Source organism: Bos indicus, chromosome 6 (assembly GCF_029378745.1).
Source record: "Bos indicus isolate NIAB-ARS_2022 breed Sahiwal x Tharparkar chromosome 6, NIAB-ARS_B.indTharparkar_mat_pri_1.0, whole genome shotgun sequence".
Classification (NCBI taxonomy): Eukaryota; Metazoa; Chordata; class Mammalia; order Artiodactyla; family Bovidae; genus Bos; species Bos indicus.
Genome location: NC_091765.1, coordinates 52,002,016 through 52,074,104, shown reverse-complemented (window position 1 = coordinate 52,074,104; position 72,089 = coordinate 52,002,016). Strand labels below are relative to the sequence as shown.

General features: G+C 37.1%; 1 long non-coding RNA gene and 1 pseudogene across 1 annotated transcript; both read left to right on the top strand.

The window, feature by feature from the left end:
* Positions 1-36,771: 36,771 nt before the first annotated feature.
* LOC139183537 (uncharacterized) lies at positions 36,772-42,249 on the top strand. Its single transcript, XR_011567031.1, has 3 exons — positions 36,772-36,960; positions 38,235-38,372; positions 42,187-42,249. It is a non-coding gene; the product is annotated as an uncharacterized lncRNA (long non-coding RNA).
* Positions 42,250-51,054: 8,805 nt separating this feature from the next.
* Positions 51,055-51,494, top strand: LOC139183536 (histone H2A type 3-like; annotated as a pseudogene).
* The last annotated feature ends 20,595 nt before the right edge of the window (positions 51,495-72,089 follow it).

Genomic DNA, 72,089 nt, shown 5'->3' with positions numbered 1-72,089 from the left:
TTTTCACTTGTATGTGGAATCTAAATTATGGCACAAATGAACCTACATACAAAACAGAAAAAGACTCATAGACATAGAGATCAGACTTGTAGTTTGCCAAGGCAGAAGAGAAGCAGAGGGATAGACTGGGAATTTGGGGTTGGTAGGTACAAACTATAACATTTGGAATGGATAAACAGGGTCCTACTACATAGCACAGGGAACTATATCCAGTATTCTAGGATAAACCATACTGGAAAAGAATATTTTAAAATAATATATATGTGTGTTAAACTGAGTCACTTTGCTGTACAGCAGAGATTGGCACAAAATACAGCCACTACGGAGAACAGTGTGGGAGATTCCTTAAAAAACTGGAAATAGAACTGCCATCAGGTCAGTTCAGTTCAGTTCAGTTGCTCAGTTGTGTCCCACTCTTTGCGACCTCATAAATCTCAGCACGCCAGGCCTCCCTGTCCATCACCAACTCCCAGAGTTCACTCAGACTCACGTCCATTGAGTCAGTGATGCCATCCAGCCATCTCATCCTCTGTCGTCCCCTTCTCCTCCTGCCCCCAATCCGTCCCAGCATCAGAGTCTTTTCCAATGAGTCAACTCTTCACATGAGGTGGCCAAAGTACTGGAGTTTCAGCTTTAGCATCATTCCTTCCAAAGAAATCCGAGGGCTGATCTCCTTCAGAATGGACTGTTTGGATCTCCTTGCAGTCCAAGGGACTCTCAAGAGTCTTCTCTAACACCACAGTACAAAAGCATCAGTTCTTTGGCATATGACCCAGCAACCCCACTGCTGGGCATACACACCGAGGAAACCAGAATTGAAAGAGACACGTGTACCCCAATGTTCATCGCAGCACTGTTTATAATAGCCAGGACATGGAAGCAGCTTAGATGTCCATCAGCAGATGAATGCATAAGAAAGCTGTGGTGTGTATGCACAATGGAGTATTACTCAGCCATTAAAAAGAATACAGTTCTAATGATGGAGCCTATTATACAGAGTGAAGTAAGCCAGAAAGAAAAACACCAATACAGTATACTAACGCATATATATGGAATTTAGAAAGATGGTAACGACAACCCTGTATGCGAGAGAGCAAAAGAGACACAGATGTATAGAACAGTCTTTTGGACTCTGTGGGAGAGGGAAAGGGTGGGATGATTTGGGAGAATGGCATTGAAACATGTATAATATCATTTAAGAAACGAATCACCAGTCCAGGTTCAATGCAGGATATGGGATGCTTGGGGCTGGTGCACTGGGATGACTCAAAGGGATGGTATGGGGAGGGAGGTGGGAGGGGGGTTCAGGATTGAAAACAGGTGTACAGCCATGGCAGATTCATGTTGATGTATGGCAAAACCAATATAATGTTGTAAAGCAATTAGCCTCCAATTAAAATTAAAAAAAATTGGAAATCAACTGTATTTCAATAAAAAGTAAATAAATAAAAAGAAGGCTTTTTGTAGAAAAACTGGATCTTTTCAGAAATTAACAGCATTTATTTAGAAATTACTACTAAAAATTTGTAAACAAACTCAGTATTTGTTGACACTGATTTAACCGAAAATTTTTTTATGAATCCATTCAAAGTAGAAATGGCAATCAATGGAGAATATTTTTAAAGTAATGAATAAAGATTAATGGTTTTCAATGTACTTGTTATGACTTTAATTAGAAAATAATTCAAAAAGATAGTCCATAATTAGGGTAATGTATATCCATGAAGTATTTGTCAATACACAGATTTACAGAAGATAGTTTAGAGGATGAATGAAGAAAAAAAGATGAAAATCCACTGCCCTACATATTAACTGTGTAACTTTGAGCAAGTTAAAAACGTTTTTGGATTTTTTAACTCTTTCATGTTAACTTCCTAAACACTGACAAATATTTTGTGAAGTCATTCCAATATTTTCTTATTGAGATATAATTGACATATAACATTGTGTTAATTTAGGACCCTGTTAATGTGATACATTTAAATATTACAATATAATTCCTGCCATGGCATTAACTAACGCTTCCATCACATCACACATTTTCACTAACATTTGTTACCTCTTATCTTCTTGATGAATATCCATTCTAACCAATGTGAGGTGATAGTGATTTTGATTTACATTTTCCTGATTATCAGGGTTACTGAGCATCTTTTCATTCAACTGTTAGCCATTTGTATGTCTTCTTAGTTCCTGGACCTATTTTTTACTATTGAGTTATTTGAGTTCTTTGCATATTATTAATCCCTTATCAGACATATGGTTTGCAAATATTTTTCTTATTCCATAGGTTGCCTTTTCATTTGTTGATTGTTTCTTTTGCTGTACAGAAGCATGTTAGTTTGGTATGGTCCCTCTTGTTGTTTTTTTGCTTGTCCTTAAATGTCATGTGCAAAAAAAGAAAAATGGATAACGGTTGCCAAGACCAATCAATGTCAAGGAGCTTTTCCCTCTATTTCATTCTAGGAGTTTTATAGTCTCCAGTCTTATGTTTAAATATTGTCTTAAAAACTGCATACATACCTAACTCAGTCAAGGCCATATATTAATTATCCTATTAATACTAGGACATTTTCCCTCTTTCATCTTTCCCCTTCATTTTACATATCTGAAATGTCTGTATGCCTGCCTAATCATATTATGCCTGAAGAGCACACTGTGGTTAATTTCATCTAAAGAGAAGAAAAGCATTCCCAATATATGTAATGCTTTGTATAAATAAAAACTTCTGGCTTGATTAAATGTCAACAGATAAAAATGTGTTTGCTTAGCTCAGTTCCCTGGTAATGAATTCAGACTTCTAAAATTCAAGGACATTCTTTGTGTAACTAGCAAAATTATCCAGCCTTAGAGAAGCCCAATAGTAACTCAATAGTTAATTTACTAATTGCTTTTCCCTTTATGAGAATCAGCTGGATGTAATTCAGTTATTTTTGAAATATGCATATGCACATTTAATATACTGGATACTACTCATAGCTCATTGAATATTTCTTGTCTACTGTTAATATTTAAGTATAAGATAAAAATATAAAATACCCTTTATTTAAAATTAATTCTGTAGTTCCTCTTTAAAAAATAGTTTAAAATTGACACATGAAAATGCTATACTAAATTAAATTTAATACAATTAAAATAAAATTCAATTATACTGTGTGATAAGCTAGCCTCCGCTGATGGGTATACAACCATTAAAAAATGCAAAAATTTAAAATAGATATGTACTTATCTTCACCAAAAGCTATTCAAAATATCCTAGTGTCAATTATCCTGGTTACCATCTTGTGCTACTGTGAAGTCTCACTAAGGAAAATTCACAAATGACTTGGTGCTACCAAATGTCTATACTTCTATCACAGACACAGTAATGCAGAAATTCTGGCAGAGGGACTAGCAGTTTCACTGATGCTATAGTTGATCAATATTGAGGTTATTTTAAAGGGAAAATAATGCATTGGCAATCCAAATATCCTTATTTTTAAGGAGAGGTGGTTGTATCAGTACTTTCAAGAATAAAGAATATATAAACAACAAGGATTTATTGTGTAGCATAGGACTATATTCAATATCTTGTTATAACCTCTCATGGAAAAGAATCTGAAAAGTACATATACATATATAATACGTGTGTGTGTGAGTTTGTGTGTGTATTGAAATCACTTTGTTGCACACCTGAAACTAATATAAATCAACTGTGAGTCCTAAATGACTTCATTTGTGTCTGACTCTTTGCGACCCTATGGACTGAGCCTGCCAAGCTTCTCTATCAAAAGGATTCTCCAGGAAAGAATACTGTAGGCGGTTGTCATGTCATCCTCCAGGGGATCTTCCCAACACAGGGATAGAACCTGCATCTCCTACAACTCCTGCTTTGCTGACAGATTCTTTACTGCTGACCCACCAGGGAAGTAATGTATATCTTCCTATATGCTCCCTCTTTAGATGAGAGAAAACTTCATCATCATTAGCACAAAGTGCAAAGGTTTCTGTTCTTGTTCAGTCTCTCAGTTGTGTCCTACTTTTTGAGACCCCATGGGCTACAATATACCAGTCTTCCCTATCCTTCACCATCTCCCAGAGCTTACTCAAACTCATGTCAACTGGGTAGGTGATGCCATCCAACCATTTCATCCCCTGTCATTCCTTTCTTATTCTGCCTTCAATCTTTCACATCATCAGGGTCTTTTTCAATGAGTCAGTTCTTCATATCAGGTGGTGAAAGTATTGGAGCTTCAGCTTCAGTCCTTCCAGTGAATATTCAGGATATATTTCCTTTAGGATTGACTGATTTGATCCCCTTACAGTCCAATGGATTCTCAAGAGTCTTCTCCAGCTCAAAAGCATCAGTTCTTCAACACTCAGACTTCTTTATGGTTCAACTCACATCCATACATGATTACTGGAAAAACCATAGCTTTGACTATACAGATCTTTGTTGGGAAAGTAATGTCTCTGCTTTCTAATATGCTATGTCTGTCATAGCTTTTCTTCCAAGGGGCAAGCGTCTTTTAATTTCATAGCTGTAGTCACCATCTGTAGTGACTTTGGAGCCCAAGAAAATAAAATCTCTCACTGTTTCCATTGCTTCCCCATCGATGTGCCATGAAGTGATGGGACCAGATGTCATAATCTTTGTTTTTTGAATGCTGATTGAGACCACCCAAAAATGTGAGTGAAATGCTCTTGGTACCATTTTTATAGCTAAAAAAAAAAAAAAAAATCAACATTACTGCCACAACTTTAAAGGAAGCTATGTACATCCTGACAAATAATCTTAACTGCCACCAAATGCATGTCATCATCCTACAGAATATCACCAAGAAAAAAATATAGTCAAAGCAAAATAATCACATTTTTGATCCAAAATATCTTTGCACACATAGGAAAACATCTCTTATCTTTATGGGATATCGTATATTATATAATCTGGCCATTGCACCCTTTTGTGATGTGCCTGTCTTTTGTACATATTGTTTATTGAGTTGCTGTCTTTTAAAAAAATTATTTATGGTATTTTTCTCATATATTATGCAAATATCTTCTGCTTGGTGGTTTTCGTTTTCACTATCTTAATAATTATGTCTTCTGATAAACAGAAACTTCTAATTTTGTTGGAGACCAAGTAATCAATATCTTAATTTATGGTTAGTGCTTTATGTGACCTAGGAAATAGTCTCTATTCCCAAATTCATGTAGTTATTCTCCGATGTACTCTTTTGGAAGATTTATTGCTTTACCTTTCATATTTATATCTATAATCTGCCTGTAGTTGACCATTTTTTCAGTGTTAAGTAGGAAATCAGTAAAACTGTCTGGGCTTCCCTTGTGACTCAACTGGTAAAGAATCCGTCTGCAATGCAGGAGACTTGGGTTCGATCCCTGGGTTGGGAAAATCCCTTGGAGAAGGGAAAGGATACCCACTCCAGTATTCTGGCCTGGAGAATTCCATGGACTGTATAGACCATGGGGTCACAAAGAGCTGGACAAGACTGAGAGACTTTCATTTTCACTTTTCATTAAAACGTTGGACAGAATGTTTTAAAAAGTATACATCCTTGATTCATTGAAAATTCTGAAAAAAATTTTCAGTAGTGACCCATTATGTGTGAAGGCTCCTATAGATTTTATAAATACAGTTTTCATATTACTGAAGATCTATTTTATCTCCACTTCTCTAGAAATTTAGTGTGAATAGATATTAGATTCATACAGACAAAAAAGTGTTATATCCTCTTGATAGACTGGTAATTTTTAAAAGATTATTCTGAAAAAAATCATTCCTTTTTTTGGTGATGTTTTACTTTTAAAATCTCCTTTGATTCATATGCAACTACAACAGCCTTCTTTTAATTAGTATTTATATGACATAATTCTTCCATTGTTTACAGGTCATACTTTCTATATTTTTAATTTAAGTGTATCTCTCCTTGGCTATACATTATCTCCCCTACCTTCCAATCTGAATATTCTATTGTTCAATTGAAGAATCTGGTTTAGTTTATATTATACAATTTAAAAATTTCAATCCTGTTTAAATCTCCTCTTTCATTTCTTGCTTTCTTCTGAATTGACTTACCTTAGTTTTAATTACATTTTTTCATTTCATTAATTTTTACTCTATTAGTTGTATCCTACTAATTCTTTACATCCATATGCCTTTTTTTTTTTTTTTTGTCCAAACTGCATGGCTTGTGGCTTGTGTAATTGTAGTTCCCTGACCAGGTGTTAAACCTTGGCTCCCTGACACATGGCAATGAAAGCACCCAGTCTTAATCTGTGGACTTCCAGGGAATTTCCTAGATATATAATTATAAAGTGTACTGTTCTACCTGCACCTACCCTAACAGAGGCTTGATTAATTACAAGAGTCTTGATTAATTCAAGCATACTTTTAATTACTCTTTTTACAACTTTCAAGATGATTTGAAGAATGTAAAACTTTTAACTTCTTACCTTCCATGCTATTGTTCTCCTGTCTTTAGATTGCAGATATGTTTAAACTCTGTAAGTTATTATCACATCAATATTTACTTAAATTTATTTATTATTTGACACTCTATACTGCTCTTTATTCCTTCCTGCATTTCCATACTTCTACTCAAGATCATTATAATCATTCTTCTTGAAGAATTCACTGTATTATTATTATAAGTGTTTAATGATAATTTCTTTCAATGTTTACAGAAATAACTATTTTACTCTCAATTTTTATATACTTTTTTCTGGCTATAGAAATCTAGTTCAGCAGGTATTTTTTAGAACTGCAAAAAAAGTTAATTTAATCCATTTTTTCATTAATTCTGTTTAAGTGAGTTGTCAGCCTAATGGCTGATTTGTTGAATCTAGTGTGTCATTTTGTTGTCTTTTGTTGCTGTTGTTGTTTCCTTTTTGTTTTTTTTAATTTTCAGCAATTTTTGCCATTTTTTCCCTGAGTGTACTTTTTTGTGTATTTTCATTGCTTAGGTTTTTAGAATTCTTTTAATACATGGCTTAACCTATGTAATTAATTTCAATGTTTTGACCCTTTAGCTTTTAAAATATTGCTTCTAACTCTCTCTCTTTCTCTGCTACTCTCTATCTCTTTATTGCTGAAGATACATAGTACTCATATTTCTCAGAAGTTTTATTTCTTCACTATGTGCCATATGTCACTTAATGTTAATTTTTTAAATGTTTCATTATTTTTTCAGCATGCTTTGGTCTTCATATATTTTTCTGATCTGTCATCCAGTTTACTTATCATTTATTCAGTTATGATTAATCTGTCATTAAACCTATTTACTAAGTTCTTAATCTGCTAAGGCACTTTTCATTATCATAATTTGATTCTCCACATATAGTTTCATTTATCTTGTACTTTCCTAGTGTACATATTAAATACATTAGAAAATTTCAGTGAGTTTGTCTCTATTGTCTTGGTATCCTGGTTTTCAAACATGCATTTATTTTCCCCTGTAATTCTTGGTAAATTTTCATAAATGCCATATATGTACAAGAATTGTAAAGAAAAATTGAAATATAGGTATCATCCAAAGAGGATTTACTACTGCTCTTGACCAGAAAATAAATACAGTATATACATGTGTATTTATGCTTATGATATATGGCATATTTATATAGAGAATATGGGCTTCCCAGGTGGCACTAGTAGTAAAGAACCCACCTTTCAGTGCAAGAAACATAATAGATGGGGGCTCAATCCCTGGGTCAGAGAAGATTCCTTGGAGAAGGGAAGAGAAATCCCCTCCAGTATACTGCCTGGAGAATCCTATGGACATATGATCCTGGCAGGCTGTAGTCTGTAGGTTCACAGAGTCAGACATCACTGAAGCGACTTAGCATGCATGCATATATAGAATATATAGAGATTATATTTGTATTCTAGCTTATATTTTTCTTTTTCCATAACAGACCATGCAGAATTAAAAAAAATTTTAATTTCACATTATTGTAAACTTACAGGATACAAATGTACTACATAGAGTTTTAGTGTATATTTCACTCAGCTTTTTCTAGTGAAAGCATCATACACAACCATTATCTGAACAAATATATGTTCAAACCCACAAAGTCTTCATTGCCACAATGCTACTAACTAGATTACAATTCATACCATACATGTATATAACTCTTTTAACTAGAATATTTTATACAGTTTTATGAGTCTACCATAGTTTAGTTAAACAATGTTATGATAGACAAGTTACATCTTGCTGTTTTTGCTATTACAAACAATGTTGTAGTTAAATATATCTAACTAGCATATATCATTGTGAATTTATATGAGAATATCTCAAAACTGATTGAAGATATTAGTATTTTTACTTTTCACAAATACTGACAAAACTGTATAAAAATTATATGGATTTTATAATTCCAGCAGTTAAACACTCTTCAAAATATTGTAGTATTAAACTTTGCCAATCTAAGTAAAAGGAGCAGTTTATTGTTTTGTTATCTTGCATTTCCTTAAGTAATGCTGTACATTGTTTTTTATGCTTAGTGGTCTCTTGTGTATTGTATTATAAAAACTGTCATACTTATTTTTTCCTAATTTTTCTATTTTTATTAATCATAAAAACACTTTGTGGCCAAATTAGCACTTTATCATATGACCTCAAAATACATTGCCAATTAAAATTCACTTTTTGGAACACCTAATCCACTTTTCTAAGAACATATTTTATACAAATTTAATAATTTTATGTTTTATGTATGTTTTCTGAATTTGTATTTTTTCTGTCATTTAGTAAAATGTTAAATTTATCTCCACTTATGTCCAATGCATATTTTCATAAATTTATTCCTAAGTGCTGTATGTTTTTTGTAATAAAATTGTTTTTTAAAAAACTTTTCCAGGGTTTATATGGTTTAAAACTATTAAAAATCAATTGATTTTCTATAATAACATTTTTACTCAAATGTTCACTGAATTTGCATATTTTAAAAACTTTCTCATTGATTTTCTTCAATTTTTCAGTTATTCAATCTTAACATATGAAAAATGCTAATTTTACTTTTTCTGTACAATATTTATGTACCGTATTTACTTTTCACATCAAAATGCCCTGCTAGTACTTTCAAAGTAAAGTAATAAAGATCAGCAGATATATCCTTGTACTGTCCTAGACTTCAATAGGAAGAGCTTAGTGATTCTCCATTTAGAATGCAGCTGACTTTTGAATATTTATATATCTATATCCATATAATATATCTATGTATATCCATGCACTAAATAAGAATCCATCTGTTCTTGTTTCATTAAATGAAAGTCAGCATTGATTCCTAATTAAACATCAAAAACTTTTTATCATTTATGGAGTTCATTGATTTTTTTATTTTTTATTTCTTCCTTTTTAATTTTTTAAATTTATTTTCTTTATGATACACATGCATTCCTAACATAACCATTAATATATATATGTATATACACATACATATTTTGGATTCAAATTGCCAAACTTTTAGTAAGACTTTTGTGTTATATTTATTACTGATTCTATAATGCTATTTTTTGTGTTTTAATTGTGCTGTTGTTGTTATTCCATAACTAAGTTGTTTCGACTCTTTGCAAACCCATGGACTATAGCACACCAGACTCCTCTGTCTTCTACTTGTCTCCCAGAGTTTACTCAAATTCATGTTTATTGAATCAGTGACTATATCTAACCATCTCGTCCTCTGCTGCCCCCTTCTCCTTTTGTCTTCAATCTTTCCCAGTATTAGGGTCTTTTCCAATGAGTTGATTCTTCATGTCAGGTGGCCAAAGTATTGGAGATTCAGTATCAGTCCTTCTAATGAATATCCACAGTTAATTTCCTTTAAGATTGACTGGTTTGATCTTCTTGGAGTCCAAGGGACTCGCAAGAATCTCCACCAGCTGCACAATTAAAAAGGATCAATTTTTTTAATTAATTAATTTATTTTAATTGGAGGCTAATTACTTTACAATATTGTAGTGGTTTTTTGCCATACACTGACATGAATCAGCCATGGGTGTAAATGTGTTCCCCATCCTGAACACCCCCTCCCACCTCTCTCCATATCCCATCCCTCAGGTGATCCCAGTGCACCAGCCCTGAGTATACTGTCTCATGCATTGAACCTGAACTGGCGATCTATTTCACATATGATAATATACATGTTTCAATGCTATTCTCTCAAATCATCCCACCCTAGCGTTCTGGTACATCTGTGTCTCTTTTGCTGTCTCGCATGTAGAGTCATCATTACCATTTTTCTAAATTCCATATATATGCATTAATATACTGTATTGGTGTTTTTCTTTCTGACTTATTTCACTCTGTATAATAAGTTCCAGTTTCATCCACCTCATTAGAACTGATTCAAATGTATTTTTTTAATAGCTAAGTGATAGTCCATTGTGTATATGTACCACAGCTTTCTTATCCATTCATCTGCTGATGGACATCTAGGTTGCTTCCATGTCCTGGGTAATGTAAACAGTGCTACAATGAACATTGGGGTACATGTGTCTCTTTCAGTTTTGGTTTAAAAAGGATAATTTCTTCACATCTCAGCCTTCTTTATGGTCCAGCTCTCACATCCATACATGACTACTATAAAAACTATAGCTTTGACTATACGGACATTTCTCCAGCAAATTGATGTATCTGTTTTATAATATGCTGTCTAGGTTTGTCATAGCTTTCCTTCCAAGGAGCAAGTGTCTTTTAATTTCATAGCTGCAATCATCATCTATAGTGATTTTGAGCCCAAGAAATTAAAATTTGTCACTGGTTATACTTTTTCCTCTTCTATTATTTGTGCTACTTTTTATAAATTTGGGGATTTATATAAAAGCTTAAGTCCAAAAATTAATTAGACTCTCTCTTGATGTTTCTGTGCTCTGGAATATTTTCAATAGCATCAGAATTATTTCTTTATTGATTCATTGTAAAATTTACCTAGAAAGTCTAGCTTGAAACATTTTTCTACAAAATGTTACATTTTTCTCAATTTTTCATAATTATTATTCAAAGTTTTCCATATCTTGCTTAGTAATTTTCTTTAATTACATGAATACACTCATGTTTTCAAACAAGGTTAAACATATACCATTCTACTTTTATTGTTTTATTTAAATTTATTTATTTTAATTGGAGGCTAATTACTTTACAATATTGTATTGGTTTTGCCATACATCAACATAAATATGCCACAGGTGTACATGTGTTCCCCATCCTGAAGCCCCCTGTATAACCTAATCTCTGATAAGGCTTCCCTGGTGGCTCAGAAGGTAAATAATCTCCCTTCAATGAGGGAGACTACGGTTCAGTCCCTGAGTTGGGAAGATCGTCTGAAGAAGCACATGGTAACCCACTCCAGTATTCTTGCCTGGAAAATTCCATAAGCAGAGGATCTTGGTGGGCTACAGTCCATGGGATCACGAAGAATCAGACACAACTGAGTGACTAACTCATACACATAAGCTCTGATATACCTCCTGAACTTCAACCTTACATATTCCTTTGTACAATCAGTGGCTTCTCTTGAGTGTTTAGCAAACTTAAATGACTTAAAAAGTTCAAAACCAATCTCTTGATATTTTCCCCCAAACTTAGTTACCTTACTAACTGCTATGTCAGTAAATAACAATTCTAAACTCCCAGGTTTTTAAGGTGGTAAAAATGCTTTGTGTCATCTTTAACTGCTCTCTTGCTTTCAAAATCCATCAGCTAGTCCTGTTGGCTCAACCTTCGAAACGTAGCCAGAAGCCAGGCTCTACTTGCTTTTCTCTCATTTGTTCTAGCTAAGGCACCATCATGCTTCTTTTAGAGGGCAGCATTTGCCCTCTGAAGGCCATCCTAAGTTTGGTCTTAGACTTTCCACTGCATGGCTAACGTCATCTTTGAAAATGAGAGATCATGTCAAAATCTTGCTCCAAACTTTACCATTATCATATCTATTCCTCTCCCTGCCCTTCTGCTTTTTATTTCCATTTAGTCTTTTATCCATTTTCCTTTTCTTCTAGAAAATTGAAATACAAAAGTCATCATGTAGGGGTCCAGATTTAGCAGTCTTGTTTTCCACCCAAGTGCAGGAGGGGATTCTATGGCAGCCCTGATGATGGAGTTAGAGACTAAATGGGAACAGTCTACAAAGTGGCAGACTAGTTGGCTGATGAGGAATGTTTTACCATGAGTAGAGTTAGGAAGCACAGGATGGGGCAAGGTAGGCAGTCTGATAATAGGGTTGCATGGGGGATTTTGGGTGGGGAGTGAGCAGTTCAGTTTTAGGACCTGACTGAGTGAGAAGGATGTCCAAAGTCAGGTGTGGGGTAAGGAGATTTGGTGCAGGTATGTCCAAGCCTGAGTTGAGTAAAAGGGCCTCTGTTGAGAAGGACAGGAAGCAACTATGATAAGAACAAAGGCAACAACCAAACCATATCTAAAGTGTCTGCTAGCATCTCAGTTTAAAGCAAGTCTCATAGCCAAATTCAAACTCCTTTAGAGGTGGAGATATGTACTCTGTCCTCTCTATTGTTAATGATGTAGCAAAAAGTATTATGTTTATATATAAAAATAAACACACACACACACATATATATAAATTCTATTGCATATTCAGAGTGAAAAATCTAGAATAGTAAGGCATTCTTCCTCATTCTCTATGCCATTAAATTCATTTTTCTCCATTAATAGTTTATTTTATGATTTTCTCAAGACTATATAATTTTCTTTTATAGAAATACATGTGTGTTATACAAAATCTAAACAAATAACTATATGATCTCTGTATCCTTCATTGTACATGAGCCCTATATCTTGTAATATTTAGTTAACAATCTGGAGTTTGGGTTTATTTTATACCTAGTCATAAGAAATATTTTTTCCTATTAATCACTATTTTTAAAATATTTTTTCATGGTTTTAAGGTAATGTTACAAACAATATCTTTACTAGGTCACTTTTTACCTACATTTTTAATTTTTAAACTTCACTCTATTACCAATGTGACAAATGCATTAAATGCTTAGTTACATAATCAGATCAAAACACTTCATTCTTTTAGACCATGTTACAACTAGGCATTGATTTATTTATCTTTCTGGTATATCTGTTTTAAAAAACATTTTCTCTCATTAGCATCAGAGTTTACTGCATCTTCTTCCTTCCAATGAATTTCTTTTACTTAATGTAGTTCTTTTAATCAGCACATTTATAATACTATTTTAAACTGAAGTTTGAGTCATGTACTCAGTGACAGAAGAGAAAAAAGCAAAAGAACAAATTCATGGCTATTTTCAAATGGATTAATAATAACTTTCATTGTCTCTGTGGCCATATTCACAAACTCTCAGACAAGACAATATCAAAAGTGGAGGTAAATTGAGTATAAGTGAAAGTCACTCAGTCAAATCTGACTCTTTGCGACACCATGGACCCCAGGCTCACCAGGCTTCTCTGTCCATGGACTTCTCCAGGCCAGAATACTGGAGTGGGTAGCTGTTCCCTTCTCCAGGGGATCTTCGCAACCCAGGGATTGAACCCAGGTCTCTCGCATTGCAGGCAGATTTTTTATCATCTGAGCCACCAGGGAAGCACAAACTGAGTATACTAAAAACTAAATTAATATTGGCTCACATGATTTATTTAAATACACTAGGACTATTGAAAGATAATGAACTTGAAATCAATAAACCTGAATTCTACTCTTGATACTGTCCAGTAATTTAAGACTTTGGATAAGTGCCTTAACATGCGTTTCACAGATTCATGAAGGTTCTGGATTCTATGTGAAGTGCATCCCTAACTCTCAAATAGACATTTTTCTTTTTCTGAAAATAAAAAATTAAAAATGAATTCGTCAGGAATTTTAGGAATCTTACAACTGCACTTATGACTCCAAGACATGTCCGTTCCAACGCCCTAAGCTCATGTTCATACTTTGCGTGAGGCAAAATTTCATATTGCTCCCTCAGCATTTAATAAGATTATCTTTAAAAAAATTTTTATTTTATATTGGACTGTAGTTGATTTATAATGTTGTGTTAGTTTCAGGTGTACAGCAAAGTGATTCAGTTATATAGATACATTTATCTATTTGTTTTCCGCCGCCACCGCCAAGTCGCTTCAGTTGTGTCTGACTCTGTGCGACCCCATGGACTGCAGCCCACCAGGCTTCTCTGTCCATGGTATTCTCCAGGCAAGAACACTGGAGTAGGTTGGCATTTCCTTCTCCAATGCATGAAAGTGGAAAGTGAAAGTGAAGTCACTCAGTCGTGTCCGACTCTTAGCGACCCCATGGACTGCAGCCCACCAGGCTCCTCCATCCATGGGATTTTCTGGCCACAGTACTGGAATGGGGTGCCATTGCCTTCTCCCCTATTTGTTTTCAAATACTTTTAACTCTGCTGAATAATCTGTAGAACAAATATTTTGGATGAGATCTAACATCTCTGACTGGAGGATTATAAGAAGGATAATTCTACTGCCTACTCCAGATGATTGTTCTGGGTACTAGTTGACTAAAGATAAAAATGATAACATACTTAGACTATCATAAGCCTTGTAATGTTAAGTAATACTATCGACATGTTCATATCACTTAATATCAACAAATACTCACAGGGCAATGCTGGTGTATGTCTAGCAACTGATGATCCAGGGGAAATAAAAAGTCATTTAGCTCATTTTCATGATTGAAATGCTTCTCTTTTCTCCTCTCCTCAGGCACTGATTTAAAGTTCTCAAAGTGACTTCACTGACGAGTTGGGAAAACATACATGAAATCAGTGTGATCTAGTTCTAGCACAGCACTGTCCAGCAACATCAGTTCTTTTAAGCAAGAAAATTGTGCTTGTTGTAAAATACCTGGTGATAATTTACTTTGTCTGTAATTTGGATGTAGGCAGTTACCAGAGAGACAAAAAAGAGCATCCAAAGTCTTTGTAGGGAAAACAAAGTCAAAAATGTCTCTGTTTTTCCATGTGAAAATGAGGTAAGAGGGAAATAACAGAAAAGGAGTTTAGGGAGAATCAGGAGAGGAACGAGCGAAGTGTTGGTGGCTGGGAGACAAAAAATTGTTGCAGAAGAGTTGTATAAACAAGATTGCTGGTTTAAAAAAAATGACTTTGTGTAAAATATTTAAATGCTTTTTAATTCACTCCGATTGATTTACAACTCTTGGAATCATTTGCTATGTAAGTGGGGATAAAGTTTTCCTAAAATGCCTAAAAATGTACTGTAGCGTAGCTAATGGTTTGTAAAATTTTTAGAACAGTCTTTTGGACTCTGTGGGAGAGGGAGAGGGTGGGATGATTTGGGAGAATGGCATTGAAACATGTATAATATCATATATGAAACGAGTCGCCAGTCCAGGTTCGATGCACGCTACTGGATGCTTGGGGCTGGTGCACTGGGAGGACCCAGAGGGATGGTACAGGGAGGGAGGAGGAAGGAGGGTTCAGTATGGGGAACACGTGTATACCTGTGGCAGATTCATGTTGATATATGGCAAAACCAATACAATATTGTAAAGTTAAAAAATAAAAAAAGAAAAGAACTAAAAAAAATTTTTAAGTGATGACAATTTTAAAACCATATTTTTACAACTGTTCAAAAATTTACAGTTGTTCACATTATATTTGGACAATGTATTTGAACTTCTTTTGCATAGTTCCTAGATGTAAACTATTATTTATTTTATCAGTATGATGGCAGGATTCCACTACCAGAGAACAAGTGTGTGTCCTAGTGACTTTCTTTAAATGATCCTGCGTGCATGCATGCTAAGTTGCTTAAGGTGTCTACTTCTGTGTGACCCTACGGACTGTAAACCGCCAGGCTCCTCTATCCATGGGATTCTCCAGGCAAGAATACCAGAGTGGGTTGTTGGGCCTTCTTCCAGGGGATCTTCCTGACACTGAGATCAAACCCATGTCTCTTACGTCTCTTGCATTGGCAGGCAGGTTCTTCACCACTGGCACCATCTGGAAAGTCCTTTAATCATCCCACTGGGTCCTATTATTACATTAGCCTAAATGTATTCATCACCAGTAAATTTTGTTGCTTATAATTTTAAAGCATTTAGCATCCCATTCCACTTAATTTGCATCCTTATTTTATTATAATTTGACTTATTAAGAGGGTTATATCCAATTATTGCTGTAGTTTTAACAATATTTGAAGTATTAAATATTTCTACATAAAAATATCTGCTAATATTATTATTTTCTTCCATTCTTTATTCTCTTATTTATTTTTTTATGTTAATCAGTTTAGTTTCTCTGGGCAAAGCAAAAATGTAGTATCTATTTCTAAATAAAGGAATTAATGTAATTTTAAAATAAATCCATATTTTCAAAGAAACTGTTGCTAGTACAAGTTCAAAAATCAATATTTCAGAGTAATTTAATGCTACATGACTCTATAAAATATAATTTTTTTGTTATTAAGTTTTTACCCACCCTCAGAAATAGTGTATCACATGTCCAAGGAATGGCTTCTCAGAATTTATATGGGCAAGACCTCCTCCTCAGAAGTCTAAATTTCAGTTCCACACGGAGTCTATTAGTCTACCAGACTATAACAAAATATCATTAACTGGGTGATTTTAACACAGTTGTACATTTGCTTACAGTTCTGGACACTGGAAGTTCAATATCAAGGGACCAAAAGGGTGGGTTTCTCTTTAGACTTCTTTCCTTGTCTTGCAGACCTTCTCCCTGTGTCCTCACATGATCTTTCCTGTTTCTACATGTATATCTGGTGTCTCCTTGACCTCTTATAAGGACACCAGGCTTACAGAATTACAGCCCCATCCTTACAAATTCATCTTACCATGATTATGTACTGTACCTGAAGTCCATATCTCCATATGTAGTCACACTGAGGATTAGGCTTCATCCAATGCATTTGGTGAGAACACAATTCAGTCCAAAACAGGGCTCCGTATCTATGTTTATAGATTTTAATTATTTGGAACTCCTCTCTTTGTTCTCTTAGGCCGAAGTTGGAAAGCTTTCTGTTATCAGGTTAGAATCTTTATCCATTATCCCTGATAGCTCAGTTGGTAAAGAATCCTCTTGCAATGCAGGAGACCTCAGTTCGATTCCTGGGTTGGGAAGATCCACTGAAGAAGGGATAGGCTACTCACTACAGTATTCTTATGCCTCCCTTGTGGCTCAGCTGGTAAAGAATCTGCCTGCAATGTGGGAGACCTGTGTTCAATCCTTGGGTTGGGAAGATTCTCTGGAATAAGAAAGGTTACCTTCTCCAGTATTCTGGCCTGGAGAATTCCATGGACTGTATAGTCCATGGGGTTGCAATGAGTCAGACACAACTGAGTGACTTTATTCTATTCTATTCTATTAAGTCTTTATTAAATTACCTTTAAATAATTAATGTGGATTCCGACTCTTGACTGAACATGACACATACATCACCCTACTAATGTTTACCTTGGCTATTTGACTTGCCTTAGCCAATGTGATGGTAGCTCACCTGGTAAAACTGTAATTGTGTTTGTCCCTTGAGCCTCAGACAATTAGAAGAACCTAAGATGATTATTTTGAGGTGCTAACCAGAAATCTTCTTGATCTGCTGGCTCCCTGATTAAAGTTTCTTCCTTGTCTCAACACCATGTCTCTCAGATTCATTGGCCTGTTGTGTGGTGAGCAGAGGAAGTTTGGATTCAGTAACAATTTGGCTTAGCCGGCTAGGAGACTTGCTGCTTTTGGCAAACTGGCCCCTATCAGGGAATATTGGGGCAAGAACCTAGCAGCTGCCAGGACTGTGTTGTCCTGAAGTTCTTTCCTTCAAGATTCCCTGAAGTGATACCTACTGCTGCCAGTGCTTGGCAGTTGAGACAAGGAGACAGCAAACTTCAAGAGTTGAGGGACTCAGTTTCATTTGTAGGGCAATTCTACCCAATTCGATAACTGGTTCAGCGAGTTCACTTGTTTTGTGTGTCCTTTCGTGTTAAGAGCTGACAAGCTCGATTTTGGGGGGTAAGTAGCTCCAGTGTGCTACTTACCTTCGGGGACATTTCTTCCCCTCAATCTGGGCTTTTCCTTTATGGGACAAACCAATCTGGTTGGGTACCCATTTGCAGAGGGAAGGTATTGTTCAGGACTCTACCCTGAACCAGTTCATTGGGAACTCTTTGTCTTGGGGGAAGTCCACCCTAGTTGCAATTAGCTCATTTGTAGGGTAAATTTATTTACCTGATTTGGGAACTGGTCCAGTTGGAACTGGTTTATTTGGGAACTACTTCCTGTGGGGGTGGGTATCCTAGTTGGAATTAGTTTGTTTTTTTTATAGGGTAAGTTTATTTACTCTGTCGGGGAATCGGTTCATCTGCATGCATCAATGCTGGAATCTGTGCCATTTTTGTTGAAATTTGCCTGCTTCTGTTGTATTTTGGTGCTATAAAGCTTATAAAATTGGGAAATATTTCATCTATCCTGAAGGAAAGATCTTTGGGGTGCATATTAGATATGTTAAGATCAGAAGAGTAATGGCCACTGAATGGTTCACAATTAAACAATCTGGCAAGCAGAAGCACTTTACAAAGGAGAGGAACACTCTGATAATGAACATGCCCTGGAGGGCACCCTTGGACTTGAGACATCGAAATCTAATTTCCCCTACAAGAGCCCTAGAGAAGAAAATGGCAACCTTCTCCAGTATTCTTGCCTAGAGAATTTCATGGACTGAGGAGCCTGGTGGGCTACAGTCCATAGGGTCACAAATAGTCAGACATGACTGAGTGACTAACACTTACACTTACTTACTTAGAGGTTTCATTAGATAGCTGTTGGCTCTTAAGTCTAGCCCCAAAATATAGACTTATAGCACCCTAATCACTGCAGCCCAAAGCAGAGCAGGCCAGATGAGACCAACATAGATCTGGGAGGATAAATCACTCTTACTATGAATTACTGAGATTAGGGGTGGTGCTTACTTAATATCATTGTGACAATATTCTGCTGATAAGATACTTTTCTCCTTGTTCTTCCCTGTATTTCTACAGAGTAGTTCTTCGATCCAATAGGTAGCATAATCACAACAAAAATATGACAGAACTTAGATCAGTGTCTTTCAAATTGTGGTCAATAGATTATTCAGACTGCCATTTATTATTAATAATGTTCAATTATGAGTTAGTTATTATAATTATTTTTTCTAGATTACCTGTAAAACATGCAGATTACTGAGTTCCCTCTACTCTTGCAAAATCTTTGAGATTAAGCCCAGAAGTTTTCATTTTAACAAGCTTTATAGTTAATTCCAAATAACTTCTATAACTGGTTCTCTTTATGAGTAATTTCTAATGTTCATGTATCATTTTAGATTTGGTTATTCACTTTTCTAGTGTCCAAAAGCTCTTAGTACTTAAAAATCAATAAGATATTGTTCACATTGAATGTGTACCTTATTAGCCACAGGTTTTCTAGGTAAGAGTAATATTTTATTTATCATTTTTATATGTAGAAACTATGCCCAGCATGTTTAATGTTTGCAGAAAGACACAGATGGGGGAAAGGAAGTAAATGAGAGGAATAGGGAGATAGATAACTTGGATTTGGCCTTAGGAACAAGAAAGAAGGATGCCCTGACTGAGAGAGTCTTAAAAGGTAGCAGTTTGATAGGAAGAAGTCTCACAAACTTGGTGTAGCACTGGCAACCAGGCCTGGATGATTAGCATTTACAGCCAGGCCTCTGACAGGTATGCCATTAATTCCCACTTCTTACACTTGGAGAATCTGAATTGAACTACCTAAAAGAATAGATGGTGCTTCTCCGGTGGCTCAGTTGGTAAAGAATCTGCCTGCAATGCAGGGTTTCATCCCAGGGTTGGAAAGATCCCCTGGAAAGGAAATGGCAACCCACTCCGGTATTCTTGCCTGGGAAATCCCATGGACAGAGGAGCTTGGCAGTCTGTAGTCCACGGAATCGCAAGTCAGACATGACTTAGTAATTAAATCAACATCACAAGAGACTAGATTAGAATTCACTAAAGGACCTAAGAGATAACATATAATTTAACTTAACATTTAATATTTTTTCAAGAAATATTTTGATCATACTGTATCTTATATCTACTCTAAGAATTTTGAATTTTCTCTGTGTATATATAAATATACACACATATCAATTTATATAAAATATCTGTGCATATATTTTTAAAATAGTGAACAAAATGTATATCTTATTTTTCATTGAATTCCCAAAAGATGGTTAAATCTTTCTGCACTTTTACTCCTGGATTCATACCTGGAATAATGATATTATCTCTCTCAACATTTACACAATGTCTTACTGTGCTCTGCCATCATAAAGCAGCTGTGAAGTATTATTCAATGTGTAAAGACTTTATTAAGTCACATCTCAGTTGTAGGAAGGTGGAAGGGAGTTGTGAAAGCAGAGGGCTTGACCTAAGACTTTAGCATACAGCCTTCTTCCTTTTTGATAAATAAGCTTAAACCTAAAGAGATTAATTCAACCTATTCCACTGTGGCCTGCAGCCTTGAAAGTGTACAGAAGATGCCAAAGGCTTCACAATCAGATAAAAACATGCTCTTGTTATTTTCTATAGTGGAGCAATAGAGTGGCAATGCTATTTGTAAGGAAATCCCTGACCTACTTGAATGCTTACCTTTTTTATCCCACTGAGAACATTATTCAGCCTATAGAAATGGATACCCAGAGGCCAGCAGGAAGTTATTTGGCTTTATAGCTTTATATCACGTAGCAGAATTTGAAGGCTTAAAAAAAATCAGAGAAGCTTCATTAGAATATTATAATTAATCCCACAATAAAAACACTAAGAAGAAAGGAAATTAGAAGATTTACAACACAAAAGTAAAAAATATTCCAAGTATGTGGGAGAATGAGGGAATTTCTTTTGGCCAAGAAACGTGGTTAGGAATTTAATTGACTGGACTGACTTCACTCAGTGGGGATTATGACAAAAGAAGCTAAACTTGTTAAAAGTATATCTTCTTAGTTCAGGCTGCTGTTATAAACTACCAAGGCTGGGTGGCTTATAGGGGCTTCCCAAGTGTCTCAGTGGTTAAACAATCTGCCTGCTAAGCAGAAGATGTGGGTTTGATCCCTGGGTTGTGAAGATACCCTGGAGAAAAAAAACAACAATTTATTTCTCACAGTTCTGGATGCTGGAGTCTGACATCAGGGTGCGAGCATGGTCAGTTTCTGGTGAGAGCCCTCTTCCTAGTTGCAGGCTGACAACATCTTGGATTCTCCCGTGGTAGAGAGCAGAGACAGGAAATAAGTCTGCTTACCTTAGATTGGGACTTGAACCTACATGGCCAGGATTGAAACCCGGCCAAAAACCCTTTTTTGGGTCTCTAACCCGCATGGCTGAGACTTGAACCCAGCCAAAACCCACAGTACCTGCTTTCAGAGCTTAATGAAGCTCAGATTCTTGATGTTTTATCTCAAAAATAATTTATTGAGAGACAAAGTGATAGGTAAGAAGTAGATTTATTTAGAGAGAAGCACGCTCCACAGCAGAGTATGGGCCATCACAGAGGACGAGTCTGGCTACCTCAAAATGTGCCGTGGTTAGCCCATAAAAGGGCTGGGTAATTTTATAGGCTAATGAGTGAGAGGATTGTTTCAACTGGCAGGCGAGTGTATTCTCCTCAGTTCTGTCTCATCATAACAAATATTTGGAGTGACGGACATTAAAGCCCTTGGGGTGTCACAGCTCTCGGGTCTTGGACAGACCGTGTTATAGCTCTTAGACAGGTAAGTGTTATGGCTCCGTGTTACAGCTCTATTTTATTTAGAAAATAGCAAGAAAATCCATCCTCAAGGCTGATGGCATGCCAACCCAAAGACGCGAAGAGAAGAGAGTGGGGGAGTGTGCCAGCACGCAGGAGAGAGAGAGAGAGACCCCCAGCCGTTTGGCTCCTCTTTTTATATATATTTTTCCTCCCCCTGGGCCTGCCCTATGTAAATTGGGCTAGCCAGGATTGCTGTTTGTTCTACCTGAGGTCCACACCCTGGTCCTCGGGCCTTCCTTTCACCTTCCTTTGTTCTATTTTCGCTAGCTTTTCCCTTCCTTGTTTTTTAGCCACCGCCATTTTGGACTCCTGTTTCCTATTCTAACTATCTAACACAACTATTTGGGGGAAGGGGTGGAGATTTCCAGGAGTTGGACCATTTCCCACGTTTTGGTCTTTTGATGGTGCCTTGGAAATGTCATGGCACTTCTGGTAGTGTCATTTAGCTTGCTGATTGAGGATCAAGGTCTAGTCAAAGTTGACTTGTCTGCCATTTTGGACCCATTTGATTTTAATTAGTTTATGTTTTATCCTTTGGCTATATCATTCTTTCAAAAGTTGTGTTCTCTCCCTTTCCCTTCTGTTTCAGAAGCAAACTCTCCTGTGACTCTTATAAGGGCACTAATTTCAAGAACAGTTCTGTTCTTGAAAGCTCCACCCACATGACTTCATCTGTTCCTAATAACCTGCCAAAGACCAACTTCCTAATAGCAAAATATTAAAGGTAGAATTTCAGTGTTTGAATTTTGGAATGATGCAAAATTTAGTTCATGATGGGACAGTAAATATGGGATGCTAATGAGAAATAAAAGTTAAATAATTATCATAAAAAGCAGCTTGAGTATTTTCTTTACTTTTTTGGAGTATTTTAAATTCAAAGAATTATTTTATAAATACATATCAAATTATGTGTTCTGAATTTGATTGATAGAGTGCAGGACCCTGTATTTCTATGTCCCCAATTTCTTGACTATAGGAAATAGGCTTCATTTATGACCTTCCCTCAGTTCCAAAGAGGAGGTTCAAACAGTTACCAATTAGGAAAGGGAGAGGATACAGAGACAAGTGAGGGACAGTCTAGAGAAACAATAATATAGCTTTGGGAAAAGGTGTCTTTCGTTTTCCCATATAGCAGGGATACATATAGAAATATCTTTGACCTGTTTGGCAGATACTGAAAACCCTACCAGGTAGAAAAAATGAGCATATTCTGCCCACAAAGATCTAGACCCCAGGCTAGTTGGAATGAGAAGGTTGATGATGCTGATTCCCACTTACCTCATTACCAATTAATCAGAAGAATATCCATGAGCTGATCATGCTCTTTTTGAACCATTACTATAAAACTTCTCACTATCCACTCCAAGATGGAACACACAGTTTTGAGGGCAATTCTAAAAGAGATGGGAATACCAGACTGCCTTACCTGCCTCCTGAGACATCTGCATGCAGGTCCAGAGGCAACAGTTAGAACCAGACATGGAACAACAGACTGGTTCCAAATTGGAAAAAGAGTACATCAAGTTTGTATATTGTCACCCGGCTTATTTAACTTACATGCAGAGTATGTCATGCAAAATGCTGGATTGGGTAAAGCACAAGCTGGAATCAAGATTGCCAGGAGAAATAACAATAACTTCAGATATGCAGATGACACCACCCTTATGACAGAAAGCATAGAAGAACTAAAGAACCTCTTAATGAAAGAGGAGAATGAAAAAGTTGGCTTAAAACTCAACATTCAGAAAACTAAGATTATGGCATCTGGTCCCATCACTTCATGGCAAATAAATAGGGAAACAATGGAAACAGTGAGAGACTTGATCTTCCTGGACTTTTCTTTCAGTGATTTTTTTTTTTTCTTTGCTCCTTGAAAGAAAAGCTATGACAAACCTAAATAACATATTAAAAAGCAGAGACATTACTTTGCCAATAATGATCCATCTAGTTAAAGCTATGGTTTTCCAGTAGTCATGTATAGACGTGAGAGCTAGACCATAAGGAAAGCTGAGTGCTGAAGAATTGATGCTTTTGAACTGAGGTGTTGGAGAAGACTCTTGAGGGTCCCTTGGACTGAAAGGAGATCCAACCAGCCCATCCTAAAGGAAATCATTCCTGAATATTCATTGGAAGCACTGATGTTGAAGCTGAAACTCCAATACTTTGGCCACCTGATGTGAAGAGCTGACTCCTTTGAAAAGACCCTGATGCTGGGAAAGATTGAAGGCAGGATAAGGGAATGACAGTGGATGAGATAGTTGGATGGCATCACCAACTCGATAAACATGAGTTTGAGCAAGCTTTAGGAGTTGGTGATGGACAGGGAAGCCTGGCATGCTGCAGTCCATGGGGTCACAAAGAGTTGGACATAACTGGGTGAATGGAACTGAACTCAGCTTGTTAGGGGAAGAACACTGACTGAAACGACCCACCCTGGCCAGGCACCATAGTAACCATTTGCATGAGTTGTTTTATGACAGGAGGTCCTGGTAAGGAACACGGAACTAATAAGCCACCACCAACCAGAAGAGTTCAGGAAAGGTCAAAAGGAAACACCACATGTCCGATCACCTCCCAGAATCCTTCTCTTAGGCATCCATCTTGGTTGAACAAGGCATGAACCACCAGGAAGGACTCTGAGTCAGAATGATTGGCTAAAGACAACCCGGAAACTAATCCTATCACCATAAAACCCAAGACTGTGCAAGCCACATGGCAGAGCTGTTCTCCTGGGTTCCCTTACCCTACTGCTCTCCACCCAGGTGCCCTTTCCCAATAAAATCTCTTGCTTTGTCACACATGTGTCTCCTCGGACAATTCATTTTTGAATATTAGACAAGAGCCCAGTTTCATTCCCTGGAAGGGGTCCCCCTTCCTGCAACAAGCCCACTTTAGCCCAGTGGCCTGTTTGCCTGACAAAGCCTTATAAAGCTATTCTTTTCTACTTCACTCAAAACTCTGTCTCCAAAAATTGATTTGGTGTCAGGGTACAGAGGCCTGATTTGGCTTCATAACCAAAATTACACTTTGTCCACATTATAATTTCAGTATCAACAATCAGCTCTGGACAGTTTTGTCTTCAATTTTCATCAAAGAGCAATTCACTCACTTTTAGTTCTTGTCAACTTTAGAAACTTTCTTTTCCTATTTTCTTCTTTTCTCTTCTCTTGCTCTTTTTTTTTTTTTCCTTTTTTAATTTGTGAGTTGTTTGGACTGATATTGAAACTTACAATGTAATTTTCTTATCACATGACAATAATAGTTACTATTTCTTTCAGCACTAATAAGCTACAATGACAATTTCCTTTCCACATGTGTTTAACTATAGTTTACAATTAGAAGCCAATGTACTTTCAAACGCTATATTAAAACTTACAAAACAACAAGTCTATCCTAATTCCTATTAAAAAATATGTATTTATATCCAGTTTTTCCTGATCCAGAGCAATCTCTTTATTTAAGTTCATCTATTATTGTGGCAATCAGTAATTTTTCACCAAGTAAGACCTTATAAAGCTTTCACTATGCTCAGGATGTTTCTACCGGTGCATTGGTGAATTAGTTAATTGCTAATTTGATCTCTTCTAAAGGAAATGAAGCATTCACACCCAGTCAATTCACTGATGTAAGCATGGAATGGATGCCTTTTTTCAGAAACCAAGATAGCATATCCTCCTCCAGTATTTCTGATGAAGGATTCAAGACTGTATAATAGAATTGGAGTGCTTGGTTAATTGCCATTGCTTGCATAAGTGAGTGCCCGCATATGACTGCTTAGTAGGACAAAGCTATTTCAGTGAGTTTGCATATAAATGTTCAAGAGCTTATCCATGCTTCCTAATATAATTTGCATTAATTATAATGATCATTGTCTCCATTGTTGATACAATAATAATAATAGCAGGCATTTACCAAAGACTTCATGCTGAATTCTTATGTACATTAACTCTTTTATCTTTTCATTACCAATAAATGATCCTTTCTCAATCAAGAAGGAAAGCTAAATTTTAGAGAGGTGATACAGTTAAAGTCACACTGTGGACAAGGTCACACAGAATAGATTTAGAAATGGCAACAAGTAGTCTATATCAATCCAACACGGCTGTCCTTGAACACTTCAAATTACCTGTCATAATATCTGCCTCTTACTCTAGAACTACAGTACCTCTTTCCTTAGCTCAAATGATTTGAAAGTATACATCATAAGATTTATTTTTTTCTTAATCATAGTTTCAGGTAAGAATTTCTGACAGCACATTTCTCTCTTGCTTTCACAAATTATAGTAATTTTAGTGGATTAAGTTGCAAATACAGGATGGATCTGGAAGATTATTGAATTAAAAAGTTCTCTTAAAAAAAAAAAAGATATTTCTTTTGCTAATACAAATTATTGAGTTTAGGTCAAACAAAAGTAAAGACCATCCTAGAAATCAAATACTCACAGATATTTTTTGAGAATTAGGAATTTATTGTGCATTTCTCATTAAAATCTTAACTAAATTGTGCAATGTGTGTGTATACTGTTGGGGGAGTGTGTAATTTCCTCGGTTCTGTCTCATCACAACAAAAATTTGAAGCGATGGACATTAAATCCCTCAGACACACCGTGTCTCAGCTCTGTATTACAGCTCAATTTTATTTAGAAAATAAAGGAAAATACATCCTTGAGTCATGAGGGCATGATGACCCAAAAGACGCAAAGAGAAGAGAGAGAGAGAGAAAGAGAGAGACAGAACGCATGCTCATGTGCGTGAGAGAAAGAGCCCCGGCCCTTTGGCTCCACTTTTTATATGTTTTTTCCTCCCCCTGGGCCTGCCCTATGTAAATTGGGCCAGCCAGAAGTGCTTTTTGTTCTACCTGAGGTCATCACTCGGGTCCTTGGACCTTCCTTTTTTTTTTTTTTAATTTTCGCAGGCTTTTCCCTTCCCTTCCTTGTCTTTTAGCCACCACCATTCTGGACTCCTTTTTCCTGTTCTAACAACCTAACAATACTAATTCACTTCAGTTGGGTCTGATTCTTTGCAACCCTATGCACTGTAGCCTGCCAGGGTCCTCTGTCCATTGGATTCTCCAGGCAAGAATATTGGAGTGTGTTGCCATGCCCTCCTTAAGGAGATTTTTCCAACCCAGGGATCAAAACTGTGTCTCTTGAATCTCTTGCATTGCATGAAGATTCTTTACCACTGAGCCACCAGGGTTTACTGTGAAATTCCAAACAGTTCTCAGAAGTGTTTGTATCATTGTACATTTCTACAGTTTTTCTTTAATAGTTTATTCTTTTTGTGCCCCACTCAAGAAACCTTTACCTACTCCACAGTGAGGGATATTTTTTCCTGTGCTTTCTTCTAGAAGATTTATGATTTTAGGTTTTACATTTAGGTCTATGATCCGTCTCCAATTTGGCAGGAGGGTTCTTTACCAGTAGCATCAGATGTATATATTGGGAGGGAAAATTTTAGCTACAACTCATTCTAATAGCATTTTTACACTGTACAGATTTTGGCCTTTCCCATACATTTACATTTCCACGTATTTAAAAGCTTCTCTAAAAAGGGGAAAATAGCATAAACAAGGCATACACTTTTTCTATTTCCCAGTTTTGTAAAGATATTTTGCAGTTAGATTCGATTCTCAAAAATTTTTGTTGCACTGAATTTAAATTTCATGGTTAATGCCTTGGTACAATGCCTACATTCATATTTTTATCTTAATCAACAAATCTACACAATCTTGTTCTAAAACATGTACAAACATACAGGAGTAAAGAATGTGTTCCCTGCCCTCAAGGAACACTAAGTCTAAGCAAAGCATTTTCTGTATTACATGCTGAAAGACAACAACCATATTCCTGTGAGTCTGAGACATAAGTAATACATCTATAAATCAGATTTTAAAATTTTGGTCTATTTATTTCTGAAGTTGAGAAGTATATTGGTTACTGTCAATTTCTCTTCTCCCATTCTTATTTATTTATTTTTGGCTTCACAGCTTATGGGATTTTAGTTCCCCAACAAGGGATTGACCCCAAGCTACTGCAATGAAAGCAATAATTCTAAGCACTGGACAACCAAGGAATTTCCTCTCTTTTCTCATTATTATCTACCAATAGAACCCTAATGATTTAGACCTAAGCACGTGCTCAATAGGAATAAAACAGCATGCTTCCTAGTTAATTTTGAATCTTTGTAGGCTAATGTGACAGATTTTGGCAATAAGATATCATCCAAGGTCTTCTGTTTAACTTGCAGAAAATAGCTTTAAGGGAGTTGGAGCATTTTTTTTCTTCCTTCCGTTTTTCTTATCTCCTTTGGATAGAATTTAAAGTGGCAATATTTTTATCTGCTATTATGGGCTGGATGAAGCTCAAGCTGGAGTCAAGATTGCTGGGAGAAATATCAATAACCTCAGATATGCAGATAACATGACCCTATTGGCAAAAAGTGAAGAGGAACTAAAGAGCTTCTTGATGAAGTTGAAAGAGGAGAGTGAAAAAGCTGGTTTAAAACTCAACATTCAAAAAGCTAAGATTATGGCATTCAGTCCCATCACTTCGTGGTATATAGGTGGGGAAGCAATGGAGACAGTGAGAGACTTTATCTTCTTGGACTCCAAAATCACTGGTGACTGCAACCATTAAATTAAAAGATGCTTGCTTCTTGGCAGAAAGGCTATGACAAACCTACATAGTATATTAAAAAGCAGGGCCATTACTTTGCCACCAAAGATCTGTATAGTCAAATTTATGGTTTTTCTGGCAGCCATGTACAGATGTTAGAACTGGACAATAAAGAAGGCTGAGTGCTGAAGAACTGATGCTTTTGAACAGTGGTGCTGGAGAAGACTTTTGAGAGTTCCTTGGACTGCAAACAGATAAAACCAGTCAATCCTAAAAGAAATCAACCCTGAATATTTATTGAGAGACTGATGTTAAAGGTGAAGCTCCGATTCTTTGGCCAGCTGATGCAAAGAGCTGATTCATTGGAAAAGACCATGATGCTGGTAAAGACTGAGGGCAGGGGCAAAGGGAGCAAAAGAGGATGAGATGATTGGGTGGCCTCATCAACTCACTGGACATGAGTTTGAGCAAACTCCAGGAGATGGTAAAGGACAGGGAAGCTTTGCATGTCACAGTCCATGCAATTGCCAAAAGTCAGACATAACTGAATGATTGAACAACAAATGGGCAAGCAGTCATACAATTTATTGTTCAATCTGGAATATTAGCAATAAAAGGAGGCATTTTTATTAATTAATACAAAACAAAAGTTGTAAGTATAAACTCACTGGGAAAACCAATATATAATGATACTCTAAACTTGGGCTTGTAAGAAGAATCCTAGTAATGAGGACTGTGGAGGCACACAATGTTGTTAAAACTTCTGTACAGTGTATCAGGAAACCTTGATACAAGATTTCAATTATATTGTAAGCATCTCTTCTGTGAAAGCATCATACTTTGCAATCTTTTAAAACTATTATTGTCACATGTGACAGACCATAATCTTAGCTAGGACAGTGTCTGAAGTAAATACTTTGTGCTACTTAAGAAAGAATCTAAAATATTTTTACTGTCTTTCGTCTAAAGTATGCGAGTGAAGATATAACTACTGTAGTGTGGAGAGCTGGGAAAGTTTTTTTTAAGTCTTGGTAAAAATATATCATTAAATTGTTCCCAACTGTTTCAATAAGGTTAAACTAAATTATGCTACAAAAAAAATAAAAAGTCAAAATCTCAGTGGCTCAACAGAATAAACATTTATCACTGTAGCAAATTTCACATGTGGTTCTAAGCAGCTTTATTCACATTTCATACTACATAAATTGGGGGTAATGTCATCTTAACTCAGTGTAGGAGAGGAGACAAGAATATTATTCAATGGCTCTCATACCATTGCTGCTGCTGTTGCTAAGTTGCTTCAGTCGTGTCCGACTCTGTGCGACCCCACAGACCACAGCCCACCAGGCTCCCTCATCCCTGGGATTCTCCAGGCAAGAACACCAAAGTGGGTTGCCATTTCCTTCTCCAATGCATGAAAGTGAAGCTAGGTGACTTAAATAAAATCCACTTAGTTTTCATTAAAATGGAAAATCACATGACTATGTTTAATATCTACAGATGGGATATGCAATCATTCTATATAAACTGGAAAGGAAAGATAGCACAAATATTGGTAAACACTAGTGAATTGTGCCATATCTACTAGCAAACAAAGTTAGGCAAATGTAGGAAAAATTCAGCATGTTGGAATTTTCTATTTTCTTCTTGCTTTTTTAAAAGTAAATCCTCAAGAGAAAGAGAGTGATAAAATTAGGCTAAAATATATCTGTGAGCAGAAATAAATGGAAACAAATTTAGACTTTCTAAAAAAGGTATTCTTACATTTTAGAGTACAGATTTATTTTCGTAATTTGGAACTTTAATGGGATGTTAAAAAAGAAGAAGAAAGAAAGAAAATGGAAAGAAAAAAGCCAAAAACCTGAAGTCAGAAATTGAATAGTTATGATACATTAACCTTTACACTAAACCTTGCATTGAGTTGGGGCAAGCAGTTATTCTAAGATAGAGGCCAGTGAGTAATAATCTTGAATTTCCATGCCTCTGGCCATGAAAAGAGTAGAACATTGACTTTAGTTATATTTATACATGCTAAGTTTCTTCAGTGATGTCCAGCTTTTTGTGACCCTATGGACTGTTGCCTGCCAGGCTCCTCTGTCCAGTGGGATTATCCCAGGGAAGAATACTGGAGCAGGTTGCCATTTCATCCTCCATATCTTCCCAACCCAGGGATCAAACCTGCATCTCTTGTCTCCTACATTGATAGTCGGGTTCTTTACCACTAATACCACCTGGGAAAGCCATATTTATACATGGAATTGAGCAAAAGCTAACTAGACAAGGTTACTGACTTCTTGAGCTAGAATTCTAATGGGAGATACACAGAATAAACTATATGTGTATTAGTCGCTCAGTCATGTCCGACTCTTTGCTACCCCATGGACTATAAAGGCCCCTTTGTCCATGGAATTTCCCAGGCAAGAATACTGGAGTGAGTTGCTATTCCCTTCTCCAGGGGGTCTTCCCAACCCAAGGATCAAACCTGGGTCTCCTCCATTTCAGTTCAGTTCAGTCACTCAGTCATGTCCAACTCTTTGCAACCCCATGAACCGCAGCACGCCAGGCCTCCCTGTCCATCACCAACTCCTGGAGTCCACCCAAACCCATGTCCATTGAGTCGATGATGCCATTCAACCATCTCATCCTCTGTCTTCTCCTTCTCCTCCTGCCCTCAATCTTTCCCAGCATCAGGGTATTTTCCAATGAGTCAGCTCTTCACATCAGGTGGCCAAAGTATTGGAGTTTCAGCTTCAGTATCAGTCCTTCCAATTAACACCCAGGACTGATCTCCTTTAGGATGGACTGGTTGGATCTCCTTGCAGTCCAAGGGACTCTCAAGAGTCTTCTCCAACACCATAGTTCAAAAGCATCACTTCTTCTGTGCTCAGCTTTCATTATAGTCTAACTCTCACATCCATACATGACCACTTTTCCAGTGGGTCTCCTACATGTAGTCAGATTCTTTACCTACATGTAGTCAGATTCTTTTCATCTGAGCCATCAGTACATAGAATAAACTATAAATATAAATAAATTTTATAATATTTTCAAAGACAAGTACTTTATGAAAGAAAAAGCTGAAAATGTGGCCAATGATAAGGGAATATTAGTAGCATTGAGGTAAGGCAAATTTTAAAATAGATTGTAAAGTTTCAGTTCAGTTCAGTTCAGTCACTCAGTCGTGTCCGACTCTTTGTGACCCCATGAATCACAACACGCCAGGCCTCCCTGTCCATAACCAACTCCCGGAGTTCACTCAGACTCACGTCCATCAAATCAGTGATGCCATCCAGCCATCTCATCCTCTGTCGTCCCCTTCTCCTCCTGCCCCCAATCCCTCCCAGCATCAGAGTCTTTTCCAATGAGTCAACGTTTCGCATGAGGTGGCCAAAGTACTGGAGTTTCAGCTATAAAAAAGTTGACATTTGAGGAAAAAACTAAAAGCAAACAATGAATAAAACTTCTAAACATCAGGGTGAAGAACGTCTTGGCAATGTGTAGCAGCTAAAGCAAAAGTATACCCATTGTGTTCAATATGTACTACAACATGGTGGACAGCATGACTGGAAGTGTTAGTTGCTTATGAGATCTGAGAGCAAATATTGAAGCATACTTTGCAGCAGCTTGTTGGTCTTTGTAAGGACTTCAATTTTTCCCTAGATGAAATGGGAGGCTCTTGGTGAGTTTTGAGCAAAGGAGGGACATGGTCTGATTTGTCTTTTAAGAGATTGTGGCTCTAGTCATGAGCTTAGACTATATGTATTCAAGGAAAGTATCAGTGGAAATAGAATATTTTTACAGTAATTTAAAGAGATAAATGATGAATTAGTAGTATTGATAGTAGTTAGAAAACAACAAACAAACAAACAACAACAACAAAAAAAAAACCTCGATCCTTAATATATTTTGAAGCTAAAGTCTTCCCTGATGGTTTTCATAGGAAATAATGAGAAAATTTGAGTATAAGTCCATACCCCATATGTTTGCCTGGAGTACTCAAAAGTTGACTTACCATTTACTTAGATGAAGATCACAGGTAAATATTTTGATGATAGGGATAGAAAAGGGTAGCTCTACAGGTAGTTGCAGAAGTCCCAGTAGGGAATTACAGATAGAGAGGAAAACCTCTGGAACTTTAGGAGACCATTGTAAATTAATGATAGCTCAAGAAAGATATTGGAACATCATGGAACAAAGCAGGCTTACTTAACTATAAAGCCATAAACAAAAATATGAGATATGCCCAAGTCATTATGTGAAAGAAAAAGAATGACATCTGCATTCTGCTGGTTGAGTTCAGCAAGATAATGATCCTTAGGACAAAGGACATAAATTTAAGGGAAAGGTGACATTCCAAAGCAGGAGACCCTCATTATATGGAAACCTGAGATGATTCAACATATTTTAGTATTCATTACTACCTTTCTTCTAATTTGCATAATGACTAAAACAGTCCTAGTTTAACATCACAGGGTCAAATACTCTGTTGCCCAATACGAAGGAGGAACTTGTGATGTAAGCCTGATGTCTACTCAAAGAATGAGGAAGTAAGCCATCTTTCCTCCCTTTTCCACTTTCCTTTTATTATAAAAATTTAGTTTACTTAATTCTTGTGGCAAAGCACCCTTGTCTGCCTGCTTGCATCCATTTCAAGCTTCCTATATTAATATAAATCTACTTCTTGCCTATCACTTTCCCTCTTGCTAAATCCTTTCTGCGCTGAGACATAAAGAACATAAGCCTCAGTAAGTCCAGGCACAAGATTAGTGACTCTAATTGAAAGACCTTGGGCTCAAGTCCCAATCTGGGTTTAGGCTGAGTTCCAGTCTTAGCATATGGATTCAAGTCCCGGTCAGAGGCACACAATCTCACTGAGGGGCTGGAGAGTAGGTAGAGAAGAAATCTGGTGTTCATATGGACAAGGTAGGTTTCAGAAATCTACCAGATGTCTAGGTGGATGTGTTAGCTGAGCACTGGATATATTAGTCTAGGTTAAGGATAGAGGATAGAAAAGTCTGATACCTTGACAAAGTGATGGTATTAAAGGTTTTGAGACTAGATCAGAGAAGAATAAAGTTACTATCGATTAAATGTAAGAAAGAGGAAAATTTAGTCCTAGAGCACTACAATATTAAAATAAAAGGGAGAGGAACAAAAAGATGAAAAGGAGACTGTGACTAAACTAGCAATGGAAGTAGGAAGAAAATCATTAAATTACAGTGTCCTGGGTGTAAAGTAAAGAATGTATTGTCAAAAAGGTACACCCAGGGCCTGAGGTAACAGTCATCAAAGACTGTCCTCAAGACTGACACTAACTGTAAGTTCAGGGGGTTCCAAAAAACACCCTCAGATATGATAATTCACTAGAAAGATTCACAGAGCTCATTGAATTTCACCCACAGTTATAAAAATTAGCTAAGAGAAGAAACAAATGGACAGCTTCCGAAAGGGTTCCAAATATGAAATTTCTGTGGTCTGTGGTCCTCAGGACATATTACTCTTCTAGCATAGATGTCTGACAATCTGTATTTCCAACTGAGGAAGTTCATTAAGGACATTAAGCTTCAGTGTCCAAGGCTTTTTTATTGGGGAATCACTGTAGTAGGAATGATTGATTGTTTGATTTTCCACGTGGTTGATCTTAGTCTCCAGACTCCCATTCCCTGGAGATTGAGCTGATATCATGGGCCCACCAGTAATCACCTTGTTAGCATAAATTATCAGGTGTGGTCCCAGAGGCCCATCAAGAATAAAAAAGACATTGTTTTCAGGAAATTTAAATCCTTTAGATCTATTTCTCAGGAGCAAGGGTCAAAGGTCAAACATCTTTTTTGGACAAGTTCCAATTCTTTTCTACATATAGAGTGAATGAGTATAGCCAATGTTACTGAAAGGTCACATTGTAAAATGCTATATTTCTTCTTGAAGAAATATAGCATTTTACAGGTTGATGGCAATGCTTATCTGGAAAGTAAATGTTGACAATGTTTAAGAAAGAGGGAAGAAATTCTGGAGCAATGTTTCTGAGTATATAAAATCAGATGGGATCTGATCCCTATGAAGAAAGACCGACTGGCTATATGTTGGTTTACTCAAGTTCTGGTGAAAGATGAAGTATGTGAATACAAATACTGGGAGATAGAATGATATGGTAGAAGTCTGTAGAAATTCTGTTCTGATTACTGTAACCTTTTTCACTGAAGTATGAAGCAAAGTCATCAGATAAGAGTGAAGATGAGAGATGAGGAACTGACCATTTAAAAAGAAAGAAAATATGGAAAAGACTCCTACGAGTACAGAAGAATTGATGGATTAAAAAAGTATGGTATGATTTACTTCAGCAATAAGGGTTCACTTGAAGCTGGTTGTCATACTTTAAATGCTTCTGTTTACTGTGGTTTTTAGGATTGCTGCTGCTGTTGCTAAGTTGCTTCAGTAGTGTCCGACTCTGTGCGACCCCGTAGATGGCAGCCCACCAAGCTCCCCCATCCCTGGGATTCTCCAGGCAAGAACACAGAGTGGGTTGCCATTTCCTTCTCCAATGCATGAAAGTGAAAAGTGAAAGTGAAGTCGCTCAGTCGTGTCTGACTCTTAGCGACCCCGTGGACTGCAGCCTACCAGGGAATTTTCCAGGAAAGAGTACCGGAGTGGGGTGCCATTGCCTTCTCTGGGTTTTTAGGATTACCACCAGCCAAACTGAGATTCATGTTGTAGGTGTGAAATAGACAGAGTGGGATTTACAAGGACTGTGATTGTGTCAAGCATACAAGTGTTTCATCATTTGTCTCACTCATTTTCTCCCACCCAGATTTATTATTTACATTTCAAACTCTGACTTCACATTGAGCAATTAATCCCTATAAATGGCACCACCAGGACACTGTTTGTAACTTACTTCAAATTGAAGTTCAACCAATGAAATGTGCTGGGAGGAGCCTGGAGAGTAGGAAATACAATAATTCAGCTTATTTCTTTCTATGCCCTCTCCCCTCTGGAAGGTTTTTTGTTAATTTTATTTATTTATTTATTCTGCCTGTGCTGGGTTTTAGTTGTATCACACAGATCTTCAGTCTTCCTTGTGGTATATTGGACCTTTAGTTGAGGCATGTGGGATATAGTTTCCTGACCAGGGATCCAACCAGCTCCTACATAGGGAGCTCAGAGTCTTAGCCACTGGACCACCAGGCAAGTCCCTGGAAGGCTTTTCTAACAGGAATAGTGTTTGTCATTGTTGTAGTTCTCAGTAGAAGAGCCATGCTATTTGATCTTGTTGTTTCAGTATGAAAACTGTCAATTCCTTTGTACAACTATCAGGCCCCAGCACTTCACCATCCACCACTGCTTCCATTAGTACTGCTGACACTTTGTAAATATTCCTTCCATTGAAAATCTTGAACCATATGAGTGAAAGCCTGTCAGCACACTGTGACTTCATCTATGTATGATAAACTAAAGTTCTTTAGTGTTTATTCAAAGAAGGTGTTGCAAGAAAGAGAGCAGGGCATGAGAGGTCACTCCCAAGTCCCTGGGACAACTGCCAACTGTGGGTTCTTGGTTTTGTGCAGGGAAGTATTCAAGAGCAAGCCATAGTAAAGTGAAAGTAGGTTTTTTTCAGGGAGTAAATAACTCCATAGACAGAGTGTGGGCCATCTTGGAAGACAAGAGAGACACAAGGGTGTGGGGTTGTCAGTTTGTATAAGGGTGAGGATTTTCATAGGTTAATCAGTGTGAGGAATATCCTAGCTATTAACAATGGGAATTTCCAGTAATTGGGCCACTGTCTACTTTTTGACCTTTATGCTCAGCCTTGGAACTGTCACGGCACCACTTGTTGTGTCATTTAGAGTGCTGATGTGTTATAACAGGGATTGACTCAAATTAGACCTGTTTGGTTCTAATTAGTTTATGTCTTGTCCTTAGGCTATATCATTCTTCTAAAGGCTGTGCCCTGTCCCTTTCCTGTCTCACAGGGATTATAATAATTGGCCATGGACTATGATAAATGAGTACTTGTTGTATCTCTATTATGACTGCAGATTTTGAATTAGAAAGGGATATTTGGAGTAAGATATTATTCACTTCACAAGTGAGGCAATTAAGATCCAGATTCTTTGGTTTATTTCTCCCTTTTGTTGTTATTGTTGCTGTTAATTTTTCATTTGATAAAGGTCTCAGCCTAGGTAAATGACAGAAATAGAAGTAAAACTAGTGTTTTTTGATTCTTAGTTCAAGGTCTGTATGTAATGTGTTTATGTTTAAGGATATCCTGCTTATTCATGAAACAACGGAAACATCTTGCACTAGATATAGCTGAGTGTACTTAGTCATTCAGTCTTGTCTGACTCTTTGTGACCCCATGGACTGTAGACCACCAGCCTCCTGTGTCCATGGGATTCTCCAGTACAGAATACTGCAGTGGGTTGCATGCCCTCCTCCAGGGGAGCTTCCAACCCAGGGATTGAACCCAGGTCTCCTGCATGCAGGTGGATTCTTTACCATCTGAGCCACCAGGGAAGCCCAATTGTAGGTGTAGAGTAATCCAGTATTCATGCCAAGTGACTAGAAGGTAAGAAAAAAGAGTTCAGGGTTAATTCATTTTGTTTGGGGCCATTTTCAAACAGATTTACACCCAATATTTTCATAGTATTTATGTGTGTGCTTCTTTAATTGTATGCAAATGGGTCGACATATTCTCAAGGCTGCTGAATTTATACCTAAATCTTAGGAAAAAAAAACTGAAGGCATATACAAAGTTATAAGTTCATAACTCATTTTTTGACATCTTGACTAACTACTAAGAGACTTCAAAAATTCAATCCATAGGTCTACATTTTTTCATCTAAAATCCCTTTACCTGGTATTAAGAACTTAAGAAAAGCAACCTCCTTCTATCATGTTTGCTACAATTTAAACTGAGTATCTATAGTTGTAAATTCAGTATTTTTTTAATACCTTCAGGATTGAGCTACCTTTCCAGTAAATTTTTATTGAATGTTTATTTTTCTTTCTCTTCAGATTTAATGTGACCTATAGAATTGTCAGAGAAAGGGATTTTATGTATAGAATGCTTATTTATGTCAGATAAAAGGGAGTATTCAAGCAGACAAAAGAAATAAATATTGCCTGATGAAGTCTAACTACCAACTATGTCTCATTTAGTGGTCACACCATGTCCTACAAAAATAAAAATGATTGTATAAGCTAGTTTATATATTACTGTACTGCTTCTATCCATTGCTGCTGAACTATGCAAAGGACTGAAATAAATGCACATTAGTGGAATACAAAATGTAAATGAACCTAATTTGAAACTAGGAGAAACAAAATTGTAGAGAGTTAATTGCTTTGTTTGTATAGGGTGATTGGAATAGGACTTCTTGCTCAAAGGCACACCATAGCTTGGAACTTTTATATGCTTTTTAAAAATCTGTGTATTGGAGTTTTAATAGAAGGAGTAGAGCAATTTGGGTGCTTTTAAGGACATTCTGGCTTGCTGATTAAACACCGAGGACTCACAATATGGGTAGCATCTTGATGACTTCATCATACTTTGTGTTTTGGACTTCAACTTTTTGGGCATTATGTCACCTTTTCATTTATTCAGAGTTGATAAGACCTAAGGAAAATGAAACAGCAACTATCTCTATATGAATTTGAATTAGAGTAAAAAAAAATGAATTTTTAGGCCAAAATTTATCCCCTCAAGTTCATATCTTGAAACCCCAATTCCCCATAACTCAGAGGATGACTATATTAGGAGACAGTCTTTAACCAGGTGATTAAGTTCGAGTGAGGTTATTAGGATGGGACCTAATCTAATATCACTGGCTTTCTTATAAGGAGAAAAGACTTCAGGGCACTTATGCACAGAAAATTTTCGTGTGAGAAACAGCAAGAAAGTGGCCATCTGCAAGCCAAGAAAAGAGACCCCAGGAGAAACCAAAACTGTGGACATCTTGAGCTCCTAGACTTTGGATGGTAAGAAAATAATTTTCTTTGTTCAAGCCACCTAGTCTGTGGTACTTTATTATGCAATGCTAGAAATATAATACATGTATTAATTATTACAAAATAATATATAAAAATGTGAAATGGACCAGATACTATATTATCTGACCAGCCCTTTTTTCCACAAGAGAAACTTACACAGGTAAGAAGGCAAGTAAAAATCAGACTCCTGGTTATATGGTTAAATAATTAAGATTTGCACACCAGGAGAGCCCAGTTTGGGACTCACAAATCGAGGTCTAGGAATGCAAGCTAGTAATAATCTCTGGAGAAGTGAAAATTTTAAAGATCTTAGAACACATTTTCTTAATAAGTTTACTCAAATAATTGTTTAATATTGTTTTGGCTTTTTATTTAGTGTGTACTTTTTGTGGACTTGAGTTTGAATGTGTCTGAAAATGGGTTATGGTAGATTTTATAAGTGGTTAAATAAAAACAGAAAAACTTTCCCTCTCCATTATTTAGTTTATTTTTTCTTGTGCATCATGGTTTCCTTTGGATTTTATTTTCTTCTGTAAGAGATGCTCAAAGGTAGCAATAGCAGAATAGGCCTTTATTTCCCTACTCTTTCACCCTAGATATGTAAATCTTCAAATCATTATAATATGATTCATTTCATTTTCAATATATACAAAAATCAAGGAAGTATTAATTGTAAAATATTTTTAATTAGATTATATATACATATTTACAATAAAGGATCACTTTACTAGAAAAGTCCATGTGTATTTCATTGTTTCTAATTATATGACAGAATGACACCAGTCTGCAAGATGTGCAGGCTCTTTACAATAACAAAGTAAGGGGAAGATGGCTATGAAGGCTTTAGGTACCTGTTGGACAGACTGTGTCAGTCAATCCATGAAATAAAATAGACTAAAAACCAGTCATAATGATTCTAATCTCCTCTTCATGTCTATTTGGATGTAGCTCACTGATAGCCCAAAGTGGCTTTTTAAAATGTTTTATTTCTGATAAACTTTCACTCCCCACCTCTTAAGATTGATATTTTCTACCTTTAAATATGTAAATATATTCAATTAGGCTTAAGTAAAAAGTCATCTGCTTTATGAAATTTGAATTCCACTGTTAACTGCTGAGATTCTTCATGTGTTGAGATAGGCTATCTGTTTGGAAGCCCACCTATATACTGTGAAGTGTATAAGATATTATCTACATGGAATCTAACAAGTTAACCTGAAACAGTTTTAAGGATGCTGAAGAATATACAGAATTCCTGGGTTGGAGATTAAGGAAAGTTTATTTCTAAAAACAAAAGCAGCAGTCCAACTATCAGAACTTTTTTATCCACTGGTACCTCAACCAATTTCTAATTTCTACAGAGTGACACAAGAGGACCAGGAGACAGTCGCATATTCCATGGGTTTTTAGAGGAAGAAGATGCTGAGTTTAGGGGTTTGGAATATTTCAAATGGTCAGTGAGTGTGCCTGTGCTTTGCTCTGGAGGATCTCATTATACTTTTGCAAGTTATTTGCAATACAAACATCTACAGAATAGCTAGATAGAATTCAATTCAGTTAAGTTTAGTCACTCAGTTGTGTCCGACTCTTTGCTATCCCATGAACCACAGCACGCCAGGCCTCCCTGTCCATCACCAACTCCTGGACTCCACTCAAACCTATGTCCATCGAGTTGATGACGCCATCCAACCATCTCATCCTCTGTCATCCACTTCTCCTGCTGCCCTCAATCTTTCCCAGCATCAGGGTCTTTTCCAATGAGTCAGATGTTCGCATCAGGTGGCCAAGTATTGGAGTTTCAGCTTCAACATCATTCCTTCCACTGGACACCCAGAACTGATCTCCTTTAGGATGGACTGGTTGGATCGAAGGGACTCTCAACAGTCTTCTCCAACACCACAGTTAAAAGCATCAATTCTTCAGTGCTCAGCTTTCTTCACAGTCAAACTCTCACATCCATACATGACCACTGGAAAAATCATAATTTGACTAGACGGACCTTTGTTAGCAAAGTAACGTCTCTGCTTTTCAATATGCTGTCTGCTGCTGCTGCTGCTAAGTCACTTCAGTCGTGTCCGATTCTGTGCAACCCCATAGATGGCAGCCCACCAGGCTTCCCTGTCCCTGGGATTCTCCAGGCAAGAACACTGGAGTGGGTTGCCATTTCCTTCTCCAATGCATGAAAGTGAAAAGTGAAAGTGAAGTTGTTCAGTTGTGTCTGACCCTCAGTGACCCTATGGACTGCAGCCTTCCAGGCTCCTCTGTCCATGGGATTTTCCAGGCAAAAGTACTGGAGTGGGGTGCCATTGTTTTCTCCGAATATGCTATCTAGGTTGGTCATAACTTTCCTTCCAAGGAGTAAGCCTCTTTTAATTTCATTTCTGCAGTCACCATCTTCAGTGATTTTGGAACCCAGAAAAATAAAGTCAGCCACTGTTTCCATTGTTTCCCCATCTATCTGCCATGAAGTGATGGAATTGGATGCCATGATCTTCGTTTTCTGAATGTTGAGCTTTAAGCCGACTTTTTCACTCTTCTCTTTCACTTTCATCAAGAGGCTCTTTAGTTCTTCTTCACTTTCTGCCATAAGGGTGGAGTCGTCTGCATATCTGAGGTTATTGATATTTCTCCCGGCAATCCATTATGCAATAGAAGCTACACTGTACTCAAGATTGTACAATTGAACATCAAGAAACTTAGAGGGTCTTAACTTTTTCCTTTCTTGCAAAATAACAGATTAGACTGTAACAGCTACAGTGTAGCTGCTGCTGCTGCTAAGTCGCTTCAGTCGTGTTCGACTCTGTGCGACCCCATAGATGGCAGCCCACCAGGCTCCCCCATCCCTGGGATTCTCCAGGCAAGAACACTGGAGTGGGTTGCCATTTCCTTCTCCAATGCATGAAAGTGAAAGTGAAGTCACTCAGTTGTGTCCAACTCCTAGCGACCCCATGGACTGCAGCCTACCAGGCTCATCCGTCCATGGAATTTTCTAGGCAAAAGTACTGGAGTGGGGTGCCATTGCCTTCTCCGTACAGTGTAGCAGGAAGACTCAAATCTATCCATCTTGTGCACAGATTTGACCTTTTTACTCAAGTAGTTTTCCTTCATGAATTGAACCATCATTCAAAAATGTAAGTTAATTGAAAAAGTCTTCATTCAAAAAAAGTATTTAATTAAGATATACCTATTAAAGTAACATGTGTTGATATATTCTCATATATAAATATTTTTATTTCCAGTTAATATAGTAAGTGTTAGACTCCTGGCTCTGAGGCAAAGAACTCTCTTAATCATGGCATAACAGACACTGGGAGGATCATGTTGGTATTTGCTTCGTTTGCCCCTTGTGCAGGAAAGAAGTAATTTACCAGTCCTAGATTCTTCAAACCCTGTACATTCCCATGGGAAAAAAAAAAAAAAAAACTACTTTCAGGATATTTGGCTGACTTAAGGGAAAATTCAACTGTTGGCATGATCTGATGAGTACTTTTGTACACTTGAAAACTTAAGAAAGTCTGTACTGTGCTGAATCACTTGAGTCGTGTCTGACTCTTTGCGACCCTATGGACAGTAACCTTCCAGGCTTCTCTGTCCATGGAATTCTCTAGGCAAGAATATTGGAGTGAGTTGCCATGCTCTTTTCCAGGGGATCTTCCCAACCCAGGGATCAAACATGGACAGGTCTCTTTTGTATCCTACACTGGCAGGCAAGTTCTTGACCACAGAACCTTTCTGTACTAGTCTGTCCAGATAGTTCATGCTTGACAATGTGATTTACATGAGCACATGCTTTTTATCCAAGGGCCTGGAACTTGAGGCAGTCACCTAAGCACTGTACACCCCAGTGGCTAACCCCAGCTTAAACTCTCCACATTCAAGCTCAGGTAAGCATCTCTGATTGGCTGCACTTTGTATGCTCTCTTTTCTTAATCATAATTGCTGGAGAATTGTGTGTTCTCTGCAACTTCTCTGGGAGGGGCAAGCTTGTTTTCCTCTAGACCTTGAGTCTGTAAGGTTACTCCTGGCTCCCTTTAGGCTTTGCCCTTTGTGCATTTTCCTTTTGCTGCTTCTATTCTGCAAACTTTAAGTCTTGTTTTTGTTCAGTCGCTAAGTTATGTCCAACTCTTTGTGACCCCATGGACTGCAGCACTCCAGGCTCCCCTGTCCTTCACTTTCTCCCAGAGTTTGCTAAAACTCCTGTCCGTTGAGATGGTAATGCCATCCAGCCCTCTTATCTTCTGTCATCCCCTTCTCCTCCTTTAATTATAATAAACTACAATCATCATTATAGCAACTTCTAAGTCCTGTGAGTCCTAAAAAAATCATTAAGGCCAAGGATTGCCTTCTTGAACCCTGATACAGGAGTCCAATCCCATGGCTAAAATGTAGAGTGGCCTGAATCATATTGTGCATAGAGTGAATCTATATCACAGCTAAGGAGCACTACCTTCAAGAGATTACAATCTTTGCAGAAGTTAAAGCAATTCTGCCTAATAATTGCCATGGAGGGATGAACTGTCTTTATTATCTTGTTTGGGAAATAAATCTGTCCACTGTCTTTGAGAGAGACATGAGTCTATCTTTCAGGGCTGCTTGCTATTCAAATATCTTTTTAAAGGGTCATATTTAAAAACATTTTTTAAATTATATTGTTAGGTTAAAATGTTCATACCTCCCAAAACAATCTACAGAGTCAATTAAATATCTATCAGAATTTCATTGTTGTTTTTCATTGAAACCATAAAGCTCCTAGAAGAAAACATAGGCAATAAGCTCCTTGATGTTGGTCTTGGCAACTTTTTTTTTAAATCTCTCCCAAAAGCAAAGCAATAACAACAACAAAAAAATAATAAGAAAGTGGGATTACATCTAACTAAAATGCTTCTGTCTAGCAAAGAAACCATCAACAAAATAAAAAGGCAGCTTACTGAATGGGAAATAGTATTTGTGAATCACAAATCTGATAAGTGGTTAATATCCAAAATATATAAAGAACTCAAACAACTTGTGAAATAAAATTCATAGTTTATGAAAAGACAAGAAAAATTTAAACATAAAAAATTTTCTCTGCTCTTTAGCCTCTTCCCCTGCCCCATTATATTATATTATACATTATGGTATGGTTTATGCTATATGATACATGACATATTGTGTTTATGACTCCATCTTGATAATATACTCCAGAGAAAAACTTTTCTGCCTGTCTTGAAGAAACAAATGACAGAGAAAAACATGTGACAGATAACTCGATGTTCCCTAGGATATGAAGAGAGCTTCTAACCTACATCCCCAAAGAATCCAGGGCCCTCATTCATACAGCTATAGGAAAATGAAATCAGACAGCAACATGAATATGCTGTGAAATAGATTCTTCCCCAGCTGGAATTCCAGGAACGTGACCTGGCTGACACCTTGATAGCAGACTTGTGAAACTCTGAGCAGAGGACTCAGTTAGACTGTGCCTGGACTTCTGACCCACAGAAAATTAGCAATAATAAATGTATGGTTTTTTTCAGCTGCAAAATCTATGAAAATTGATTACATAGAACAAGAGATAACTAATACAATGCCTTCTCCATTAGAGAAAAAGAAGCACCAGAGGCCTATGAAGAGTCATCTTCTAAGCCTGCACTGAGATGTTCTCAACTGTACATCTTACAAATTAAATGAAAGTGAAAGTGTTAGTCGCTCAGGCACGTCCAACTCTTTGCTACCCCATGGACTGTAGACCATCAGGCTCCTTTGTCCAAGGAATTCTCTAGGCAAGAATACTGGAGTGAGTTGCCATTCCCTTCTCCAGGAGGATCTTCCTGACCCTAGGATTGTACCCAGATCTTCTGCATTACAAGAAGATTCTTTACCATCTGAGCCACTGGGGCTTCCTTATAAATTAAATAACTTTCCTAATTAAATAACAAACTATCAGATTCAGCCAGACACCTGAAAAGAGGCCGTGAAGAGTAGTTATTTCTGTCATTTTCTTTCTTTTCCCACAAATGTTGTAGCATTTCTTTTTGCAAGTGCTATGATAGTATGTGATACACAAAAGAATGAAACATGGATAATACCTTAAAATCTTTACATAACCCAGTAGAAGAGGTAAAATACTGACTTGCAATCCAATTGTCACATCTTTTGTTGGAAAACTATCTCAACCCCACAAGCAGCTAAATGTGCTCCCCTCACAACCTATATACAATTGTATAATGTATCCAATCCAAACTTCTTCAGAAAATGTGATGTACTGAGTATACATAAAGAGAAAAATCTCATTTTCTTTAGCATTGAAATTTGCAACTACGCCTCGACTTCACCCCCAGAATAAAAATGTTTGGAGGTAATACCAGGAAACAATACATAATCAATTGAAAGCATTACTAGAACACTGGGTTTGCAAGTAACTAGACAGCTTTTGTTTTGCTTCAAGGCATATGCAATCTGAAAGATAGCACTGAATTATTTAGGAAGGAAGAACAACTTTAGATGCTATTTGTGGACAGGGAAAGGGAAAGATAAAAGGTAATGTAGTGATGTATCTGGTGGCCAGAGAATCTCTTGAGAAAAGAACAGAGATTATTTACCTGTCTGTCTATGTGTCTATCTAAACACCTATCTTCAATACTGTGTTTTCATATGGTATACACAAAATATTTTTTCATGAATCCCATGACATTTCAATAGAATCTCTAATTCTGAGTATGACTTTTTCCAAGATTTTTTTTAGTCATTTAATCTTAGCAAGAATAGATTACTTGCTAGGGGTTACTTTCACAAGATGAATACAGAATGAAAAAAACCTAAGGCTCCATTTAGAGAGAGCTAACTAGCCTCTCTTGGTGGAACACCATGCATGGCTACTGGGAACTGCTGTGGGGCAGTGGAGAATAGATGGTGAGCTGGTGGTGGTGTCAGCTCAGTCCAGTTGGTGACTGTGGCTGAAGCGTGACCTTGCTTCATGTAGCAGTGAAGATACAGCTGGTCACCCCAGATTTTCATCAGCGCTCCTGTAAGAACTTCAAAGTTACAATTCGCTGCTGAACAACCGTTGACAGGAGAATGTTGGATCCCACCAAAAATGATACTCCACATCCAAGGGCAAAGGAGGAGCCCCAGAAAGATGATAGGAGGGGCAAAATCATGTTGAAAATCAAACTCCATACCTGCCAGAGATGTTCAGAGGGCTCAAACAAACCTTGTGCACATCAGGACCCAGAGACCCCACAAAGAGTGAGCCAGAACTGTGTTTGAAGATCTCCTGTGGAGGTACAGGTCAGCAGTGGCCTGCCACAGGGGTTCTGGGTGCAGCAAACCTGGGTATGGCATAAGCCCTCGTGGAGGAGGTAGCCATTCACTCCACCATAGAGCCATCAGAAATTTCACAAGACTGGGAAAACAGACTCTTGCAGGGGACAAACAAAAACCTGTGTGCACCAGGACCCAGGAGAAAGGATCAGTGACCCCAAAAGAGACTGCCCCAGACTTGCCCGTGAGTGTCCAGGAATCTCTGGAGGAGGCTTAGGTTGGTGGTCAATACCAAAATCAGATTGATTACATTCTTTGCAGCCAAAGATGGAGAAACTCTATACAGTCAGCAAAAACAAGACCAGGAGCTAACTATGGCTCAGATCATGACTCCTTATTGCCAAATTCAGACTTAAATTAAAGTAGGGAAAACCACCAGATCATTCAGGTATGACCTAAATCAAATTCCTTACAATACAGTGGAAGTTACAAATAGATTCAAGGATTTAGATCTGATAGACAGAGTGCCTGAAGAACTATGGACAGAGGCTCATGACATTGCACAAGAGACAGAGATAAAGACTATCCCCAAGAAAAAGAAATGCAAAAGGGAAAATGGCTGTCTGAGGAGGCCTTTCTCTGAGCTGAGAAAAGAAGAAAAGTGAAAGGCAAAGGGGAAAAGGGAAGATATAAGTCTGAATGCAGACTTCCAAAGAATAGCAAGGAGAGATAAGAAAGCCTTCCTCAGTGATCAATGCAAAGAAATAGAGGAAAACAACAGAATGGGAAAGACTAGAGATCTCTTCAAGAAAATTAGAGATACCAAGGGAACATTTCATGCAAAGATGGGCTTGATAAAGGACAGAAATGGTATGGACCTAATAGAAGCAGAAGATATTAAGAAGAGGTGGCAAGATTAAACAGAACTGTACAGAAAAGATCTTCATGATCCAGATAACCACTATGGTGTGATCACTGACCTAGAGCCAGACATCCTGGAATGTGAAGTCAAGTGGGCTTTAAGAGACATCACTACAGACAATGCTCGTGGAAGTGATGGAATTCCAGTTGAGCTATTTCAAACCTTAGAAGATAATACTGTGAAAGTGCTGGAAAATTATGCCAGCAAACTTGGAAAACTCACCAGTGGCCATAGGACTGGAAAATGCGTTTTCATTCCAATCCCAAAGAAAGACAATGCTAAACAATGTTATAACTACTGCACAATTGCACTCATCTCACACGCTAGCAAAGTAATGCTCAAAATTCTCCAAGCCAGGCTTCAACAGTATGTGAACTGTGACCTTCCAGATGTTCAACCTGGATTTAGAAAAGGCAGAGGAACCCAAGATGAAATTGCCAACATCCTTTGGATCGTCAAAAAAGCAAGAGAGTTCCTGAAAAAAATTCACTTCTGCTTTATTGACTAGGCCAAAGACTTTGACTATGTGGATCACAACAAGCTGTGGAAATGTTTTCAAGATATGGAAATACCAGACCACCTGAACTACCTCCTGAAAAATCTGTATGCAGGTCAAAAAGCAACAGATAGAACTGGACATGGAACAACAGACTGGTTCCAATTCAGGAAAGGAGTATGTCAAGGCTGCACACTGTCACCCTGCTTATTTAACTTGTATGCAGAGCACATCATGGGGTGGATGAAACACAAGGTATAATCAAGATTGCCAGGAAAAATATCAACAACCTTAGATACACAGATGACACCACTCTTATGGCAGAAAGCAAAGAACTAAAGAGCCTCTTGATGAAATTGAAAGAGGAGAGTGAAAAAGTTGGCTTAAAACTCAGCATTCAGAAAACTAAGATCATGGCCTCTGGTTCCATCACATTATGGCAAATTGATGGGGAAAAAATGGAAATAGTGAGAGACTTTATTTTCTTGGACTCCAAAATTACTGAAGATGGTGACTTCAGCCATGAAGTTAAAAAACACTTGCTCCTTGGAAGAAAAGCTATGACAAATCTAGACAGCATATTAAAAAGCAGAGATATTACTTTGCCAAAAAATGTCCATCTAGTCAAAGCTATGGTTTTTCCAGTAGTCATGTATGGATGTGAGAGTTGGACTATAAAGAAAGCCAAGCAACTAAGAATTGATGCTTTTGAACTGTGATGTTGGAGGAGACTCTTGAGAGTCCATTGGAGAGCAAAGAGATACAACCAATCTATCCTAAATAAATCAGTACTGAATATTTCTTGGAAGGACTGGTGCTGAAGATAAAACTCCAGTACTTTGGCCACCTGATGTGAAGAACTGACTCATTGGAAAGACCCTGATGCTGGGAAAGAATGATGGTGGGAGGAGAAGGGGGAGACAGAGAATGGGATGGCTGAATGGTATCACCGACTCCATGGACATGAATTTGAGCTCGTCCAGGGAATTGGTGATGGACAGAGAAGCCTAGCATGCTGCAGTCCATGGGGTTTCAAAGAGTCGAACATGACTGAGCTACTGAACTGAACTGAATGCTCCACTGGGAGACCAGCTACTTGTGAAAATGAAAATTTAATGTATTTTAAAATTTATATGTCTGTTATCAGATAAACCAAGAACTTCTTTAGAATTCCTTAATATGTGCACGTGTTATTCATATTTGTATGTGCTGCACTTGACACAGTACTGTGTATCATGGAAGGTGTATAAGAAGAGCTATTATTATTTTATTTTAAATAAATAAATGAATAGATAAGGATTTTATAGTCAGCCTCTGATAGAAGTATTGTACCATAGGCTAAATGAAAGCTATTTGTTGTCCTTAACATACATTGACTTCCTTGAGTTTTCTTTTGTTGTTCTAAATTTTTTGAATTAATATTTAATACATCATCATGCTTTATTAAAAATATTTTATATCATGTACTTTGCTAAGTGATATATATATGCATAAATCATGTTTTATTAAGAATAACTAATTTGACAAAGAACAAAGACAGATCAGGTTCCTGATGACTTGCAAATGATATAATATTGTTCTGATTCATTCGACACAAGTATATTATCATCCAGCAGAAAGTAAAATAATTAATAGCACAGTGAAGTATAATTGGTATTGGTACTAAAATGTAAGTCAACAAAAATGTATTTGAGAAATTGAGCCACCTGTCAGTGATTTTATTGAATTAATTTTAAAAATTTAAAAATAATATTAATATAAAATGTAATTTTTCATAATACTATAATAAATTTAATATATTACTTTGTTTATACTTGCAACCAAAATGGAATCATACTTTGAATACTTAAGGGAAAACATGTTTGCTCTCAAAGAAACAGTAATCTTGTTTACATCAAGATTCTAGTATGTCATATTCACTTGTAACGATGAAAAATCTAGAATCTTCATTATAGCCATGATACAAAACTAAAATAAGATTTATTTTAATTGAGGATTTTTAAGTAAAATTTATTAAAATCTGAGTGTATTAGGCATTATGCTTTGAGGTTTTAAAAAATTAAGTGAACATCTAACCATAGTATGCTTTAATATAAGTTATAAAAATTATATGTTATATGATAAATTATACATTAGATTGTGTGCTGTATTACAAATTGTACATAACTCTACAAATGAAAATTATATATATATATATATATTTTGGTAGTGCAGAATATGATCACAAATAATTATAACTTCTGTATATTATTCTTCTGTGTATTCTGTGAATTATTACTTCTGTATCATAAATCCATATAAAATATCTGCAAAAATATTTCAATCAACAAACACATGAATTATGCCTTTGTAAACTCAAGATTTTAAATTGAAGAGTTTATGTTATGTAAATAATTTGTAATAGAGCAAACATAGAAACTAGACAAATTTGTCAAAACAAACAGGATGTTTGTTAATCCTTGTGTTAGTCACAACGCTTTGTTACTAGTTACTAAAACCCAATAAAATCATCCTGAATATAAATGGACTTTCATGAAAAGAAAAGGGGATATAAGTTTAGTGGAAACACGAGTAATAACTCCAGGAAACTCAAGGAAAAGAAGTTTGGACTAGAAAACTCAAAGAACATTCTAACATCATTTTCTTGAGGTTCTTGGAGTTATTCTATGTCTCAACTCCCAGTCATGGAAGGAATTTCAAGTCTAGTTAAGTGACCCACTGGGGTTGGGTGGGGGAGAAAATCAGCTGCAATAAAAGAAATTTATACATTTAGTGAAACAACCAATGGGATAGTTCCCCCGGGTATCAAGTTTATGTGTGTGCTTTTGTTTTAAAAAAAAAAAATTATTATTTAATGTGATTGTTCTGGGTCTTAGTTGTGGCATGTGAACTCAGCTGCAGTAGGCATGTGGGATCTAATTACTGCATCAGGGATTGAACCTGAGCCCCCCGTGAAACCCTGAGTGCAGAGTCTCACCCACTGGACCACCAGGGAAGTATGTGCTTTTGCTTTTTACTTCTCTACTTATATCTGCTACGCAGAAAGCAAAAACATTCCAGAATTTACTTTTCCTGTATAGCTATATGGACATAATAAATAAACAGTTCAATTTTTCTTTTAAGAGACACAAAAATGGGAATTGAGTGTTCTTGTGCAGATTAAGTGAAATGTTTTGAAAAACTACTATTTAACAACCAAGAATTTTATGACAAGAAGAGTTAAAATTATTTTGGTTTTGTTAATAATCTTTTAGAAGACAGTCTATATGATTGATATAATTTTAAGGATCATGAAAAAAGGAAGTTAACTATATATATTTCTTCATTATACAGTTGAAGAAACTGAAACTCATCAAAATAAAATGCTTTGATCCTGGTCATCAGTTAGTGAATGACAGACATCATATGGTATATATTTGGATTGAGGGGAAAAAATCTATATATAAAATAGATTTATATTTATATATATATATATGTATATATGTTTACATATTCATATATTCATCTCTAGAAGTTTCATTTCTATTTCAATATTTACAAATATAGGCATCTGTGTGTTCAGTCGCTCAGTTGTGCCCACCCCTTTGCAACCTCATGGACTAGAGCCCACCAGGCTCCTCTGTTCATGGGATTTCCTAGGCAAAAATACTGAAGTGGGTGGCGATTTCCTACTCCATAGGCATCTACATAGGGCTAATATGACTGTGGCTCAGATCATGAACTCCTTATTGTCAAATTCAGACTTAAAGAAAGTAGGGAAAACCACTAGATAATTCAGGTATGACCTAAATCAAATCCCTTATGATTATACAGTAGAAGTGAGAAATAGATTTAAGGGACTAGATTTGATAGATACAGTGCCTGATGAACTATGGACAGAGGTTCGTGACATTATACAGGAAATAGGGATCAAGACCATCCCCATGGAAAAGAAATGCAAAAAAGCAAAATGGTGGTTTTGTTGGTGTTCTGCTTTTTGGCTGTGTTTTGCCCTTGTGCGTGACTGGGAGATGCCGGGCGAAGGCAAACAGGGCGGTAAGGCGCGCGCGAAAGCGAAGTCGCGCTGTTGCGCGCGGGTTTGCAGTTTCCTGTGGGCCGAGTGCATCGGCTGCTCCGTAAAGGTAACTATTCTGAGCGTGTGGGTGCTGGCGCGCCTGTCTATCTGGCAGCCGTGTTGGAGTACCTGACGGCTGAGATCCTGGAGCTGGCGGGCAACGCGGCGCGCGACAACAAGAAGACGCGTATTATCCCACGCCATCTGCAGTTAGCCATCCGTAACGACGAAGAGCTCAACAAGCTGCTGGGTCGCGTGACCATTGCGCAGGGCGGTGTCCTGCCTAATATCCAGGCCATGCTGCTGCCCAAGAAAACGGAGAGTCACCACAAGGCCAAGGGCAAGTGAGGCGGCGGAGGCGGGCCGGAAACGGTCGTGCTCCCCGGGGGCCCCCTGACACCAAAGGCTCTTTTCAGAGCCAAAAAAAAAAAAAGCAAAATGGTTGTCTGGGGAGGCCTTAAAAATAGCTGTGAAAAGAAGAGAAGTAAAGAGCAAAGGAGAAAAGGAAAGATATAAGCATCTGAATGCAGAGTTCCAAAGAAGAGCAAGAAGAGATAAGAAAGCCTTCCTCAGCAATCAGTGGCAAGAAATAGAGGAAAACAACAGAATGGGAAAGACTAGAGGTCTCTTCAAGAAAATTAAAGATACCAAGGGAACATTTCATGCAGAGATGGGCTCAATAAAGGACAGAAATGGTATGGACCTAACAGAAGCAGAAGATATTAAGAAGAGGTGGCAGGAATACACAGAAAAACTGTACAAAAAAGAACTTTATGACCCAGATAATCATGATGGTGTGATTACTGACCTAGAGCCAGACATCCGGGAATGTGAAGTCAAGTGGGCCTTAGAAAGCATCCTTACGAACAAAGCTAGTGTAGGTGATAGAATTCCAGTTGAGCTATTTCAAATCCTGAAAGATGATGCTGAGAAAGGGCTGCACTCAATGTGCTGGCAAATTTGGAAAACTCAGCAGTGGTCACAGGACTGGAAAAGGTCAGTTTTCCTTCCAATCCCAAAGAAAGGCAATGCCAAGGAATGCTCAAACTACTGCACAATTGCACTCATTTCACACACTAGTAAAGTAATAGTCAAAATTCTCCAAGCCAGGCTTCAGCAGTAGGTGAACTTTTTAGGAAAGGCAGAGGAACCAGAGATCAAATTGCCAACATCCGCTGGATCATCGAAAAATCAAAGGAGTTCCAGAAAAACATCTATTTCTGCTTCACTGACTATGCCAAAGCCTTTGACTCTGTGGATCACAATAATCTGTGGAAAATTCTTCAAGAGATGGGCATACCATATCACCTGACCTGCCGCTTGAGAAACTTATATGCAGGTCAGGAGGCAATAGTTAGAACTGGACATGGAACAACAGACTGGTTTCAAATAGAAAAAGGAGTACATCAAGGCTGTATATTGTCACCCTGCTTATTTAACTTATATGCAGAGTACATCATGAGAAATGCTGGGCTGGAAGAAGCACAGTTGGAATCAAGATTGCAGGGAGAACTATCAATAACCTCAGATATGCAGATGACACCACCCTTCTGGCAGAAAGTGAAGAGGAATTAAAAAGCTTCTTGATGAAAGTGAAAGAGGAGAGTGAAAAAGTTGGTTTAAAGCTCAACATTCAGAAAATGAAGATCATGGCATCTGGTCCCATTACTTCATGGGAAATAGATGGGGAAACAGTGGAAACAGTGGCAGACTTTATTTTGGGGGGCTCCAAAATCACTGCAGATGGTGATTGCAGCCATAAAATTAAAAGATGCTTACTCCTTGGAAGGAAAGTTATGACCAACCTTGAGAGCATATTAAAAAGCAGAGACATTACTTTGCCAACAAGGGTCTGTCTAGTCAAGGCTGTTGTTTTTTCCAGTAGTCATGTATGGATGTGAGAGTTGGACTGTGAAGAAAGCTGAGTGCTGAAGAATTGATGATTTTGAACTGTGGTGTTGGACTCTTGAAAGTCCCTTGGACTGCAAGGAGATCCAACCAGTTCATCCTAAAGGAGATCAGTCCTGGGTATTCATTGGAAGTACAAAGACTCTGATGCTGGGAGGGATTGGGGGCAAGAGGAGAAGGGGACGACAGAGGATGAGATGGCTGGATGTCATCACTGACTCGATGGACGTGAGTCGTGGTGAACTCCGGGAGTTGGTGATGGACAGGGAGGCCTGGTGTGCTGTGATTCATGGGGTCGCAAATAGTCGGACACGACTGAGCAACTTATCTGATCTAATCTGATCTGATGCTGAAGCTGAAACTCCAGTACTTTGGCCACCTCATGTGAAGAGTTGACTCATTGGAAAAGACCCTGATGCTGGGAGGGATTGGAGGCAGGAGGAGAAGGGGATGACAGAGGATGAGATGGATGGATGGCATCACAGACTCGATGCACATGAGTTTGACTGAAATCCGGGAGTTGGTGATTGACAGGGAGGCCTGGCATGCTGCTCAGTCGGACACGACTGAGAGACTGAACTGAACTGAACTGAACTGATGTATCCTGTCATCATATTATACACATTATAATAGATGTAATGCAATCATATAGATGCAAAATAGGAAAAATATAAATATAAGAGCTGAGAGAATTATTCAATTACTTAAAAAATATGATATACTGTGTTTTATGACATAAATACAAATAGCAATATGTAAGAGCTATGCTAAGGTCTATTAGGATAGTATAGTAGCTTCCCACTATGTTGCTTTTAAATTATTTAACTTGCAGTTGAACATCTGCAGCTTTAAATCATGATCCACAAAATATAGAAAGTATGCATTTCCAATTTTTGGTTTCCAATGTGTTAGTAATATCATTTTAAAATGTATTTTATATTTTCTTAGCATGAAATAGCTCTCTTTACTTTTATAATTTGGAATTTTGTGAAGTTTATATTCTATTGATATTTTTCTAATTATGTAAAGGGAAATAGTTTCCATTAATATATTTTTTTTAATTAGTAAAACATATTTTCACTTTTGTTCTTTCATAGGTAGTAGTTTTATCCTGGAATGAACACGGTTCTGATGTCTATTCTATTCAACTCTATCTGCTTAACAAACTGCCCCAAATTTATTGATTTAAAACAACTACTTTATTTTAGCTCAGATTTTGGAAGGCCAGGGATTCAGGCAGAGTTCAGCAAAGTGATTCTTCTGTTCCCCATGGCATTGGGGTCACAGTGTTACATGGTCAAAGACTGAGCTGTTCTCTGGATTTTATGACACTCACACACTTGCCTGATTCTTAAGGCGGGATAAGTTAGATGCCTATTCCTCTTAGATCTCGGGGCTCTCAAAGGGCCTCTCCAACAAGGCAATTGGAAGTTTAAGTGATGGCTCTGGTATCCAAGAATAAGTGTTCTAAGAGCAGAATGTAAGAATGGCCAATCTCTTGAGATCTAGGGCTAGAAACTAACACAGCATCTCTTTCGCTGGTCAAGAAGTCAAAGTCGCAAAGCCCAGATTCAAGGGGAAGGACATGGAGTTTGTCTCTCATAGAAGACAAAGGAAAGAATATGTGGCTTTTTAAAAAAAAATATCAGTGTCAGTTAGCATCTTCAAAGGCTAACTAGCTTTTAACATTGACTCTTGGATTGATAACTGAAAGAATTGCTTTGAATAAAACTAAAGGTCTCCTGTGAATTTTGTCTTAGTTGTAATTTCAGTCTTTCTAAGAAAATGAGCCTTTGTCTTTACTCTTTTATTAAGGTGAAATTTTGCAACAGCTAATATTGGGATAGGTGGTGTAAAGAAATAAAGTTACCTGCACAGTGAGTTAAGTTAAAGATTGTCTTATTTAGATGAATATTTATCTCCACTATTAATGTACAAACAATAAAAAAACTGATTCACAAAAAAAAGCAAAAAGAAACTTCATTTTTCAGATTTTAGTTGCTTAATTAATGAAAAGAGTATAATAGATTAACTACGTGGAATTATGGTGAAAATTAAATGAAAGTATGTCATGATGGTGTGATCACCAACCTAGAGCCAGACAGCCTGGAATGCAAAGTCAAGTGGGCCTTATTAAACATCACTACAAACAAAGCTAGCGGAGGTGATGGAATTCCAGTTGAGCTATTTCAAATTCTAAAAGATGATGCTGTGAAAGTGCTGCACTCAGTATGCCAGAAAATTTGGAAAACTCAGCAGTGGCCACAGGACTGGAAAATGCCAGTTTTAATTCCAATCTGAAAGAAAGGCAATGCCAAAGAATTTTCAAGCTACCACACAATTGCATTCATCTCACACGCTAGTAAAGTAGTGCTCAAAATTCTCCAAGCCTGTCTTCAACAATACATGAACCGTGAATTTCCAGATGTTCAAGCTGGTTTTAGAAAAGGCAGAGGAACCAGAGAGCAAATTGCCAACATCCTCTGGATCATTGAAAAAGGGAGAGAGTTCCAGAAAAACATCTATTTCTGCTTTAGTGACAATGCCATAGTCTTTGTGTGGACTGCAACAAACTGTGGAAAATTCTGAAAGAGATGGGAATACCAGACCACCTGACCTGCTCTTTAGAAATCCGTATACAGGTCAGAAAGCAACAGTTAGAACTGGACATGGAACAACAGACTGATTCCAAATAGGGAAAGGAGTATATCAAGGCTGTATATTGTCTCTCTGCTTGTTTAACTTATATGCAGAGTACATCATGAGAAATGTTGGGCTGGGTGATGTACAAGTTAAAATCAAGATTGCCAGGAGAAATATCAATAACCTCATATATGCAGATGATACCACTCTTATGGCAAAAAGCAAAGAAGAACTAAAGAGCCTTTTGATGAAAGTGAAAGAGAAGAGTGAAAAAGTTGGCTTAAAACTCAATATTCAGGAAACTAAGATCATGGCATCTGGTCCCATCACTTCATGGCAAATATATTGGGAAAAATATATTGGAAACAGTGAAAGATTTTATTTTCTTGAACTCCAAAATCACTGTGGATACTGATTGAAGCCATGAAATTAAAAGACCCTTGCTCCTTGTTTGACAAGCTATGACCAATATAGACAGCATATTAAAAAGCAGAGACATTACTTTGCCAACAAAGTTTCGTCTAGTCAAAGCTATGGTTTTTCCAGTGGTCATGTATGGATGTGAGAGTTGGACTATAAAGAAAGCTGAGCACCGAAGAATTGATGCTTTTGGACTGTGGTGTTGGAGAAGAATCTTCAGAGTCCCTTGGACGGCAAGGAGATCCAATCAGTCTATCCTTATGGAAGGACTGATGCTGAAGCTGAAACTCCAATACTTTGGCCACCTGATGGAAAGAACTGACTCAATTGAAAAGACCCTGATGCTGGGAAAGATTGAAGGCAGGAGGAGAAGGGGACAACAGAGGATGAGATGGCTGGATGGCATCACCGACTCTATGGATGTGAGTTTGAGTAAACTTTGGGAGTTGGCAATGGACAGGGAGGCCTGGCATACTGCTGTCTATGGGGTCACAATGAGTCGGACACGACTGAGTGGCTGAACTGAACTGAAATACAGCAAAGCATCCTCTCATCATGTTAAATGCTTAACAATCTTTATAACTCTGTCCTTATAATGATATTATCGTATCTCTTTTGCCTTTCCTGGAATTCTACAAGTACATGAAATATTGATGTTGTTAATACAACTTTGTTTTTACTCTTATGTTGGTATACTACTCTACTGTGTAAAGAGAGTGGCCAGAAAATGATTTCAATAGTGAAATATTCTATGAAAAACATGGACAAAATAACTTTAAATAAAATTAAAATATAATTCTGTATACTGAGATTAAGAAGTAGTTACAATGTCTAAGGTGTTTTTTTTGTTTTGTTTTGTTTTGTTTTATGCTTTTTTGTTTGTTTGTTTGTTTTACCTATAGTAAACTTAGTTATGAGACAAGGACAAGATGATGTCTCTCAGTTCAGTTCAGTCGCTCAGTCATGTCTGACTGTCTGCGACCCCATGAATCGCAGCACGCCAGGCCTCCCTGTCCATCACCAACTCCCGGAGTTCATTCAAACTCATGTGCATCGAGTTGGTGATGCCATCCAGCCATCTCATTCTCTGTCATCCCCTTCTCCTCCTGCCCCCAATCCCTCCCAGCATCAGGGTCTTTTCCAATGAGTCAACTCTTCGCATGAGGTGGCCAAAGTACTGGAGTTTCAGCTTCAGCATCAGTCCTTCCAATGAACACCCAGGACTGATCTCCTTTAGGATGGACTGGTTGGATCTCCTTGCAGTCCAAGGGACTCTCAAGAGTAATAGGAAATTGAATTATCTATTGAGACCTCAGGAATGTGAATACTAATGGACATAAGACATTATCTAAGCTAAACTTATTAAAATATATTTAATACAGATAGCTCAAATAGTTCAATGTGGATATAAACCACACAAAATTATCTTAAATCAAACTAAAATATATATCATACCTCTCCTAAAATAGGCTAAGTGCCTTTAAGTGTACTAGTACTAGTTGACATAGGAATTGAAAAGTTCATGTAATATAATGACTTGAGATGAGAGCTGTTATATTCTCTGTTATATTTTTTCTAACCAGCTTAGGGGAAATTAAATTTACAAGACAAGATTTACATCTGTGAGTTTATCATTCTGCTATACAATTAAGATTGCAGATATCCTCTCTCTTCTTATTAAATCCTGTAAATGTGCCCCGAGGCTATTGCAAAGGGAATATCCACAAAATGAGATCAAGAAATACATAAATAAGAAATGTGATTTTAGTATTCATTACTTATGATTTCCAAAGTGTGCATGAGAATGAACAGAACATTTTTATTCCTTCTGCTTTACTAATATTGACCTAGCAGAATGTTTTCAGTACAACAGTGTGATGCCAGGGATTGTAGGAAAAAAGAAATATAGAGATCATTGACCCTAGACTTTCATTATACAGATGAAAAACAAATAGGTAAATAGAAACAAGCGAACAAACAAAATCTTGAGAAAAAGAAAATGCATCTTGAAAATTCAAAGATACAGAGCTGAAACTTTGAATATTGTATGAATACATGAATGTATATCATTTTTAACTTTAGAATTTTCTTTACTAATTCATTGCTAATGCTAATTCTGAAATGCAATTTATTAAGAACCTTACAACATACATTCTAATATTATATACTGTCTTTAATCTCACTCTGATGACCTGATTGATAACCTTTTGTGATCTATATTTTCATGAGAACTAAGGTTTTTACACGTATTAAGTATATCTAAATGTATTTTTCTCTCACAATTTACAATGACAGAATCACCTTGTTCCTAAAACAATTTCTCTTCTGGTTGTAAGACAAAATTGGAATTGAACATTCAGATAATTTAATGTACCATTCAAATAATACAAATTTGAAAAGAAAACAATAATCCTAGAAATCCCAGAGCCATAAAATGTAATCAGAAGCATGTTTTTAGGGAATTTTTAAATCAAAATAACTTGCATGATATTTTAACATATTGTGATTAAATATACAGGATTATGAATAAGATAATTTGAATCATAACTTCTTATCTCTTTTGATGCTGAACAATTATTTAGCCTAGTTAATCTTTCATTTAATCATTTATTTTGCAGTTATATCCATCTCATGAGATTATATGTTTGGTGTATGTTTGTATATGTACATATGTGAGAGAGGGAGAGAGAGGGAGACAGATGACAAAGGAAGACAGACTGAAATTGATTGCTTTGTGGTAAGAACTCCCTAAGGTTTGAGCAGGCACGATGTTATAATGGTTTAGTTTGGTTGCAGTTGAGTGAGCAAGCGTTTGAATCTTGTATTCATCACACTAGAGCAGGATACAACTGTAAAGAGAAAAAATAATAATTCCTTGAATCTGTTTTCTTGTGAGAAAAATAGACATAATTATTTTACATATCTATGAACCATGTAACTTTTGTTGTTTTTTAGTCACCAAGTCATGTCTGACTGTGATCCTATGGACTGTAGCCCACAAGGCTCCTCTCTCCATGGGGTTCCCTATCCTAGAATACTGGAGCAGGTTGCCGCTTTCTTCTCCAGGGCATCTTCCTGACCGAGGGATTGAACCTGCTTTGGCAGGCAGATTAAGTTTTTATGAGGCTTTAAAACAGGCTTCTTATTTTGAGATGGGCTCAAAAAAGTTGATGTGTTCCAACATTACTCCGTGTTGAGAGATGAAACTTCCCTCGTGATCCAGTGGTTGAGAATCTACCTGCCAATGCAGGGGGATACAGTTTTGATCCCTGGTCTGGGAAGATCCCACATACCATAGGGCAACAAGCCCAAGGGTCATAACTCCTGAGCCTGTGTGCTGCAACCTACTGAAGTCTGTGCACCCTGGAGCCTGGGCTCTGCAGCAAAGAGAAGTCATGGCAATGAAAAACCTGTGCATGACAATTAAGAGGAACCCCACTCGCTCAACTAGAGAAAGCCCACATGCAGCAACAAAGACCCGGCACAGCCAAAAATGCTCATTTTTAAAATAATTAAAATAGAAAATAAATGGGAGGTATCTCAGAGCCAAAACTCTCAGCATGCTTTATAGATATTTAATTTGTTTAATTTCATTCTTTCTCAAATATAGTTTCTTCTATTGGGAACTAGGCATTTATCACAAAGTATAATTCTTTCTCTCTGTTACTACTTATAAATGTTATCTGGATATACAAATATGTGTAGAATTTGTAGCCATATTCCAAAACAATATTTAAATTAATATTCATCACATTGAGGAAAATGAATGCCCTTCGGTTCAAGCACCATATTTGCATGAAGTACCACTCATTATAATTATAGTTTATTCACAGAGAACATTAAGATGTTTACATTATTAAATTAAAAAGGTCATTTTTATTTTTAAGTTTTTGCTTTAGTTACAGAAGTTAATGCAGTTTGTAGAATGAAAAGAATGGAAACTGAAAATCTTGTGGAGTTTTGAAGCAATATATGGAATTATGGGAGATTAATATATGGATATTCATCTCTGTTTGGCCTGTTGAAATTGTGATGCATGTAACTCAGATGCAGGGAACACTTATTCATCCATTCAGCAGGCATGAATCAATGCCTATTATGTTCTAGGCATTTTTCCAAATACTGAAAAACAAGAAAGAAAAAGATTCAGCACCTGTTCTGAAGTTTTCACAGATTTTGAAGGAAACTGATGCAGAGGCAAGTGTGATGAGAAGTTAGGGACAAAGGTCATGTGAAAAGCCCTTCTGAGTTTACTTCGCCAACTCTGCTTAAACTCTGCAGAACAAAGGTCTGATTTTGCAACTATAGTCACTTTGCAAGTGGCACTTGGCAGTCAGATTGTTTCTGAACACAATTGAATGGAGAAGAGAATTTTATTTAAAACAAAAAACTGAGGGTCAGGAAAACTCTCCACAGATTAACAGTAAACGAAGTATCTCATCTTTGCCTCTGAGCTCCCCTCTGCATGTGGTAGACATGGTGGAATCGAGAGGTACACTGCTGTCATGAGAACAGCAGACTTCCAGACTCACTGTGCTACTACCTAGGACTGGAAATGTACATATCTCTTATGTTAAATATAATGGGCTCTTCCTAGTATCTTTCACAGAAATGTTTTATACATTGTGACATTAATATTTATTCTCTGTGTCTCGATTTGTAAGGCTTTATTTTTATGCGTCAAATTGAAAGAGCGAACCTAATGAATTAATTGGGTTATCAAGAAGATTAAGTAGTATCTTTTAAATTTCTGTAACGTTTTTGGTAATAAAATATTTTCCCCTCCATGGATTGTATTCAAATAAAGGGAATGTTGGAGAGATACAATATTCCCTATTTTAATTACTACTTCCTCTTTGAAGTATTAGATCTATTTATGTTTTTGACGTCATTAGAGAAGTGGGACCATATTATTTGTTCTAGAGCCTTATTCAGCTGAAGTGAAGTGAAAGTTGCTCAGTTGTGTCTGTTTGCGACCCCGTGGAATTATCTAGGCCAGAATAATCCAGTCCATGGAATTATCCAGGCCAGAATACTGGAGTGGGTAGCCTTTCCTTTCTCCAGGAGAATGTCCCAACCCAGGTATCGAATCCAGGTCTCCCACATGGCAGGCAGATTCTTTACCAGCTGAGCCACAAGAATATTGAAGTGGGTAGCCTATCCCTTCTCCATCAGATCTTCCTGACCCAGAAATCCAACTGGGGTCTCCTGCATTGCAGGTGGATTCTTTACTAACCGAGCTATCAGGGAAGCCCATTTATTCAGTTAAATAATGGGAAATGTTTAAGAGAGTTAACATGCCATTTTTATTTAGGGTTGTATATTCATTTTTTTTTTAATCCAAGATTTATTGAGAGCCAAAATTCTTAATATCAAGAATCAACAAAGGAGAGCAACAGTAACAAAAATCCCTGCCTTCTTAAAGTCAATAGCGAGGAGAAGAGGGCATAGATGAAAAGTCAAATAAAATGTTTAGTAAATTGCATAGAGATACTTAAGAAGCAGAAAAAATAAAATAAATATTGAAGCAGAAAAAGTGAGCAGAATTTGTCCAGGGTGACTGCAACTTATCCAAAAAAAGAAAGAAAGAAAGAAAGATTTAGATAAGAGTCCCCGATCAACATGACAACATTTGGGATCTACAGGAAGTGAGAGACAGACTAGGACCACTGCATGTAGTGGAAACTGCAAGTGCAGTGACCCAGAAGTAGGTGCCTGCTGTACTCTTAAGAAACAGCTAAGCAGACTGGGAGAGAAGAAAAATGAGTAAGAGGGAAAAAAATAAGAGATGTCCTTAGAAAGTTAACAGATGAGGGTTGAGGGCACAGATGTTGTTAAGCTTTGAAGGTTTTTGATTTTCACTAAGTGAAATTTGAAAAATTCACTCAAAGCAAGACTTTGAGTGAATGTCTAGCATAATCTAAGCAAATTTCTAGCATAAATCTAAGTAAACCAGATCATTGCAGTTGTAATCTCATGTATAGAGTCCAGTCATCATGCAGCAAGAAGCAAGAGAAGAAACAGGAAGACAGTCAGGAGCTTAATGCAAGCACTAAGACAAGTACTGATGGTCACAGGAATCGAGGTGAGTTATATATATAGTTGGAAATGAAAGGAGAGCAAGGTTTTTGATTGCTTAGATCGAGGGAGAGAGAAAAGGAGGTAAAGACCAATTTTAGGGTTTGGAAACTGCTCATCAGAAAGAATGATGTTGTCATTTACTGAGAGGAGGGTACAGGATTGAGGTCAAAGATCAGGAACTCAATTTTGGTATTATTAAAAGTAAGATGTTATCAAGCATTTAAATAGATGGATAGAGAAACCTGTCAGACAACAGTCCATGGGGTCACAGAGAGTTGTACACGACAGAGCAACCAACCCACACACATTAAGTAAACGTATGTACTCTTCTGAAAGGAAAGTTAGTAATGCAGGAGAAAGAGGCAGAACATTTCTGGGGCAATGTTTAGAGGCTCTGTGAGATGATGAGGTTTAATGTACTGTTAAAAATATGACAACACACCTTCAAAGTGGAGTTGCTTTGCTAAACCTCGGGTCACCAATATTAACACTCAGTTGTGACTGTCAAGGGCTTCTCAGGTGTTGCTAGTGGTAAAGAACCCGCCTGCCAATGCAGGAGAAGTAAAAATGTGGGTTTGATCTCTGGGTCAGGAAGATCCCCTGGAGGAGGGCATGGCAACCCACTCCAGTATTCTTGCCTGGATAATCCCAAGGACAGAGGAGCCTGGCAGTCTACAGTCCATTGGATCCAAAGAGGCAGACGTGACTGAGGCAACTTAGCACGGGCACAGGTCACCAGCAGAGACTTGACTTTGCCATTTGACTCTCCCAGAAATAAAATCTTAAACCTGTTGTCAGGGGAGTGTGTAATTTCCTTGATTCTGTCTCATTGTAACAAAAAATTGAGGTGATGGATGGACCAGCATTACAGCCCTCAGACAGACCAGTGTTACAGCTCAGTTTTATTTAGGAAGTAAAGGAAAATACATTCTCGAGGTGTGAGGGCATGCCAATCCAAAAGAAGTGAAGAGAAGAGAGGCCCCAGGCCAATTTTGGCTCCTATTTTTATGTTTTTTCTCCTCCCCCTGGGCCCACCCTATGTAAGTCGGGCTAGCCAGAAGTGCTGTTTGTTTTACCTGAAGTCTTCACTTGGATCCTCAGACCTTCCTTTGTTCTATTTTTGCTGGCCTTTCCCTTCCTTATCTTTTAGCCACCTCCATTCTGGACTCCTTTTTCCTATTCTAACTACCTAACACTGTCAATCAGGAATCCCTTGATAAGCACTAGTTAGGTCATCTGCCTGAATAACACCTGGAATCTCTTAGTGGAGAGTAACCTTCCAATATCCAATCTGCCTTCTCCCTAATATAGCTTCCTTGCTTCCATTCCCATCTGCCTGTAAAAGCTCTTCATTTTGTACAGTTTCTCAGAGCTTCTTTCTATTTGCTAGATGGGCTGCTGCCTGATCTGAATCAATTTTTACTCAAATAAACTTGGAATATTTGTAATACAACGTCGTTTATCTTTTAACAGTTCACATTGAAAGTTTGGGCCTAGCTAGATTTTCATCCATAAGAACAGAACAGCATTTATACAAGTGTCGGCACAAGGGGACTTCCCAGTGGTGCAGTGGTAAAGAATTGACTTGCCAAAGTAGGAGATGCTGGAGGTATGGGTTTGATCCCTGGGACAGGAAGATCACCTGGAGTAGGAAATGGGAACCCATTCCAGTTTATTTTTCCTGGAAAATTCTGTGGACAGTGGAGCCTGATGGGCTATAGCCCAGGGGATTGCAGAGAGTCAGATACGACTAGGCACGACAAGGCTGAGCACAAGTGCAAGTAGGTAGAAATTCTTTTCTATTTATTTTACTTTTCTCATTAAACTAGGAAGTACAGCTACTAGGTGAGATGAAGAAAGGAATGAGATGGTAAATAGCTGGGGAAGGAGAGAAATCAAGAAATAAATGTCTAAGAAATGGGGGGAGTGAATTCAGTAAGAAACAAGAGCATGCTTACTCCTCAATGGTAAGAGCACATTTGAGATAAATGAACAAGAGTATAAAGCGAGACCAGATGTATACATGCAACAAGGAGCTTAGATGAACAGTTAAATAGAGCTGAAGTTTGGTGATAGGAATACAATGAAGTTTGAGAGAGGCCATGGAGTTAATTTCATAGAGAAAGGAGTGACTGAAATGACTGACTGTGGAATTTAACTATGATTTTTAATCAATTCTGAAGAAGCACTTAGTGATTCCTTTTGATGTGTTCAATATTGTGCCCTGATAGAAATATAAGAACATAATGTTTTCAAATATCCATTTAAGACTTGTTCTGTGCTTGGAAGAACTAATTTCTGGTAGTCAAACCAAAATACAATAGAATTTTCACTGAAGAATAGAAAATATATTAAATAAAATTATAGTTAAAATATTGGATAACTATAAAAAATAACTACAATTATATATAATGTATTAAATAATTTCAATAAAACCTTTTTAGTATACTAGAATTTATATTGTGCTTTATAATATTGATAAATTCTATATAATTGTATGATAAATTCATTCACTCATTCATTTCATAAATAAATACTGATTTCTCACATTATGCTAAGCAAATCTATTGTAACTATTTTTTTTACTGCTATAACAGATAAATGACCATAAACAATCTCTGAAAACAATACAAATTTATTATCTGACAGTTCTGTATGTCAGAAGTCTAAGAGAGGTCTCACCAAGCTAAAATTAAGGTGTCAGTAGGCCTGAATTTCTTTATGGAGACTTTAGGGAAGAATCCATTTCTTTTGCTTTTTTCCAGCTTGTAGAAGCATTTCTTGGCTCTTAGCCCCTTACTCCATTATTAAGTCCAGAAAGAGCATATACTTCTGGCCTTTCCTTGATAGCCAGATCTCTCTTTGTCTGAATACAGCCTGCAAAGTTTCTCCACCTTTAAGGACTCATGTGACTAGAATTAGCCCTTTTGGATAATCTCCCATCTCAGTGCCATTAACCTTAATCAAATTTGCAAATTCCCTTTATCCATTTAAGGCAAAATAGTCCCACATTCCAGGAATTAGAATGTGAACACCTGTAGACAGGGGTGCCTTATTCTGTTTACCATAACAATGGAGATACTGTTCTACTTCTGTGGAATTTGCATTTCCACAGGTGAGAATATTCCTATGTAGTGATTCCCATTAATTTATGTGATCAAGTCATGGGCCATAGCACTTGTATGTTAATCTTGTGGTTTTATTAATATAATTCAAAAAGTGGTGAAAACTGACTGTGATGCTATGTTAATGACAAGAAGCTATCACTCATTAATATCTATGTAGGGAAAACCAGAACATCAATAACTGCTTTAGGTGATGGTCATAATATTCAATCTCACTAGTCATTCTCTTATGTCATAATTAATGAAGATTTTGAGGTTTCTTTTTGGAGAGATTCATAGAAGGAAATGGCAACCCACTCCAGTATTCTTGCCTGGAGAATCCCAGGGATGGGGGAACCTGGTTGGCTGCCATCTATGGGGCTGCACAGAGTCGGACACGACTGAATCAACTTAGCAGCAGAAGCAGCAGCAGCAGCAATAGTGTCTAAGTGGGAAGAAGTGAAGAATTCTTATGGTAGACCACACCCATCGCACAAAGAGGGATGCTGAGGGACATGTGACCTGAAGATTAGTGAATTACAGTAAGCGTAAGGACACCAGTACATCAAGGAACAGGCTAACTTTCATCACAGAACCAGCATAGACAAATGGGGAAATCCTATGTGAGACAGGACTTTCTTAGAAGACTATGGCATTTCTTGTTTTCTCGAAAGATTCCTTTTCTGTACGCACTGAGAGAGGAAAGTTCAGTTTATTATTTTATTCTCTAATTTCACCCCCTTGTCAGGTGTTCTCTCATTTCCCTAAGCCCCTGAACTTGTGCTCCCTTTGGCAGCACATCTCCTAAGCCCCTGATTTGAGGAATTTTCAATGCCTTTCAGAGACAAGTGAAAGTGAAGTCGCTCATTCGTGTCTGACTTAGCGACCCCATGGACTGTAGCCCACCAGGCTCCTCCATCCATGGGATTTTCCAGGCAAGAGTACTGGAGTGGGGTGCCATTGCCTTCTCCGTTTAAGGTCCTGAGAAACAGGATTTCATGTGCTACTTCACAAGTTTTCAAGAAGAGTCTTGGGAAGAAAACTGAAACCTACCTACCTGACTTTAAATCCCACCTGCACACCCAGACCAGCTCTCCATTCCCCCACCTTCTCTGAGGGCCAGAACATGAGCTAATCTGCATCTTAGCTCTTAACACTGACAAGTTCACATCAAATAAACAATTGGACTAAGTATTTTTTGATTACAGGCAATAATGACTTTAAATTTGAGAGAAGGGAAAGATCTAAATTAGAGATAACTCATCTTTTTATTGGAGAAGGCAATGGCACCCCACTATAGTACTCTTGCCTGGAAAATTCCATGGATGGAGGAGCCTGGTAGGCTGCAGTCCATGGGGTCGTGAAGAGTAGAACACGACTGAGCGACTTCACGTTCACTTTTCACTTTCATGCATTGGAGAAGGAAATGGCAACCCACTCCAGTGTTCTTGCCTGGAGAATCCGAGGGATGGGGAGCCTGGTAGGCTGCCATCTATGGGGTTGTACAGAGTTGGACACGACTGAAGCGACTTAGCAGCAGCAGCATCTTTTTATGCTCAAGCCTGTGTTAATTTGAACACTTTTTCTTTATGGTCTGTTGAAAGGAGTGGGTATAGAACTTCATCAGATAGAAGATTCATTTTCATTATGTTGAAGGGTTTTCTATGTTGCTTAACCTTAGAAAAGTTATGTTTGTCTGCTGTGGAATACCTCAGCACATCTGTAAGGAACTTTGGCAAGCACATTTGTCTTCATCAACAGAGACAGCAACAGTCTAGTGCTTTGTCTCCAAGTTCTATCATCTCTCTTTCTGCTTTTTCTGCACCATATTACACAGAGCTGTTGTTCAAGAACTTTCAGATATGCCCAGTGATTTGGGCTGACTCAAGCCAATTTAATTTTGACGACCCTTACTTAATAATGGTGGTAGCCAAAGTGAAAGCTGAGTAAGAGTCAATTGCTTTCCTAAAATCTCACAAAATAAATTCTGCTTTGTATAAAACATTAATTAAACAAATATTTACTATGAAAAATATCATTATAGCTTGTTCAATAAAGATGATGAAATTCTATCTTTTTGTTTTTCAAGTTCTCCCACTACACTTTTAATGAAAAAGTTTGTGTCAGATACTATAATATTTTGGAAGCAGGATTTAGTTAACAGAATGAGGAAACTAGAATCCTATGAATCAATAGCTAGATCGAGACTCATGTTTGGATAAACCCTTTGCATTATCTCTAGGCATTGCACCTTTAGGCTTGCTGTAAATGCAAGACTAAAGGGTGTCTCTAAAATAAATAAATGTGTCTCTATAAATATAAATAAATAAATAAATGGCTAATCCACATGGTACTGTGCTGTGCTGTTCTCAGTCCCATCTGTCTCTTTGCAACCCCATGTAGTCTAGCCCACCAGGCTCCTCTGTCCATGGAATTATCCAGACAGGAATACTGGAGTGGGTTGCCTTTTCCTATGCGGGAGGATCTTCCTAACCCAGAAATCGAACCTGTGTCTCTCATGCCTCCTGCACTGTAAGCAGATTCTTTACCACGGCATCACCAGGGAAGCCCTAATTCACATGTCTTGAACACCATGAACACCTGTTCCTAAAATCTGTTATAATAATTTGTAAGCTTCAGGTAACACAAATAAAAACCAATTTCTAAACTGTACTATAAAAATTAACAAAGCTTTGGTGCTAAAAATAGTTGAAACATGTATAATACTACCTTTGGAAGTGTGACCTGTCTTACTGAGGACTAGCTGACTTCCCAGAAAGTGTATAAATTTCTGATTAGAGCAAATGATAGTTGTGGCAGTATATATACACACATAACCACAGATACACACACACACCCACAAATATACTGATGTATTTTAAAATAAATTACAAGCAGCTTAGCATCCCTTAGCATTCAATATCTAGTCATAAAAGAATCATGGTGTATAACAATCTTCACTGCAGATGGAAGTCTAATAAACATTATGAGATCACAAATTCATTTTAAATTTTGATTTAGTTCAGATGAATTAGAAGCATTCAAAGAGAGATACTTTCTTTTCCTGCACAACTCCCCCTTCTCTTATTTCCTTCCTTCCTTAAGATTTATGCAATGCTTACTCTATACCTGATTCCATGTTTGGGGAATCTGAGGGTAAAATAGGATTATTATTTCCCTGGAGGACTTTGAGTCAAGGAAATTGATACAAACAAAATATTTTATAAGCATTCAAAACTTATCATTAGCAATATAAAGTATTTTGAGAGAATCTAACTTTGCTTATAAATTCCAAGTAACTCTTCATTATGTAGTTGACATTGGAAAAAATCTTGAAAAATGGGTAGGCAGTGAAATAATTCTATATAACAGGGATTATATATGCAAAAGCACAAAAATTCGAGTCTGGTACATTTAGGAAAGCACAAAATAGTTCAAGATGTTTGTTGTAAAATGTAAGAAAATGTCAAGGAGCAAACTAGAAAGGTAAACCACAGGCACTATTTCTGTGTTTAAGGTTCATATCCTACTGTCTCATTGATATTTCATTTGGATATATAGTCATGTCCTCAAACTTAGCATGTGTAGAATTGAGTGCTTCCTGTGATACTTTCCCTCTCATAAAATACCTTTAGTCTTGTTGGTGGCTCAGACTCACAGTTAGAGTCCTCCTCTTGACTTCTCTGTCTCTTAAAAGCATATATGTTACATCTGTCAGGCATCAAATTTGCCAACTTTTCTTTGACTAATTTCCCGCTTTCATATTTGTCCCAACTTCTTTCAGTTGTTGACACAGGGGTCAAAAACAATTCAGTTCATATTACTTCTATATTTGAAATTTGATAATGCTTTCTTTTATTACTCAGGAAAAAGGTCAAGCTCTTGCACTAACTTGTGAGGTACTCCTCAGTGTATTAAGCTTTATCTTTGATCAGTGATATGAAAATTCTTCCTATTCAGACATCCCCTCAAATTAAAGACTTTAAAAACACTTCTAAATTCCACTGCTTCCTGTGTATACCACTGCTGCTGCTGCTGCTAAGTCACTTCAGTCGTATCTGACTCTGTGCGACCCCATAGACAGCAGCCCACCAGGCTCCCCTGTCCCTGGAATTCTCCAGGCAAGAACACTAGAGTGGGTTGCCATTTCCTTCTCCAATGTGTGAAAGTGAAAAGTGAAAGTGAAGTCGCTCAGTCGTGTCCGATTCTTCGCAACTCCATGGACTGCAGCCTACCAGGCTCCTCCGTCCATTGGATTTTCCAGGCAAGAGTACTGGAGTAGGGTGCCATTGCCTTCTCCGGCATACACCACAAGAATCTCTAATAACAGGTCCAGTCTCATATATCCATATAACATTTGATTAGTAACCCATCTCTTTCATACTCCACTTTTGCAGTTTCCTGTTTTCCTATGTAAAGCCAGTATGCATAAATTACTCCAGTCAATAACCAGTATACTTCATTTTTCTATTTTCTTTCTTCTCCTCTTCTCATCCTAACTTTCTAGAAATCCTGTCCTTACTGCTTAAAAGTCCTTCTGCTTTCACTGACATTCTTATAATTGAAAACACCATCCTTCTGTGATTTAGTCAAATGGTCTCCTAACAAGCTCCACTCCTGTTTTAACTTGAATCAGTCACTGCATAGAAGACAGACAGAATTCTTGAGGGTTTAAATCAGATAATATCATTCTAAGCTTTATAGTAATATAAAGGTCCTCATTACCTTTAAAATAAACGCAAGACTCTTTATTTTGATCTGTAAATTCTAATATAATCAGTTTCTGCCTTACTTCATTCTCATTTCATGTGTTGTCCTCTTTCTCACTGTGCACCAACCATGTTGACTATGTTTTATGGAAAAAAATAAACACAAAACAAACAAAAAATTGACACTTTTTAAATACTTAGATCTATTTTACTGTCAGTGATTGGGAAAAAAATGAGGCCACTGTTTTTAAGAAAGCTGGAATAAAGATTATTTCTATTTTGAGAAATGCTTTATTTGAATCACATGCACTCAGTAGCCTCTATTCAACATGTATAAACCACTCAGAAAGACTCATCTCTAAGCAGAAGGTGCTTTCACTGTGATAAATCCTCAACACATAGAAGCAGCACAGATAAAATATACCAGCAAAGTTTTCACATTAAAAGATAAGCATGTTCTTTAAATGGTAAAAATTGAAGAGAGGAAAATATATCTATGTATCTTATAACAGAAGGGTAACTTTTCCCCCATTAATTAAGGATAAACATTCATGTCAAGCCCTCATCATGAAATACCCTAATTATAATTATTACTGGCTTTTTCTGGTTGATCATAACTATTATTACAGATATTTCATGAAAAAGAAGATGGAGTTAGGAGGCCACTGACTACAAATGTATATTTTTTAAGTAGAAAATTGAGAAAACCCTGATAAATCCATTATATTTGGGAGTTTGGAACAGTCCCAAAACCCCTTGGATGATGAAACTCCACATTTGATACTGAAATCATGAGGCCATGGAAGAAGTTAAACTTTCAGCTTGGGCACTGGCATTGTTAGGAAGTGATATTTAATAATTTTACTGATGGGAACATTCTGGTGGCACAGAAAACATCTAGGTAAGTAGAGAAACTTCATATGATTTCCTTGTAAAATATTATTTTAAACTTCTGAAATTCAATAAATATCAGGAGCATCTGAAGAACTTTAAGTTGAATTATATGACAATGTAATTAATATTTGTCACAAAATAGGAATTTTCTAAACTAACACTATTTTACTTTAACATTTTTCTGTCATCATAATTAAGGGATAATTATCATACACTTAAGGGAATCATAATTTTTAATACATCTAAAATCTCTCTCCCTCTTTCTTTTAATGTTTTATTGAATAAATGAAGACGCTAAAAACACATTTTAATTCAGCACTCTTTATTTCTTCATTGTTTCTATCTTTGAATTCTTTTGCTCTTAGGGTAGTTAGGTTTAAAAATTTCTTTTTTAGTGAGGCTTTGTCTACCACCTTTTAAAAAAACAGTGACAACTTTTGTGTTACTGAAGGTTTCAAATTGTTGGTTAGATTTAGTACCAACTTGTAATGTTTTAATTGGAAGCTAGGCTTATTTTATACTTAATTGGGAATTTTGCAACTATGGTGTTTCAAGAACATTTAAAAATTGGTTACACACTTTCTCTCTCTCTCTTTTTTTTCTTTTTCTCAGAATACAATTAGATCTTCTTTGGAAGTAATGTTGATATTCAGAAGTTCAGATTCATAAACAAAATGGAAGCAGTAAAGGAAAATATTCATAATTAACCAAGACAATCTTATTGCTTTATTTAGTTTAAGTGAACTTCAGACAGGTTTCTTCCTAACAATAGACCCTTGACTCCCCTTTTCTTGGAGAATTTACCTTGAAAAACTTGCTAAGGTAATTTTTTTTTTTTTTTTTTTCTGCACTTTTAAGATATAAATTCTTTTAAAAGCCTCTGGCCAGTTTTACAACTCAGGAAGATCTTTTTCAAGGATCAGGGAACCATCCCTTTGAAAAGTAAACATTAAGTAAGATAGTGCTCTATTCTCCCAGTGTCTGTGGGAGGGTAGAAGCCTAACTTCCACAAGAGTCCATTAGTAAACACAGATGATCTAATCACATTGACCAAACTCCTCAGTGATGTTCTCCAGTACTTTTCTGAGAGGTCACCTCAGTGCTTAAAAGCTCCCCTGCTTTTTGTTTGAGAAGCATTGAATTTAATCTCTCTACCCAATTGCAATAGCCTACACCCCTGTTGCAATAGTCTTGAATAAAATCTTCCTTGCCTGTTTAACTCTATCTGACAT